Here is a 71,420-nt window from a genome sequence, read left to right on the forward strand (position 1 = left end):
CTGTGACCAAATGTGTTAGCCGTGTAGCCTGGATTCAAATCCCAGCCTGCCCAAGCTGTGGATCCTGGGAGGAGTTAGCCTTTCTGCTTCCCTATGTGCACGGGAGGGGCAGTAACAGTCCCTGGTGTAGGGATGATGGGAGGGTTAGAAGATCAGGTGATGGTGGAGCTACTGATGGTTTTATCACCGTGACCATCACTAGGAATAACAAAGTCACTTGGTCTACACTTAGCCTGTCACCCAGGTGTTCCTGGCAGGTATACCATTCCTTTTCTAGAGCATGTCCTCACCCTAAATCCAGGAAGATGCTAAACAGAAACCCATTGCCTAACACTGATCAGTGTGGGTCCGGGAAGGAAATGGCCCTGAAGCAAACGAAAGATTAACTTGTTCCAGATTAGCCGAGGGGAGCTGGGAGAGGCACCAGTTCCCGGAAGCTGCAGAGCACACACCATGTAGGCGGGTCATACTCTTCCCAGCACACGCACGCGCATACCTGCCAGATGGCCTTTGCTTTGTTTCACCCCACCACCTCCATTTTGCAGAGAAGAAAACTGAGGTATAGAGAAGGGGATTCGTTTGCCCAAAGTCACCCAACCCAGTATACAGCAGGCACCCCAGTCCCTTCTCCTCACAGGCTCCTTGAGGCATTTGAGGGTTCTTGGGAACCCAGTTTGAAGACCACTGCCCTAGCCACTCCCCGGGGCTTTTCTAGTGTGCAGGGCGGTTACAAGTAGGACTTTGGTCATCTTTTGTAGTTCAGTGGTAAGAGGCAGAGAAAATTCAGCTTGCACTGTACCCAACAGGGATCACCAGGTGCTCTGACAGCAAAATGTTTTCCTTCCTAAATCTGGAAATGGCTGGTCCTCCTCACAGGCGCATTCTTGCCCACCCACAAAGGCTGCAGCCGAAAATTCTCTGATGAACAAACCACCGAGGGCACTGTGCTGAGCGGAGCGGGTACTTTTCAGGCAGCTGGTTGGAGCCCAATGTGAACTTTCCACTGGCGCATCGGAAGGGGCAGCTTGGCTCGGTCTCCATGGTGACAGCATCAACAGGAAAAGGAGCAGGGGGCCTCTGCCGTCCTTGGCGGGACAGTTCCCCATTTCCCTTTAGGTCTGGCACTGCTTCACCAATGGAATAAAAATGGAACGCGGGATATATTTACACTTGCCGAGTTAGCAGCTGAAAAGTTCATGTGTTTGCTTAAATGTGCACAAGAGTGAAATCTCAACTCCACCACAGGCCCTGCCCCCATTCAAACAGGGTGTTTTCTGATCATTAAATGTGTATTTGATAGAAGATCTGACAGCTATCTGGTCCCAGATGCGGAGCTACAAGTTAATTCAGAGTCCCAGGTGATGCCTTCATATCTGTCTGTCGTCATTTAGTGGTGATGGCCCATCTCCCCTGGAGGAAGAGGTCCCCTCCTGATGCAGGAGGCGCAGAAGAGATATTTGCATGGAGACAGTGGGGGTGGTACTTGTGGGCTCCCCCTACTTCTAGGTGCTGCTGGAGGCTGGGCATTGGTCAAACCAAAGAGATATCGAAAATGGATCCTACACAGCCTTCCAGGACACCCCTAAGTATTCAAGCACAGACTAGAGCTGAAGATTCATGCATGGAAAGGAGCCAGATCCAACTTCCTGACTGTCCCTTAACTTACCAAAGTCTATGCTCTGAGAGGGGTACAGGTGGGCTGGATGGCGTTTATTGGAACTTTGTTATATTAGGGCCCTAGTTACTACCCTTCCTTAAGCTTAAAGATCACCCGGGAAGCTATTGGTGAGATGTAGGTCCGTCTCCCAACTGTCGGTAAAATGTGAGAATCTACCCCCGGCCCCAAGGCTCTGAGTCATTTGCACTGGAAAGGGGTTCAGGAATCTACATGTTCACAAAATCTGGCATTTCTAATGCAGCTGTGAATGAGTAATTCTTTGAAAAACAGCCTGTAGAGCTACGGTTCTTAAACTCTAGCACACTCTGGATCCCCTGCAGGTCAGGTTAGAACCAGATGCCCAGTTTGCTGGCTATCCACGACCTGGAGATCAAGAGTCACATGTTCCACCAACTGAGGCAGCTGGGTGCATTTCTGCATTTCTAGCAAGTTCTAAGGTGAGGCTTTGCTGCTGCTCCTGGAACCCCACTTTGAAAACTACTCTTTTTCTGTCTTGGAGAAAAAAAATCAGCTGGGTCATGTCAGGCCTCAAAGGAAGGGCAACCAGGCCTTACCCATGTCTGAGTCCCCCAGCAAGGATGAGTGAGCTTATCCTTGGCTAATTAAATTCATCTTGAGAACTTTTAGAAAGTTCTACTGATATTTTATCTCAGAGAAGGGGAGGTCCCACCATCAGTATTTTTAAAGAACTGTCCTCCCCACCATGCAGCCAGAACTGAGAACCACAGCCCCACCATCCTTAGCACTGAAACCAATTTCAGTTTTTGTGTTGGTGTTTGTCGAGTGCTCACTGTATCCTTTTATTTGGTAGTTATCAATAGTTATTGATAGTTATCACGTTGTCAAGTGCCTACTGTTTTCCAAGTATTGTGTAAGAGGTGGTGAGGGCAGAAGAAGGACCTGTCTGCTCCTCGAGCAGCTCACAGCCCACTGGAGATGACAGGTGTGCAACACACCCAGAAGCTGAGTTTGAAGGAAGGCAGGTGATGTCGAACCATGGAGCTGAGAGGACTGTTTTTGCGGGAGTTGGGGCAGGAGGTGAAAACCTTCCAGAAAAAGGCAGAGTCTGAACTAAATGCGGCAGCAAAGGCCAGAAGCTCATTCCAGGCTGATGGGACAGTATTCTGGTGCTTAACCCTGAAACGGTATAGAATATTCAGGAAATCTTAGTGGGGGGGTTGCTGGAGGATTGGAGGGTGAGGCAGGAGTGGCGGGAGATGAGGAAGGAGGGTTTATTTTATTTTATTTTATTTTATTTTATTTATTTTATTTTATTTAGTTCAATTTGCCAACATTTAGCATAACACCCAGTGTTCATCCCGCCAAGTGCCCCCCCTCAAGGAGGGTTTAGAACTGAATTGCCTTTGGAGATCGGATTATATAGTTCATGTCCCTGCACGGAGAGCTAGAGGTGTGGCCACCAGCCCCTTGTGGCCGCAGAGTGGGATGGGTCCTCACCACTCCTGTCTCCGGGGGTGGGGGGTGGGGGGAAGCCAGCTCTTTGAGTCTGCATTCCTTTAAAAAGCATGACTCTGATCCCTTCCTGTGAGCATTTGATGCCAGGGTCCCAGCTAGAGTCCCAGCTCCACCTCCTCCTTCAAGAAACAAATAGGAAGATGGGGAGAGATGGGACAGCTGGTCCCTGGTCCTGTTCCTGTCTCCCATATGGGTCCCCTCTCATGGCTGCATGTAAGAAGTGACCTTGGGCAGGAAGTCTGAAGGCCTCTCTAGCTCTTTCTTTAGAAAGTTGTCTTCAGGGAAAACCTGGAGGCCACAGGGTCCCATGGCTCTTCTCTGGGGCGCCAGGCTCTTGCCCAACCCAGCTTGTAAAACCCCCTCCCCAAACTCTGTCCGATGAGTCTGGGTGTCCCAGAGCAAGGCGCTGGCCATCTGCCACCTCCATAGCATCTAGCATAGACAGCCCCGCTCTGGGTCACCGATCCCTGAAGAGAAACCCATTTATTCACTAGTGTTTCGAAATTAAAACCAGGGCCTTGCTCTTGTCTTTGGCGAGTGGGATGGGAAAAGTCAGACTTGGAAGAAGGAACCTGGACATCTTGAGTGTGGAGGCTCCTGGGGGAAGGGGGCTGGCTTGAGAAGTAGGGGCCAAGCAGAGCCTTGGACCCCTGGACACCAGAATGGGGTTCTGGGGTGCTTAGTTCATCCATGGGCTGCCACACTGTCCTCTGGTTGCTCTCAGCAATATCCTGTCACTGGTGAGGCTAATTTCCTGTATTTATTCTGTTTTCAATATTCAGAGTATTTTTGGCTCTCCTGTTTGGACCCTAAATGGGTATCCTCTTGTGTCATGGTGGTAAAAGAGCACAGGGACATTCGGGGGCCGACGATATGTTCAGATTACTGGGGGAGAGTGGCGGGGGCAGAGCCCGATCAGACAGGGCCCATCAGCCTCAGGGAGGACGGTGGCCATGACCTGAGGGCAGGGGCAGCCCCTGCTCCACTTCCAGAAGGACTAGGGGTGGCGTGATCTGAATGTCCCCAGTAGGGGAGGCATGAGACTCAGAAACACACAGCAGATGCTGGAACGTGTCCTGAAATGAGGACTTGGCTTTTACAGGCCAGCACGTGCCAGGGGCCCAGAGAAATGTGATCCCAAACTTCCAGGGAGCTCGTACTCATGGACTCACAGATTTCAAAGGCCAATCTCTTTGGGGGCTCTTCTCGCCCCTCAAGTGAAACGGAACAGTGTATTAGGGCCTGGCTGTAGAGGGGAGAGGACTCCAGGAGGCAGCGAGGCGGAGGGGGCCGGGGGGCTTCGGCAAAACCGGCAACAAAGAGCCCAGTGACCCAGCGAAGCCTGAAGCAGCCCAGACATGAAAGGAATATGCTGGAAAAATTAACTCAGTGTTTGCTTTGGGAACCAGTCTGACGGCTCTTAATCCAGTGGGTGTGTGTGTATTGCAGCTCACGGGACGTCCCAGAGCCCCGGCAGGGCGACAAAGAGCCGTTTGTGAGGTTTCCATCCACACCCTGGCCGCCGGGACCGCGCCCCCGCCACCGCGCAGTGGTCCTGCCCCAGGGGGCTTCCAGGCTTCTCCAAGCGGCCTGCTCCAAGGCTGCCTCCTTGTTGACTTCCTCCTCTTCCCACCCTGATGTTCCCCCTTTGGAAAGATGGATGGCAAGGAGAAGTCACCAAGCCCGGAGGCTAAACATGCATGGCAAGTCTGTGATTCCAGAGTGCGTCCCTTAGATCCAGAAGGATGCCCTGGTCCTGGAAGGGGGCCTGGGGGCGCGAAGGGCCAGCGAGCCTGAAGGGATGGGAGCCGAGGCAGCGGGGTCACTGCCTCGTCAAGCCTGCTCAGTGGGATCCCAGTGCACACACGCGCAGACATTTCTCGTACCGGAATCTGATTAGATGTGCTTGAAAAGAAGTCATATTTCAAATTCCTTTCCCCTTGTTTTAACCAGACCAGCCCCAGGGAAACGGAAGCCATGGCCAAAATTCAGACAAACAAAAGAAGCGACTTAGATTTCTGAGCTTCCCGAGCATTCAAGTCCCGCCTTTCAAGGGCGTGTTCAACGTCCATCCAGGGCACCCTTGGCCACATGTGGCTTTTGCCTTACCACGCAATTTGGAAGGGACCCCGCTCCGTATGTTGACCCACAGACGTAGTACATACAAAGCCAACACCCATGAGGTCCAGTCTTGGGGCAATGCGGTCACTAGAGAAGCCGCATCTGGCAACCAGAGCAAATTTTAAAGCAACCCAAGTGCTAGCTTGCGTCTACCCGCCAACACGAAGGGCATAAGTGGGCCAAAGCAATCTGTTTTAGTGTCCCCTTTGCTCCCCAGTCCATCCCCTCCCACATCACAGCCGCTCCCCTGCCTCGCTCCCAAAACAGAAACAAGACCGCTTCTCTATTCTCTTGGTAACTGAAATGCTGATCTGGGAAATTGAGATCCTCCTTGGGGATGATGCTGAATCCTCTTCATCGGGTGCGTGTGGGTCAGGGTGAGCATGAGCAATAGCTACCCTAGGTGCCGTAGATTGGTCAGAGTCACCAAAAAGAGGGTTTATGAATGGCGTCTGTCTGGTTTTCCTTCCTCCTCACCCTCAGGCTGGAGCAGACGCTCCCCACTCAGCCGTCAACCCAACTCTTGAGTCTAATGTCCCATGTAAACCCTTGGACTCTTGTCTCCAGCCAGACAGGACATGCCCTCATCCCGCTCTTGCCTGTGGGTCCTCAAGCCCCCAGAGCATGCCTTTCATTCCTTCCCCACCTGTGTGCACAGCTCCAAACTCCTCCATCCTGCTCAGAAACCGGGGTATTGACAAGCATCATGGAGCCACCATGGCTGCCCAGGTGGGAAGAGAGAAGAGACTCTCAGTTCATTTCATCTAAGCCATTTTCATCTAAGACCTGTGTTACCAGCTGTAAGAATGCAGTTCAGTTCTAACTAAGGTCAGTTATGATTATTGCTTTAATGTAAATACGATGTTTGTAACAACTCACCATGGAGCAAAGGGGTGGTCTGGAAATAAGCATCGTCACTCTCCCAGGGGCCCTGTCCCCAGCCTACCATGTCCCTCTCGATCTGCATGGCTCAGAGTGAGAAGCCAGGTGCAGTGGGCACCACAGTGCACGCATCCCTGTATTGTCCCTCCCTAGCTCCGCCATCTGCTCTTTCAGTGGGACAAGCATCTGGAGTATCACCAGACCTGCAGACCCAGATTTGCTCTGGCCCAGGTTTGGAGTGGTTGCTCGTCAAGCTCTTAGAGGTCAGCCTGGTGCTGTGGGGAAATGAGCCTTGGCGGTGACCTGGGTCCTTACGTGCACTTGGCTGCTCCTGGGCCAGGTGCCCTCCACACATTCTCAGACCTCTTGGGGCACTCTTGACTTCCTTTGTGCATTGGGGGGTTGAAGCAGGTGTGCCCTGCTTGAGACACAAGTTCATCAGGGGTGATGTAATGAATTGGGGCTTTGTGTTCGGAGAGAGTTAGGTTCAAATCCAGGCAGTATTGTTCACTTGCTATTTGATCTCAGGAAAGTCACTTAGCTTCATTCATTTCTACAGCCATAAAATTGTCTCTTTGGCACTCTATCCATCTGACAAATCACCACAAACTGGGCGGCTTGTGTAACGGAGCCATACCCTCCCACAGCTCTGGAGACCACAAATCTGAAATCAAGGCATCGCCGGGGTCAGCTTCTTTTGAAGGTCGTGAGGGAGAATCTCTCTCCTGGCTTCTGGTAACCTCTGGCTTGAGGGTGCCATCCAGCCCATGTCTTCACACTCTACCTCTATGTGTCCAAATTCACCCTTTTTATAAGGACACCTGTCATACTGGATCAGAGCCCACCCTGATGACTTCATCTTAGCTCCATCACCTGCAAAGACAATGTTTCCAAATAAGGTCTCACTCACAGGTGCTGGGGGGTTAGGACTCCAACATCTCTGAATGAGATGGGGGAGGGACACAATTCGGCTCAGTAACAGGAGCTGATGGAGAAAATTCAAGTCGAGAAAGCACTTTCCTGCAACATCTGCAAACACTCGCCTCTCCACCTCTCGGCAAAATTCGATAATGCTGCTATTTTGAGGTCATCTTACTTTTCCATGAACCGTGAGACTTTGCCAGGAGTTCAGTCCTGAGATTTCAGGTGACTGTTGGTGGGGAGCCTCATCGATCTGCTCTCATCATCCTGTGATCCAAGCTGACTGCGTGGGAGCTCAAGCTGACCTCCTCATGGCCACCAGTTGGACAGACAGACCCAGTCAAGGAGTCAAAAGTTTCAAATCTCCCCAGATTCCTCCAACCTCGAGATTGGGTTTTTACCACGGAATGAGATGCATTCAAAGGCATCTTCATTTTCCATAGAACTTGCCAGCAGCAGAGAGGCAAGGCAGAAAGTGTGGCTGGAAATTCCAGCTCTGCCGTCCTTGAAATCGGACCTTGTCTTCTCTCTCATTCTCTTCCTCTCCTTCGGTCTGTGGGAGAGAAATGCAAGTACGCAGGGCTCTCACCCGCTGTCCCCAACCCGAGGTTAAGAGCTCCCTGAGAAGTGCCCCAGAGGACAGGCACGGCAGGTGAGCGGAGAGAGTCCAGTCGTGTTTCTTTTACAGCTTGCTGAGTTTCTCCCACCATCCCTAATCAATAAATCTTCTTTAAATGAAATAATCTCCAAATAGCTGAGTGGTGACCTAAAAAATTAATGCTAATAGGAAATGGGAAACACATCCGACGCTGAGTAATAGGTTCTTTTTTTCATACACGAGTTGAATCTGTGTGAAATTCCTTCCCTCAAATTATAAATAGAAACCAATGTTTCGGTTGGGCTTTTCTCTTTTTGTGAGGTTTTTCCCACAGACAAAAGGGATTTTCACTTTCGGGAGAAGTGAATGCCAAAGGCAAGAGGGTTTTCAGTGGCCGTGGAGCAGGGTCCCCGCTTCCTCGCCAGAGCCAGCGTGATGGACCGTCCTCAGCCTGACACCCTGAGCTCTTTTCTCTCTTAAAGAAAAAGGCTCCAAAGCAGGAGCCAGAAGATGCAGTCCCACCCTGGCTGGCCGTGGCGTGCTGGGTGACCCGGCACGGGACCTGCCTCGGCTCCTGTGGTATCAGTTTGCTCATCTGGTGCTGATACTCGAAATTGGCGGCTCGCCTGGCCCTTGCACTCAGAGTCTGGATACTGCACAACATGCAGAGAGAGAGAAAACACATCTACAGCTCTCAGGAGCCCGGATGGAAATGTGATAGAGACGGGGAACAGAAGGGGTGCTTCAGCGGGAGGAGACGGCCCGTAGTCTCTGCCACAGGCCACAGAAACCAGACCAATGGCAACCGGAGCCACGGGCTGACAGGGATCTGCCTGGAAGGCTGAGAATCCCCAGCAACACAGACCTCTGATAGCATTTCAGCAATTCCGATGTCCTGAAAGCTGAAAAACCTAAATTTGATCTTCCCCGAACATGCATGTGGCAATATTTCATCTCTGTTTAAGCCACTTTGTTGAATGCCTAAACCTGCTGGTGTGTGGTATAGGCACCACGTTCCTTTCTGAAATCCATAAAAGTTCTGAATTCTGCATACATCTGCCCCCCAACAGTTTCAATGTAAGGGACTAGGGACCTAAAATCATCTCATTTAGAATTGCCACCAGCAAGGAGATGTCCCCATGCAACGCTTGAGAGTCTACAGACTGGCAGCTAGCAGAAAGACCTGGAGATCTTTCCACTCAGCGGCCACCATGGAACCAACCTCAGTGTGTTTGGTTGGGAGCAAAGTCACGCCTAAACTCTTACTGTTTCTTTCCTTTGAGCCACCTGCCTGCCCCCGAAGACTTCCAGGCTGACCACCTGCCAAATGGTCATCCTCATGAAACAGTGTCCTTGTAGGAAGAGACTCGATGATGGACACGGGCTCCCCAGATTGCTAGACCTGGGCTCATTCATTCATTCATTCACTCATACATTCATTCAGCCAGTAACGGTGGAGCTTACGATATTGTCAAGGACAGCAACAGTTCCATAGTAAGTAACAGTGCGTTAGTCAGCGGTTCTCTAGAAACAGAAGCAACAGGACATTGGATCCATAGATACTAAGGGGAGATTCAATACAGGAAGTGCTCACACGGTTCTGGAGGCTGAGACGTCCTGTGGTCTGCCGCCTGTAGGCTGGAGAGCCAGGCAAGCCGGTGGTGTGGTGCGGTCCGCGTATGAAGCCCGAACGGGCACTGCTGAGGGTGTGCGTCACCATCGGAGCCCAGACGCCCGAGGACGGGAGTGTCAGCTGTCTGGGGGCAGGAGAAGATGGGTGTCCCAGCTCACCTGGAGAGCAGATATACCTTCCCGCCCATTTTCGTTCTGTTCCTCCTTCAGTGGATGGCCAGGGTGAGCCGTTTCACTCTGTCTCCGACCCCAGTACTAACAACCTCCTCCAGAAACACCCTCCCACACATGCCCAGAAATGACACCTCCCTGCTGCCTAGGCCCCCTGAGCCCCGTCAAGTGGCTGCACAGGCTTACCCACGGTAGGGAGTAAGCACCGGGCAGTGCTGTTACTCACATAGCTGAAATGTTCCTCAGCTGGTGTTTGCTGAGCCCCGCTCTGGTCCAGGCACTGGGTTATGCTTTAGCTTTGTCCTTGGTGCTCAGAGCCGCCCAGTGACATGGCACTGCCATTAGACCCATGTTACAGATGTGGAAACTGAGGCTCAGACACTTCTCTCGTCCCTTGTCCCGGGTTCTCCAGCCAAAACAAGACAGATTCCAACCTAGCTGTCTGTCCTTGGCTCCTTCATAGCTTGTGTGGAATAGCAGTGTCTCCACGTGAGACCCCCAGATGGTGTACGTGTCTTTGGTACTTATGACTCTTCTGGAGGGAGATGGACAACAGGAAAGGGTTCGCTCCACCTGGACCTTGTGAACTTAACATCCAGCAGAGTGAACCAGATGTGAAAGAAGCTATGGAAGGAATGAAGGAACTCATTTCAGATTGTGGGGAATGAGAATGATCCAGGTGAATGAGGAAGGGCACTGCACCCGTTTACCTTGGGAGGCCCCAGGAGGGCCTAGTAGCCCCTGAGAACCCAGGGTGGAGCCTGAAATGTGGGAAGGTCCTGCGGGTGAGGGGTGGCATATGCCAAGGCCTGGGGCCCAGGGCAGGTCTCCCAGGGTGCCCTCATCCTGCTGGATATGGATGTTTGATCTCACTCTACGAGGCAGGTAGGACAGGTATTACCCCTGAAACCCAAGCTATGCCCTTCCTTATGTTATGGCGGGAAATTAAAAAGAAGTGCTGAAAGAACTTTCCAAAGGAGTTCAAACGCCAAAGACACCGAGGACTCCAGTCCCGTTCAGCTGCTTACTCTGAACAAGTCCCTCATGGACATATATTTTTCAAGTGTGTTTCCTCTCCTGTAAGAGGGACCACCGACACCTCCTCACCAGGGTTCTTGTGAGAACTACTTTCATGAAGAAAGACCATCGTACGCCGTGAAGTACAAGATGGACAGGCCCATCAGTATTAGCGCTGTTGTTGTTGCTACAGATCATGACGAAAGGGCCCCGACAGTGGTATCCTGAGTGCTGAAAACAGAGATAACTGGACAATCTCAAAATGACATCCCAGAAACCACAGCAGTGATGAGCTCAGATGACAAACCTGAGCACCCACTCTGGGTCCACCTGACAACTATGGTTCTGAAGGTTCCCATGAAGAAGCAGATTTCCAATCAACACTTCGCCATCCAGATGTCATGGTGACTTTGAACAAGGTGCCAATGCTCGGCAGCAGTTCTATCGGTCTTCTGGCACGTGAGAAATGTGTGGAGGACCAGTTCCCGCCGTCCTGGCTGGCGTCGCATCTGCAGGCCGCAGCACAGGGTTGTCCCCAGCCATCCCCAGCCCTCTCCCCACAATCCCCGGGCCCCCTCCCCGTCTCTGAAACCACCTGGCTCGTAAGGCCCCGTCCTCGCCCCTGTGGACAGGAGCGCTGACCGCAGCTCGCCGCTGCTCTAGGTGGACTCCTCCTTGTGGGAGATGCCAGCTCTCATAAACGCAGTTCCTACTCTCCTGACCCTCTGCCCTTCTTCAAACGAGCTTTTAAACCTTTAAAAACCATGTGGTTTCACTTTCAAGTGTATCAGAGCTTAGAGCATGTTATTTTGGCTCAAGGACAGAGGCTGGGTGGGGGGCTCGTTTTCCCAGATGTGAGCTCGGTGATACTAATGAGCAGGCCGCTTGCAAAGGCCTCCGGGGCCGCGACCTACCCTGCGACCTACCCTCCGAGCTGCGGTGGCCCAGCCGGGCCCGCCAGGGCTCCAGCCCCCAGCGCCGCAGCCCGGCTACCTGCTAGCCGTCCTGCAGTGAATGACCTCGGGCTGGCCTAGAGGTACAAAGGTACGTTCCTGGCACCTCTGGTGGACTCGAGTTTGCTGGACTCAAATCTTACACAATCTGGAGACCTCTCTTTAAGAAAAATAATTCAAAATTGAAAAGATAAAAGCAGTTACAAAAGTGAGGATTCAGAAAAGAAACCCTAACAAATGCCAGATTTTAAAAAGCATCCCTAAACCCACAAATAGTGTTGTTCATGAGCAGCCCGACACACATCTATAATGCTTCTACTTTCCCGTCTTTCTGGGGCTGTGTATTCTTTGAGCTCCTCCTGCATGAGACCCGTTGGGTCACGTCTACAGAGAGGAGGAGGAGGAGAGCCAGTCCCAGTGGCCTCTGTGCGTGTGCTGGCAGTTCAGGGAAAAGTCTCTTCTCTCCACGACGGTGTCCTTTACTTCCACCTGGACTGCAGCCCGCACCTGCGACTGTGGTGCGAAATTTCAAAACTGTCGTCAAACTGAGGGAAACTTCTGTGGGATTTCCATCATATAGGAAGGAGCCTTTGTTACGACCTGGACATTGTCCATTCTAACTCCCTTCTCAACCTCCGGATTTGCTCTCTTGCCTTATGGGTGTCATTTGTGTTCCAGGTGTCAGTATCTTAGCTCCATTTGTCTCCTGGTTCTTTAATAAGGGAATTTAACCACAAAGAGGAGTGTCCTTTAGATCTGTCCAAATTAGGAGTTTGTAATTTCTTACTTGTTTTATTAAAATATTCCAACATGCTTTTCCAAACTCCAGTTATAATGGCATGCTCGGACTTTACCGACTCTACCATTCCCATCGAAAATGATTTAAAAGGCTGTGGTTCACGCATAAGGTGTCCACAGTACCCCTGGTGGAAATGAACTTCCATTTGACTGTGAGTCCAAGAAAACTGAATCCTCCACCCACAACCACGTGCCTCTGTTTGGAGAGATGTTCCAGACTGGCATCTGGGTCTGTGCGTCCCAAACCTGGGATGCCCTCCACCGCCACACTCATCTTCTGTGCGGCATCACGGGCATCTTTGTCTCCCCGGTCCAGCCTTTGGTTCTGCACCTCCAAGTTGCGGAGGCAGGTGACTCAGCACAGGGCAGCGTGCATATCCCAGGAGAATGCCGACGCCAGGAGGCCAGATATGTCCCAGCCGTCCCCTGTGACGCTGGCACCTCTGTCTTTCACAACACAGACACCACTCACCGACTCTTACTTAGCCACATGCCAAGACTGCCGTGCCCCCAACACCGGTGACAGGTGGCTGGTCAGAGGGGGAAGGCAGAAAAGTAAATCCTCCGTTCTGCCTCGAGCACTCTTGCTCACCCCTTTATCTGACAGACTCCAGCTCCACTTTCAGTTTGCCCAGCACCTCCTCCAGGAAGCCTTCCCTGACCTGCCCATCCCCTAGACTTGGTTGACAATCCCTTGGATCCTGGCCCTGCCAAAGGCTTCAAGCCAAAGCCTGTCCCAGCTTGTTAACAGGGGCAATCTGTGCATATTAGAGATGCCCTCCACCACTGCAGGCATGCTCCTGAGGTCGTATGTTAGTTAGAAGAGCAACACCAGGTGACTTTGTCTGACCCTGGATGTTCCAATAACGTCGTCTCATTGGTGGGATGTGTCCCAGCCTGGGCATCACTGGCTGGAATGTCTCAGGGCCTCAGCTGGGAGCTGTCGGGCTGATGGCCTCCGGGTGGGCATCCACTCTGTGTGTCATGGGCTAAATTCTCAGCCACATCGTGAAACTCTGTCTGCTAGGAGCTCCCCTCCTGCCCCGGGACTGCAGTAGAAACTCGCTTCCCACCCCTGGCATCGGAAGAGCTGGACTAGCCCCTGACTTTCTGGTTGTCCTGCTTGGGTTCTGTCCTGCGGCTGTGCTATGTTCATCCCCTCCGGGGGGGAGAGAAATAGCCCATCCCTGCACTGCTGTGGCCTCAGACAAGGCGGGATAGGCCTGGGTGTCCTGCAAATGAAGGGAAGGGCATGGCAGGGGCGGGAACAGGGGCGGGAGTGTCTGGGAGCTGGGTCAGCTCCTGCTAGCTCCCTTCTTCTCTGTTTGTCCGAAGTCTCATGTTAGGTGAAAAATATGCTCTTGCCAGCCCGATTTCTGATTCTGTAAATGAACGTCTTCTTACCATTTTGTGCATGATGGGTTTTGTTTCAGAAGGAGAACTTCTTCTTTCATAGACGATAGAGCCAATCCGCTCACCATCCCCTTGGTGTGTGGGTCCCAAGGCCACCACTTCCCCATGTCCACTGCCCTGAGACCCAGGGTGCCTTCCCCACGTCAGAACCAGGTTCCACCTTCTTGCTGAGCATGTCTGCCTCACATGTGTGACTTCGTTGGGAGTCGGGAAAGGCCGTCATCAGGGCCAGGGCACTGTGCACTGGGGCTTCTTTGGGCATCGATTGGTTGACATTGTTCAGGTCCCAGTGAAATGCAGTGCCAGCCGCCAGGTGGAGGCAAATGCCATGTGGCTTCCTGCCTGGGGACGAGGAGAAGGTGGTGGGAAGGGAGGGCCATTGCCTTCAATGTGCCTGGTATGGAGGGTTGGGTGGTAGGCAACCCAAGAGAAGAGGAAGAGGGGGCTTTCCCACGTACATCCCCAGCCTCCACCATCCCCGGATTCACTCTCCTCCCTGGGATGCCCACCCCTGTACCTAGAAGACTGGTCTCTGCTCAGCACTCAGCTCTGGCTCTGGCTCCCAGTTGGAGGGCGAGAGTAGAGAGGGGTCAGGACGTTCGTTGCTCCCACTTCTTGCCATGGCAGCTCCCAGCTGTCGCCAGTCCCAGGGGCATCATCCCTCACTGCCCTCCCCTTCCTGAGGGTTGGCCTGACAGACAAGGTGAGAAACACCACCATGCTCTCCTCCCACCTCCTCTTGGTCTCCTTCTTCTCCATCACCATCAGCAATTATTGAGCACTAACTGCATGCCTGAGCGCTTGCTGTATGCATGACCTCACGTAACCCCATGAAGCATGTGTTTATCTGATCTCATTTCACAAATGAAGAAATGGAAGTTCAGAGACTCAAGACACCTGCCCGAGGTCACACAGCCCAAAAGCATGAAGGCTCTGACCTGAATTGAGGTCTGATTCCAGTACCCAGTTTCCTGATGTCCTGGGCGAGGCTGAGTAGGTGTTCCCAACTAAGATAGAATTCCAACGTTTCTTCCGGGTTAAGGCGCTGCTAGCTAAGATGTAACTATCCTACCAGGGAGATAATCACAAATGTCTGGCAAAATTGAAACAAAATCATTCAGAGGCGATGCTGCCAATCAGCTAATCTGCAAAGAGCCTTTCCCAGCTTGGAGATGGCTGTCATGCTCATTGCCCCGCTGAGCAATATTACTCAGAGCTCTGCTGTACGTATATTGCTTTATTCCCATTTTGTAGATGGCGAAGTTGAGAGTCAATGGTGAAGCGCTTGCCCAAGAACTCGTGTGGTAGAGAGGTCGGAGTAAGAGCATAAACCTAACCTGAGAACGTGCCTCCCCACCAGGCCCCACTCTTCCCAGGAGCATGGCTCTCCCAGGTGTGGAGCTGGAGGCAGCATGCAGGGGCTCTGGGGATGTGGGAGTTGCAGCTGGAAGGCTAGGGAGATGCTGGGGAGGACACCTGCCTGCTCCTTGGATTGTTCGTTTGAGAGTCTTCGATGTCACAAGGGCAATGGAGGGAAGTGCAATGTCTAGATGTCAAATTACCTGGCTAGGAAAATCCCCAGAGGAACGTGCTCTGCATGTGTGATGACCTGACGCCGTATTCACCTGGGCTGGGCCTACAGCTGGGTGCCGGGCTGGTGGAGGTCGGGGGGTAGACCTGGTCTGGCCCAGATGTGCCGCCTTGCAGCTGGAGAGCCTGGGCGGCCGTGCTGGTTTGTTTTGGACCTCCTGGAGTCTCCGTGTGTCGTGCACAGAACACACTGCCCATACTGAGCGTCTGCCGTGCTTGCAGCTTAACCAGCAACATTCAAGCAGCACCTCACTTTGTGTCCTGCTCCCGGGATACACGTCTCCCAACCGCCCCTTGTGGAGCCTGAGCGTGTGAAGGAAGGAAGCAAGCAAGCAGCGTAGGAGGGGGGCCAGGCCAGGGCACTAGTGGAAGGTCTGGCTATGGGGGCAGTAGCATCACACTTTCTGTCCCTACCGCCCAGCGCTGGCCTCTGAGCTGAGGTACCATCTCCCGGAGGCCTCAGAGCTGAGCTGCACATCAGGCTGGTTGCGGGGCCTCCAGGCCGGATTCTGGCCCTCCCAGAGTACAGGAGAGTTCTAAAATATACTCCCTTCTGCATAGCTTCTAAGATGGGCGGTGTTGTCTGCATCAACTGTTGACTTAGATACTGTCTTATAGGGTCATTCCAAAGACTAAAGCGTGACATTCTGCACATAGTAGGTACTCAATATAAAGTTACTGAGTGATGGGACGCTTCAGCTCAGGGAATGATCCTGGGGTCCTGGGATAGAGTCCCGCATCGGGATCCCCGCAGGGACCCTGATTCTCCATCTGCCTGTGTCTCTACCTCTCTTTGTCTCTCATGAATAAATAAATAAAATCTTTAAAAAAAAAAAAAAAGTAAAACTACTAAGTGAGTGAAAGAATGGATTCGTGGCACACACACGGCCAGGAATTGTACACCTGATAACCACCTGCTAAATATGTGTTATTATGATCATGACTTGAATTATAAAACAGTAATACTGTGGCCGTGGCAACAGCCTCCGGCCTCTGTGCATCTGGGAGCCAAAGGAAAGGCCAGTGAGTCTGGGGAGGGGGTCCCAGCTTCCAGGCGCATGCAGGTCTGTAGCTCTCTGTGTCCCCAGGGAGAGGTCAGTTAGATGGGGGCAGGTGTAGCGTATCTTCCGACTGTAAGCTTTAAAGTCCGTAGTGAGCGTTACTGTGGCTCCTTCTTCCTGGGTGGTGGAGGCTGATAACAAGGGCAGTGGGTTCACAGTCAGCCCCTGGGGGATTACACCGCCTGGAAGAGACACCAGCCTTTGTCGTCTATGTCACCAAGTCTCATCATGGCAGCAGCCCTAGCCTGTCCTGCCGGCTGAGTGACCCGAAGGCAACTGGCATGTCAGGTGGAGGGATGCAAACTTTGTCCACGATCTGCTTTCCTTTTCTCTGATGTACGTGGGTTTTGAAAGGGGATCTGTCTCTGGTTTCCGCCAGCCAGCTCGATGTCTGCGTCCGCTTTGCTGGGCTGGTGACCCAGAGCAGAACGGGCACTGGGGCGGGGCATCTCCCCAGTTGCACGTGAGCCGGCTTTGTGGGGCTGCCTCTAACAGCCCTGAGAAAGCTCTCAGGACAAACCTTCCTCTGCTTTGCCCATTCCTCTTAATCACCAAAGAGCACTTTTCTGGGGCCATCTGTGATGGCTTACATGGAACTCAGTGCAACACCAAGTCGAGGCTCTGTCCCTTTAAACTTTCTATTCATGTCATTTTGGTGTGAAGGATTTACTCGTGAGAACCAGGTGGTGCAGATAAGGGAGCTGCTATCTCCACTGGGTGCTTTGGCCACTTTCCAGATGTGTCAACTTGCAAGCGGACGAGGTGTTCCGTCCTGCTCCGGGGACTGTGTGGGCAGTGGGGTGGTGGCTTTCGCCATTGCCATGGCTGGGTGGAGGGAGAGCTTGCAGGGCGCTGTCCCATGAGTTCTGGCAGGGCTGTTTGTGACTGTCACTCATCTAGAACCAGGTTCCCATGCGATGGCAGACCTCCAGGAGCACATTGGTTAGTCTGTTCATTTCGTGCCTTGGAGGCGCCATGGCCAGACTGTCCACGAGTGCTGGTGACTGCTTTGCCCGAGCGCATTTGTTGAAAGGCCACAGGGATCTGAAAAAAATGAATTTCAACCTCATTTGGGAAAATGTTTGGGGATTTTGCAGACAAACCCCATGGCCAGTGAGCAGTTGCCTTCCCTACACTGCTGCCCCTGTGCATGTGAATGGGTCTTCTGAAGCAAAGGAATGGGTCAGAAGCAGAAGTCTCATTCCGGAAGGTTCAGAGCATACACCGGCCAGTGGGAAAGCCTGTCAGCACCCATCAGTACCATCATCTGTGTACCTCTGGTTTCTCCCATTCACCTGCTCCCACCCCCAGTCTATCTTGTCTCAGAAAATACCACCTCCACTCTTCCCACTGCGTCAGCAGCCCTGTCAGCCCCACCCTCAGACTCCATCTGGAGCACCTCACTTCTCATCACCTGCAAGCCACACCTGGCCAAGCTCTGCTGTGTCCCCCTGGACTGTTGCTGTCATCTCCTCCCTGACTCTCCAGCCCCATTCTTAACCTCCTCCTCCACTGCCTTCTCACCTGGCAGCAAGAGATGCTGGGAAAACGCTAGGTACGCCCTGGTCCTCCCCAGTTTCAAATCCCATAAAGGCTCCATATCACTGAGTTGACCCCCAGGTTCCTACAGTGGACCACACCAAGGGGCCCATGTGTCTCCCCCAGGGCACGTGTCTGGGGACATGTTTGGTTGTGACAATGGGGGGAGGCTGCTACCAGCATCTCATCTCATGGGTGGAGGCCGGGATGTAGCCCAGGATCCTGCACGGGGTGGTCCCATAGGCCCCCAGGTCACGAATGCTGAGGCCGAGGAAGCTTGATGTCACTACCGTTTGCCATCTGTCTGGAATAGTGAATAGGGAGGGCACTTTCATGTAATCTTGCCAAATTTACCTGGCTTTATCTCTGCCATCGCTACTTTGTGACCTGGGGCAGGAGTGTGCCTGAGTGGGCAATAGCTTTCCGGTAAGAGTGCCAATCCGAGTTCTAGTGTGCTCGTCTGTTGGTGTGTCTTGCACACAAATATCTGCAGGTAGGTACCTCAGGGCCATTGCACCAGCCTCAGAATGCTGCCCTGGTGCAGGGGTGCTTGTGTCTTCCTGCTCCACCACCTTTGTGAGTGACGGTCATTGTCATGTACCTGCATGGCTTCTGTAATTGCAGGCATTCAAAAGGACAAAAGGTGAGGAGCAAAAGAAGAGCAACCATGTCTCTGTATTAAAATACCCTCCAAAAGTCCACCCAGTCACATCCACTAACAAGACGAGATTTTAGTTGGGCACGTGGACACCCGAAACAAAATCCCCAGTGAAAACAGTGGGCAGGAAGCAGCGGCAGCATTGGCAGCATTCAAACACTGAATGGAGTGGGTGAGGTGCGTAATCTCTGGTCTTGGTTGTTGTGGACCAGTTTGTTCTTGGGGTCCCCTAACTTCTTCAATGGCACCCGTCATTCTCCAGCTCAACTTCCTACCAAAATCGGCTCCACACATGAGCTTACAGTCAGTGCTTGGTAAGAATTTGCCATTTGCCCAAGGAATGGTCCGTCCCAGAAGCTCATGGTGATGATGGTCAGGCTCCCCCAAGCCCCCTTCGTAATGTCTCGGGAAAGTGTTTGCCTAAATGGTCAGCAGTGATGGAGGCTCATTCCTGAAGACATCTCCAACTCCAAGAAAACCTCCATTTCTTAACATTCCACTGGAATGTTCCAGACTTTGGTTCCAACTGTACCCAGGAGGAAACCCAGTGCTCAGTGTTGCCGGCCATAGGACCCCTGGGATGGCCACAGGCCTGGGAGGTGTTTCCTCTCCATTTGACAGATGAGGACCCCAAGGTGCCAACCGTGAGCTTGACGCGAAAATGTCTGGGTGGTGACTCCGTGCTCTTTCTACTAAAATCACACAGGAAGGACACCTGGGTGGCTCAGCAGTTGAGCATCTGCCTTTGGCTCCAGGGCGTGATCCTGTGGTCCCAGGATCAAGTCCCGCATCGGGCTCCCTGCATGGAGCCTGCTTCTCCCTCTGTCTATGTCAATCTCTCTCTCTCTCTTTCTGTGTCTCTCATGAATAAATAAATAAATAAATAAAAATTTAAAAAATAAATAAATAAAATAAAGTAAAATCACGGAGGATAGGTCCAGGGCCACACCCTGCCCATCTCCATCCAGACTACGGCAGAGTGGAGCCTCAGAGCAAGCTCTCGGCATGTGGGTTCTCACTGCACCCCCTGTGCTCTGGGGGCCAGGTGTGGGCTACAGGAGTGAGACCAGGCTCTGCCTGGGGGGGCCTCCAGCTGGTCCAGAGGCTACAGGGTGTGGACGATAAGAGCACCAGAGGAAGTGAGGGTCATCTGGCCTGGGGGCTTCCTGGAGGGCTTCAGAATCAAAGATGCTCAGCCTCGTCCGCCTTCCCCGCCTCCCCCTTGCATGGCCAGCTGCCCTGCCTCTCCTCCTCCGGGGCCTGCGCGCCCAAGCTCTCCCGCCGCAGCACTGGCCTCCCAGGAGGCAGGAGGTCTGCAGTGGCACCCGCGGGAGTGGGCAGCCCTAGCTCTCCCTGGTGGCGGAGGCCACAGCACTCTGGGACGTGTGTGCTAATTGGACACTTGAAGCAGGTGGATGTTATTGTTTGTGAATTCTGTCTCAATAGAGATGCTTTTCAAAGAATCTTAACCCACGAGATCTTACTCCCGGGCCCATATTAGGTGATTGCCCACCCATCCCAGCCTTCCAACCTGTCCTGTCACTCACGGCTGCACTCTCATCCCTGGCTCTGAGCTCGGCTTGTCTCTCCCCCATCAGCAGCGACTTGGCCATCACGTCTCCCACAGGAGAGAACCCCTCTCCCCACCTGGTAGCTTCATTACATACTGGGGGGGCGGTCCTGGAGGCATCAGGGCAGCAGCCATCTGGCCTTGCTGCTCAAGATGTGGTCATGAAGGGTGTCAGGAATGCAGAACCCGAGGCTCCACCTGGCACGTACTGAGTCGGAGTCTGCATCTCACCCAGGGATCCCCAGGTGCTCGGAGCCAGGGCTTGCACTGCCCCGGGGGGCAGCCAGGAGCTGCCAAGGTGCCCGGTCCGACGTGCGGCCAAGCCTGGGAAGCTCCAGACCCGTGCACAGCGAGGTTTCGCTTCACCTGGCTGTGTGTGCGGAGCCAAAGCGGCTCATGAATCCGCACTTTGTCCCCCGGTGTCAAAGCCCAGCCCGACCACCGGCAGCGGACCTCCCTTGATGCAGCGCCGGCCCTGCCCACGCGGCCCCATCTTCCCCGAGCAAGCCCCGCGGTCTCGGTGGCTATTGTTAAACTTGGCCCCGACCGCGCTGGGACTCGCTGCAATTGTCCAAACACAGAACTTCAAACAAACAAAGAGAAAATAACACTGGCTAATCCTTTGTGATAAGTCGCCTTTATCAGACCCCATTGCTCTCAGCTGGCATCGGCTGGTCAGATGGCTCTTTTACACGCAGTAAATAAACATCACCTGTTTGTGCAGGATGACACGGGGGCGGCTCCTGCTGCTGCCGTTATCGGGGAGGAAGCACTAGGTTGGGTGTGTGAGTATTTGGACGCGCACCGCCACCAGAGGACAATACCCGCGCGCTGGACGTGCCCCGCGGTAGCCGGACCGCGGCCCTGGCGGGCTTTGCCGAGCCCTGCCTGGTTATTACTTCCTGGAAGGCCACTGCTGAGAAAAGGGGACTTTCACTTTTTCCTGCCTTGGTGGCTCCCTGTCGGCGTCTAGACTTCGTGCTCACAATGGCAGGGCCTTCCGGATCCCACTCTCTCTGTTGCCAGCTTCCAAGGTCATGTATCTAAATTGGGATTTCCTGGATTCCCAGAGTCTTCGGGTTGGAAGGGCCTGGAGGGCAGCAGAACCACCCTGTGTCTGTCTTTACAGAAGGGAGGATGGAAGCGCAGGTCAGGGCGCGCTGGACCAGAGTTATTCTAGACTGAGCTGCCCCTCTGCTCCGTGGATGAGAGCAGAAGCCTCACATCTGGGGCAGATCTGGGGGCAAAAAATTGGGCCTGATATCCGGGTACATCTTATGTGGTTTGCACAGTGGCATGGCTTTTGCCTGGACCCTGTGGTTTCTTGGAAAATCTGGCTGTGAGTCCTCCAAGATAGCGTGAAATCTAGTGTGGTCAGAGTTTCTCATGCCTGGTGGTGTATCAGTGTCCCCCCGAGGGTCTTGTGATGATGTGATTCTGGTTCACTGGGCCTGGGAGTCTCATTTCTAACCAGCCTGCAGTTGATGAGGATGTTCCTAGGGCTGGCACTTTCAGGAGGGGTCTCTGAATTCATTGTGTTGAGGCCAGAGCCATGAAAGGTGGGAAGTAGCATGCCCTCCCCACTCACTGAGCTCATGGCTCTGGCACGGGGCGACCGAGGCTCATGTTTGGGCTCCAGACAGCAGGTGGTTGGGTCACCTTGATGGTGCACTGGGAGTCTCACCCAGAGCCACAACTGCAGAGACCCACAGCCCTGTCTGTCCCCTCTCCTTGAACCCGGGCCATTTCAGCTAAATAAAAGTGGAAGGAAGGCTGTGGTCATCACAGGCCTGTCCTTTAAGAGACTCTGGCAACCTATCCTTCATACTGCTAGGAACCCGGAGTTGGCACTTAAGAGGTCCCACCACTTGCTGGAGAGGCCATACAGAGGGGCCACATGGACAGAGGGAGGTACAGCCATCCCAGCACGCCGATCCAGGGCAACCTGCCAGCTGCCACAACAAATAACCACCTGAACCCAGCCTGGCCTGTAGAATTGTGTGCAAATAAGACAGTGGCTGGGCTCAGCCATTAAGTTTTGAGGTGGTTTGTTACACAGTGACAGGTAACTGGAAGAGCAGCCATATGGTTTATCATCCAGCCAGGAGGTAAAGGGGGCACTGCTAATAATTACACCAGAACCACGGTGGCACGGGGACCACCCCAGGAAAACGAGGATGCACAGTGACCCTGAGAGGAATCACCCTGTGACCAGTGAGCACTGCCTACATGTGGGTCCCTGAGAGTCTTCTAGTTGCAAGTGGTAGAAACCAAACCTGAGCCCGGTTTAAGGCAAAACGACCACGTGTGGAAGGAGAAAGCCTCGGCTGGTCCTGCCACAGCTGTGCTTCCATCCAGCGGCGGCACACTGTGTCCTGCAGGCTCCGGCTCTCTTCATCTCTGCTTAGCTTTGTTTGGTCTCACTCTTTTTCCAGCTCTCCCCAGAAGGAGCAAGGCTATCTCCGAACAATGTCAAGCTCTGCACAAGTCCTGGACCGGAGTCTGTGGCGCTGATCGGCCACGTTGGACCACGTGCCATGAACCAATCACTCTGGCCTGGATGATGATACCCTGAGGGGCCAGACCTGAGTCATAAGAGCACTTCAGATCCATCCTTCCATTCAGAGCAGAGAGGGGATCAACCAGGAAGACCTGGCCCCTGCTCTGGAGCATGGGAACAGAGGTGGCGTGGGTGCAGAGGGCAGCTTTGCAGCATGCATGGCCCCCACGTCCTGAGTCAAGTGCGTCTGCATTTCACATTACTGCAGAGCTTCTCTGAGAACACCCAGCAGTCACCATAGATGTGGCCAGAGGCCGATAAATGATGCTGGTGAGGGTCTAACGTGCCACCACATCGGGGGCCTGGCTGGGAGACAACTCACAGTGTGGCTACTGAGAAGGGAGACTGTCGTCACTGGACGTTCACCGAATCATAAATGAAATCTGCAAGGGTAAGTAGGAGAAACAACCTTGAAAAGCAATGTCCCAGCACCTTCTAGAACAAAGTTGACCCCGGCCTGTCTCTGAGCCCAAACCTGCGAGGCAAACAGCTGGGTCCACCAGCCTCTGCAGGCATGCATGGCGAACACTAGGCTCTCCTGGGGCATAGCGTAGGGTGCAGGGGACACACACCTGAGTGCAGGCTGTCCCAGGGGCTCAGTCACAGGCCTGAGCAGGGGCTCTGGCTGTTCAGCTTGGTTGCCAGCAGGTCCCTAGCTCCCCTCCTCATGGCTGCTGGGTTCTGAGCAAGAGTGCCCCAGCGGGTCCTCCTAGACATACTCCTTTTCTAAATCACCTGTGATCCAAGAAGTCTCAAGAGACACTTTTTAAAACTACAGTGACCTAAGTGAAAATGAAAAAAACCCACTTATCAAAATCAAAAATGGTGGGTCCAATAAAACCAGTGGCTGCAGGAAATGTGTAGACAGAAGCCGCCTCGAGGAAGCAGAGCCCAGGTAAGGACAGGGAAAGGCAGCATCCCATCTCCATCAGTCTATCAGCCAAAGCAGTCGCAGGGCCTGCCCACTTTCCAGGTGGAGAGAGGTAGACGCGAGCACATGATGAGCAACATGGATGTCCCTTCCCCGAGGAGCCTGTGGGATGGGTGCTGCTGCTGTGCTCTGGGAAATGCAGCCTGCCACCTCTTCCAGGAAGGCCTCCTTGTCACCCCCCTTGACAGTCCCATCTTGGTGCACAGAGGGATTCAGTTGATATCTATGAAATCCACATTTCTCAGCCTTGACTGCATAGTAATCTCATCCGGGAAGCTGTTGACAAATATCCAGTCCAGGACCCTGCCTTGGAGATTCTAATTTGAGTGGTCTGCCCTGGGGCTGGGGTATGTTATAGAGGTTTCCCAGGTGACTGTATTCACAGCAGGGCTGAAAACCTCTGTGCTGAATGAATGAATTTACATGTGACTTGTTGGAATGAAGTGTTCTGGCTAAACAGGACAAGGACAGCAATTTAGAAACTAAATATTTAGAAACTAAATATTGATAGAGCAGCACAGCAAAGAAAGTCAAACAGGAAGAGATGAGTGTAAAAGTATAAAATCCCGGAAGAAGGAGGGGTGGGGAGGTAACGAAGGAGGCACCTGCTGTAGTGGAAGGTCTCCTTGTCAGCAGGGCACATGAGCACCTTTGGCCAGGTGACCAGGTGAAAAGCAAGGAGGGAAAACCTCGTGGCCACCCTCCCTCCACCCCCTGAGGAAGGCTGTCCCAGGCTTTCCTCTTCTCCATGACACTGTCACACAGGACACTTCACAACAGACATGGGAAAATCTGTGCTCAACCACGCTTATTTTTTTTCCCTTCTACTAACTCACCAAACACATTAAAAATATTTCAAGATGCTTCAAGATTTTTTTTTCCTCAACTGACCATCTAGAACTCGGGCTACATTTCTGAATGTAAAATGTTGTGCATACAGACATATACAAGTGCACACGTGTGCACATATTCAAATAGGGTGGCAAAGTTAACATGGAGAGAAGTCTCTAGTAGCTGGCCACAGAGCTCTGCACTTAGCCCTGTCCTACTCACTATTCTTTTTTACTGCAAAAAATAAATAGATAAAATAAAACAACTACCCTAGGGGGTACCTGGGTGGCTCAGTTGGTTAAGCATCTGCCTTCAGCTCAGGTCATGATTCCAGGGTCCTGGGATCAAGTCCCATATCGGGCTCCTTATTCAGTGGAGAGTCTGCTTCTCCCTCTCCCTCTGCTCCTGCTCTCTTTCAAATAAAGAAATAAATTTTTTTTTTTAAAAAACCACACACCATAAAATCTACCATTTTATCCATTCTTAAATGCACAACACAGTGGTGGTAACCATATGCATGCTGTTGTGTAGCAGACCTACTCATTATTTTTATATATCTACTTGGCTGAAGACAAACCATTTCATTAAACTGTAGAAGTCACAAAGCTCAGAAACCGTTCTCATGAGATGCGTGAGGAAGTAATAATTCAAATGATAGTAGACAGTTATGTCCAAAGCACCTCTAAAAACCCGCAACTTAGGACCTGGCATTTAGCAGGTGTCATTATAAATGTTTATGAACTAAATTAATTGTACTAAGTTGGAATGAAGGACCCAGAGGGTTGACATTCAACAGAGATGTGTAAAATCCTCATTTAGATCTACAACCGGAAAGATCTATACTCTAAAGTCCAGCTCAGGAAACAAGGAATGTCTGGTCTTTTAAAAATCTGAAACACTTGGAGCATACAGATGAGTACAGAGAATAAAGTAACCAATCACCATATCTGTGCCCCCCAGACTTAACCAACACTAACATTTCCCTGTGTGTTTGGACATTATTTTTGTGAAAGAAAATGTTACTGATGCATTGGAGATCTTCCATGTACCTCTCCGTGGTCCCATCGCCCTGTCTTTCTTGTCTAGACTTGACCACTCCCTCGATGTTGACGTCTATCATTCCTGTGCATGTATTTCTATTTGGCCACATGTGGATTCATCCAGAACACAGTATGAAGGTTGTTCTGCATATTCTTAGGCTGCATATAAATGGTTTCCTATTGTACTTTCATTCTACAAATTGCTCTACTGGTTTCGCACGATGCTTCAAGAGCCGTCTGAGGCAATCATGGAGCTCTGTCGTCTGAGTTGGCCACTCTGCAGTGCGCTCCTGAATGAAGCTCCTCCGCTGCCCGTTGATGGACGTGTGCGTGGTTGCAGAGCAGCCGTGGCGGGCCGGGTGAAGCTCCATGTGCACGAGAGCCAGCCGGGTTCTCATGGTGAGTCACCCCCTGGAATCTCTTCCATTGACAGTTGGAGGCCAGTGGTGGTTGGTTTGACCTTTGTGGGTCAATCCCTCTGGATAAACTTTGTATTATTTTTTTAGTCAGAACATGACTTGATCAAATGACAGATTTAGTTGACTCATTTCTCCCTGATTTGAACAGTCAAGTTTGTTGCTCTGCGTGATTGATTAGCTGACTAGCCCTCACCCCTAGCTATGCACTGGCATAACATGGGGAGCCTCCAACAGGTCCCAATGCCCAGCCCCCAGTGCCAGAGATCCTACCCCAGCATCACCAGGATGGGGCCCGGGTGCAGGTCCTTTCTGAAACCTCCTCGGGTGGTTCTCAAATGAGAGAGAAGCCGGGGTAGAAAAGGTTGCCCTGGGACCAGGCAGCTGCCATGGGGGGTTAGCAGTTTTTGGGCTCTGGGCTGTGTGCTGGGGGCAGGGTTTGGCTCCAATCCTCCCAAGGCCATTTGGTCTTTGTGGGGGAGGAGAAGAGTTGGCTGCTGCAGTCGTTTAGATGGATTGGGCTTCTGGTGGTGGGTCAGATGCTCCAGCCTGTGGTGGGGCTGCTGCCACTGAGACACTGGTTGAGTGGGATGGGGGAGGATGCTCACCAAGGCCCCAAGGCACTGGATGACCAAGGGACCCTTCACAAAGGCCCGATCGGGGTAGGGCATTGGCACGCCTTCAAAATGTGCATGGCAATCTCAGTTGGGTCTTTAACCCCGAGGACAGCGGGTGGGAGGCTGGAATTGCTATCCTCATTTTGCTAATGACTGAATGGGAGCCTGGAGGAAGTGAGTCCAGCAGCGTGGCCCAGTTAGCAAGCAACAGACAGGCGAGAACTCAGTTATCTGTTAGAGATCCCACGTGCTGGAATCGAAATCCAACTTTCCAGTCTGAAAACCAAAGTCAATTCTGGACTGTTCTCCCCCTGAACAGCCACCGCCACCTTCCTGTCTCCTCCCGTCTGGCTCCAGTTTCTCTCCTGGGACGGCTCTATGGTGGGGGTGAGGGAGGTAGTAAGAGAAAAAGAAACCCAAGCCTCTCTGATGGCTTCTCTTTGCAATTTCCACCCAGAGCATACCAGGAGGGAGATGAGGTTTTAGACCAGTTTTTTGTCGTTTTCATGAACGATGTCATAAAATGTCACAGACCCCCCTGCCAGGATAGCCATTGTACTTGTAATATCTGTGAATTATGGAAGTATACCTCTGTCAAAAAAAAAGCCCTTTGTGAATTTGTAGCACTTTTAATATAGAAAAACCACCATTGCAATAACACGCGCTTCAAATAATAATAATCCAAGGCACCCGGGTAGCTCAGTGGTTGAACGTCTGCCTTCAGCTCAGGACATGATCCCAGGGCCCTGGGATCGAGTCCTGCATCAGGCTCCCCACAGGGAGCCTGCTTCTCCTTGCTCTGTCTCTGCCTCTCTCTCTCTGTCTCTCATGAATAAATAAATAAAATCTTTAAAAATAATAATAATCATCCAATTCCCATGGGTTAGACAGTATCTTCTGTAAAGATGCTTTTGTTATTATTATAAGAAAACATCTGTATTTTTTAGAGGTGCATATTTAAGTATATAGGGAAGAAGTGACATGAAGCCTGGGGCACATGGTGAAGTCGTATACTATGGGACGTGGTTGGCAGGTATACAGGGCCTCATCATACTATTTGCCTGCTTACTATAGAAATTTTCATAATAAAACAATTTAAATAAAGCAAATGAATTCACAGACCCCTTGAATTCACAGACCCCTTAAAATAATTTTGTCTCTTCCTCATTCTAACATCTGTAGCCCACAGACTGGAACCAGTGGTTTTAGGTTATTAGTGAACGCCTGTCATCTAGGGTTTTGTTTTGTTTTGTTTTTAATCTCTTACGTCAAAAAGGCCCAGAGTGGTGACTGTACTGGTATTTGCTCACAAATCCCACTTTTCCCATTCCGTTCTGTGGCAGACCGTGTTAACAGCCGATCCCTACCATGTGTAAGCCTCCAGGATGGGTTTAGTGAAACCAGGAGACACAGACCTTCCTCCAGGAAGCTTTCGTCATGTGGGAGACGAGTGCTGAACAAGTTAAAACAGATGGTTAATAAAATCGGTGCAAGAATCAAGAGTGTTGGAAGAAAAGGAGCAGATACTGCCTGAGAGTGCTTGACGGGGAGCCTCATCTGGCCCAGGCAGGGAGGCTTCCTGGAAGAAGGAACATTTCAGCTGAGACCTGAATGGTCAGTAGGAGCCTGTGAAGGCCAGAGACCACTGCAGAGTCTTTTTGGGGCATTCCGGAGAGCCCCAGGCCCCCCGCACCCCACTGTCTGTGGCCCAGGCTCTGGGGTGAGGAAGTCAGTGCTCAGCATAATCAGCTCCCGGAGAAAGCAGTGGGAATCCCGGCCTGCCCCTTCCACCCTCCTCTGTCAGCAGCCGGCCCTTAACAAGTGACTAATCTTTGGCATGTTTGATATGAAGTGGGACAGCAAAAATAATCACCTGTCAAGGATTCTATCTTCATAAAGACACGGTAATGATCAGGTTTCAGAGTGCACAGGCGGTGTGAACCCCGGGAGCTCACCCTTCAAACAAGGCATTGATCTTTCCTGACTGCCTGGGATGGTCCTCATCGAGCCACAGCTCATATTTCCTGGACCTTTCACCGGGAGATAAATGCAAGGAGGCCGCCAATGATAAAAAGATAGCGCTGCGCAGGCTGCGTGGTGCGGAGCCCCGCCCACCACAAGGTATTCCAGAACCTGCCAAATGGTTCATATTTCTGAGTATTTCCTAGGTGCCAGGCACCACGCTCTGCACTCTATCTGCGCTGTCGGATTTACTCCTTCAGATTCTTGGATTTGGAGATTCCTCCGTTGAAGCCTGAACTCTGGATTCCCAGCCCCAATGTCTGCTCTCCTTGCATTCTTGCCAAGTCCCGCGGGCCAGTACGGCGCTGGCCACCTCCAGGGCTGCTCTGGCCCTCCCAGCCCAGCCCGGTCGGGGACCAGGCATCGGCTCCCGCCTGGGTGCCTACCACCCTGGACCAAACCTGCACCCTCTCTCACCTGCACTGTGTGGCCTTTGTCTCCCCGCTGCCTTCCCTGCCACCGCTCTCGCCTGCTGCCATGGGCTCCCAGCCCTGCAGCCAGTGACACTGCCCACAGCGAGGGTCTCACAGCCGTCCCAGGGCCCCGCCTGTCCTTCAACTCTGCACCCTTTCCTTCTAGATTTTTCTCCATGGTCACGCTGTGAGGTTATTTCATCTGCAGCTCAGTATTTGTTTTCTTCCTTGGCTCCTATATTTCTCCTGTGTCACTCTTTGCTGGGCGCCCAGTGCTAGGCCCTGGACTGCAATCTGGAACACATGGTTGGAATCCGGCTCCAGGCCAGACCACCCGGGCTTGAATTCCAGCTCTGCCACTTTCTGGCTGTCCTCAGTGAAAGGTTCATGATACTCTACATGGAAGACTGGCTGGCTCACCAGCATCTAATATCCGTGACCCCTGTTGTCCTAGCGCACCCCAGCATCACTCCTATAGCTTTGAAGGTGCCATGCGAGGGGGGTTCTGGCCGACGAGGGTGCGGGCAGAAAGGATGGAGCAGGAGGTCCCTGGGCTCACGGTGGGCCAGCACGGGCTGGAGCCAGGAACCCCGGGGGATCTGCAGCAGCCACACTCAGAGATGGCAAGGCTCAGGGCAAGTGGAGCCCTCCCACCCAGAGCACTAATTCCCAGGACTTGCTGGGGGTGATCTGGACCCAGAGACTTAAATCCCTCACTCCTAGATCCAGTAATTCTACTTCTAGCAGCTGAACCCAGAAACAATCTGAGACACACACAGAAGTTCGTGCAAGGACTGTGGGCGATGTATCACCACAGTTGTAAGAAGAAGGTAAGGTTAGGAGTAATGTCAGCATCCAAAATGAAGGGATTTGATCATAAGTTAGGAATAATGAGCCGTTGATTTGAATTTCCCTGACCTTGTGCAGAACCTGAAGACACAACCTCCCTCCCTGTGGCTGTGAGCAGTGTGTGGTCTGCCATTCTGGGAATGTGTGCTCCTGTGTGTGTGCAGAAGATGAGGCTCCCGTGTAATTTAAAAATATATCAGTGAGGGCAGCCCGGGTGGCTCAGCGGTTTAGCGCTGCCTTCAGCCCAAGGTGTGATCCTGGAGACCTGGGATCGGGTCCCACGTCGGGCTCCCTGCATGGAGCCTGCTTCTCCCTCTGCCTGTGTCTCTGCCTCTGTGTGTGTGTGTGTATGTGTGTGTCTCATGCATAAATAAATAAAATCTAAAAAAATATATTAAAAAAATATATATATCAGTGATCACTCCTTAGCAGTGACCTTACTGGTGATTCTTATTTTCTCCATATTTGTTCTGTATTTTCCAAATTTTCTATCATAAAAAGTACATTCCTATAATTGATATAAGATAGTAAACATTACAAACTTCTCACTTCACTGAAACATGGGTCACCCTGGTTAAAATGCAGTGAATTAAACCAGTCCTCTCACCTGGTATCTCCAAAGAGCCTTGAAAAATATGATTGTGTCACCTTTTAAAATAATCCTGTAGATGCATGAGACCCATGACATGTTGGAATGACAGTACATTAGCAAATGACTAATGTCCAAGGTCCTGAGAGGAAAGTAATATTAAACACATGAGTAAATGAATGAGTTATAGTCAAGAGCTCTTGGATGCAGAGGCTCTCCTTCATGATCAGCTGTGATCCCATTCTGGGCCAGTGGGTCAGGAAGGATGCACCATGCTGTCCTCAACGTGGAAGTGATAAAAGGGTCCCTCTGAGAGGCCACTCACCCAGAGTCACCCAGCTTGTGAGTGGCATCTCCACAGGCTGCCTTTCTTGGCATCACACTCTAGAATGGAAAGTGGGATCCATAAGTATTAAGTAAAGAAAGGTGTTTCTAGCTGGAGCAGCAGGGTAGGGGAGGCCTGGGTACTGGGAAAGCTGGCATTTGCAAAAGCAAGGCTGTGAGCTTACCTACAATGGGGATGCTATGTCCTGGTCACACCTACTTAGGGTACATGCCCACAACAGCAGGCAAATGGCATGCCCTGAAGATCCAGGGGGGCTGACCAGACTCAGAGATGTCGTTCATGCTCAGCCTGATGGCCCCACTCTGAGCCCTCGTCATGCCCCCTGCCAGCACAGTGAGCCCTCCTCTCTACACGTCCACCCCTCGGCTCTGCAGCTCCCATTTGCATGGCCGTCATGTGTAGGACATTCTGCCCCCAGGATGAATCTCAGCAGGTGGCACCAGGTCACATTTATCCTGCTGTCTGTGCCAGGTGAAGTCAGCTGATTCCCCCTGGCTGACACCGTTGTGTTTACCCAGTGTCCACCTCCACCCTCCAAATTTCTTATCACTCAAAGTGCCAGTTCCCCTCCCCAGTTCTGCCAGTACTGAAATGTTACCCACCCCTTTCCCATAGATTCCTATGTTGAAGCTTCGACCTATCATGTGGTGGTCATTTTGAGAGGAGTCTTAAAGTAGGTGATCAAGGTAAATGAGGTCATAAAGGTGGGGCCCATTCTGATGAAGTTAGTGTCCACAACTTCAACCTCTCGCCAGGAGGTACCCAGCCAACACCTAGATATTGCATTTGAGGCCTTCAGAACTGTGAGAAAATAACTGTCTGTGATATTCTGTGGCATTTTGTTATGGCAGCATGAGCAGACTCATACATCTCCCAGGCCAGTGAGGGGATGTGTCATTCACTCTCGTGGGGCCAACCTGACGGGCTCTGCTCTCCCTGGATTTCAAATCAGTGTTGATTGATGCCCAGGCTAGAAACAGTTGGCGTTCACTCACTCTGACAGCAGCATCTGAGGACAGGCCACCCGCTGGGCCCTCAGGCTCTCCCGGTTCCCCACCACTCTGGGACCTCATTCTAAAACTCCCCTCAAACCCATGGGCTATCACAGAACAATCCATGAATTCCTTCTTTTCTTAAGTTAGAAATGTTTTCACTGTAGGGAAAAATCCCCAAGTAACAGAACTTTATTTTTATCCTTCCTGGTAGTAGAATATTAGTTTGAATGGCCCTTAAGATAGCAAAAACGCTTTCACTCTTAATGTATCAGGACGAGGAGAAATAGCATGGGTTCCCCAAGTGTGACTTTTCGCCTCCTTTTATCTGCCTGCCTGCCTTTGTTTATGAAGACGGGAAGAGAAATTAGAAAAAGATTCATTCTCCAACTTAGCCTGGTTCCAGCCTTGATGGCAAATGCATGGATTTTATCCAAAACTAGATGAACATGAGGGCCTCACATTTGGGAGGCAGCCTGGAATGCCATTGGAATGGGGTTGTTCTGCACTGTCCCTAGGTCGTGGGGAAATGACCATTGTTTTTATTTTGCCAAGGGCTGGTCACTTATCCTAAGGCCTAGAGGGCCAAGGGAAGTTCATTCCTCATTGCTGTTTTGCTTTGCAGTGCTAAATTAGTAATGGAACAGCTTGGTCCAAGGGTTTTCTTCCCAGAATTTAATAAAAGGCACAGGTGTGGCTGAGGGGCACTCAGCCATATGCAGCTCGGGGCAGCAAGGAGAGCTAGTTCCAAGAGTTCCTATCTACGCAGAATCAGTCTTGTTCTGATTTAAGATGAGCTCGCTGCCAAGTAGCAAAACACAAGGAACCCCTTTCTTTTACAGTTTGGATGCTTTCTTGGGCTGCTCATGTTTGTTGCTTTGAAATAAAGGTCTAGTTGAATGCTTATTCCAAAACCTTTAGCCAAATCTAAGGGAAAGAGTTGAACTTGAGAAAAGAAAAAGTGGGCACAGTTATGGCATCCATACACCCCAATTAGGATCATTGAAAGGTTGTTTCCAATGAGAAAAATAAATGAAGGAAGGGATCTGGTGTGCCAGGGAGTTTCAGGAACTACCATCATCACCACTGACATCACCACCATCATCACCACCACCATCATCATCACTAATTTTATTTGACCATTATTATGTGCCAGGCACTGTGCTAAATCCTCAACATCATTAGCACCTACCTCTTATTTTTTTTCCTTACACTCTATTCAATTTTTCTTCATGACACTTACCTCTCCTGGGCATTGCATCATAGACTTTTTTTTTTTAACTTTTATTTACTGATTCATGAAAGACAGAGAGAGGCAGAGACATAGGCAGAGGGAGAAGCAGGCTCCCTGCAGGGACCCCAATGCAGGACTTGATCCCAGGACTCCAGTATCATGACCTGAGCCAAAGGCAGACGCTCTACCACCCAGCCACCCAGGCCCCCCACATAATAGATTTGTTTGTTGATGTGTGTTTCCTTGGCCCTTTCCGGCCCAGAGTGTAAACTCCACAAGGGCTTTTGTTTTATTGGCAGTGAGATTCCCAGAACCTAGCCCAGCGCCTATAACATGGTAGGTAACCAGCAAATTGTAGTTGAATGAAAGAATAACAAGAAGGACAATACCATGAGTTGATGCTGTCACCCTGTTATCACAGAGAAGCTCATGGAAGCTGAAGAGCTTGCCCAAGTATATCAGTACAGAATAGAACTCAGAGTCAGGTGGTTAATATAAACCTCAGGCTCTTGGACCTCTAGAATAAGTTATGTTTTAATCTTTGCTTCAAGACTTTTAAACCTCTACATATCTGGTTATTTTACTAAAACAACTGAAATCCATCTCCACTCTCCAAAAGAAGAAAAAAATGTTGCCTAAGAGTGGACAACTACCCACATCTGCTTCTCTGCTTGACATAAAAACCTGAGCTGTGTTCTCCAAAGACTTAATTAATGAGTTGACAAAGTAAGAACCATTTGCCCCAAACCAAGGCAGGGATAAAAGTTGATTGACAAGGCTCTAATTAAACCCCAATTTATAATCTAACAGCCTGAGATCTTTCAGGTCATAAAAGACTTTGATCCTAGAAATTGTGCTAATCATACTTCCCCACCCCCACCTCCTCCATCTCTGTCTGGCTTCCCTAACTTCTGGATGGGTGCTGCTGCAGAGGCAGGGCTGCAGGCCTTGTTGAAAAGAAATTAGTTCCCTGCAGTGGCCGAATGAGCTGTCTTTAAAAATAACAACAGCCCAACATGGGGTCTTGAGATAGCAATCTGGCCATGGGCTCCCTCAGTGAGGACATCGTTTGCATAGTGATGCATGCCAGATGGTTCTAAGACACATTCCAGTATCTGTGATGATGGAGGAGCTGCCACTGCTTGGAGTGGGGGTGGGCTGGAGCTGGGCTGATGGGGGAAGGGGTGCTCTGCTCTTGTGGGACTCAGGGAATGACCCTCTCTAATGGTCTGTGGGGAGGGGATCCAAGTTAAACACTAGCAACAGACAATAGGTAGGAAATGATGCAGTGTGACTAGAGGAATGGGTGGTTCCCAGAAGGGTGTGGGTGTAAGGCAGCCAATGGGCAACACGCTGGGGTATCTTCTCCTTGCTCAGGTAGAGAGGTCCAGATAAATGGCTCCATATTTGGTGATTTCAGTGGCCAGGAAATTTTTTTGTAATGAGGTGGACTGACTGACGTAGGCTTACCATCTTTCATTGTGTCTATTAAGTTCTTGAAAAGCAACAAGGAAACAAACAGATGAACAGAAACAACAAATTCCTACCATTCACGCCATAATCAATTAATTTATTTTGAAAAGAACATTTTAACACACACAAAAAAGTGGGAAGAACGTCATCACAGATGAAAGATAGGCCTTCCCAAGAAAGGGTAGTAGATAATCATGAACAAATTCATACATACTTTCTTGGCCCTCATTTCTATCACTTATCCTTTGGTGAAATTTGTTATAGATCTGCTGAGCCCATGGCCTGAGGTTTGAAGGATGATTGTAAGTCCCTTTGGGCTGGGACAGTTAGGTTGAGGTGATTGCTAGCTAACATCTACTAATTGGCTTTAGTGTCTCCTTTCATTCTTAAACGGGATCCAGTTTGGACAACCAATTATGTGGTCACCCTGAGAATTTGGGGGCCTCTAATGCAGACACGGATCAAGACTTTGATTTTACTCCATGACCCTGGGGACATATTTTTAATGTTCTTTCAAAATACTTTTATTCTGTATATCAGTGAAGGAAGGGAAAATCTGGCATGCTGAGATTTGTTCTCTCTTCACCACCCCTCTCTCTAACAGCTTTGTTGAAATATCACTGACGTAGAGAAACTGTATATATTTGGGGCGCCTGTGTGGCTCAATCTGTTGAGGGTCCTCTTGATTTCAGCTCAGGTCATGATCTCAGGGTTGTGAGATCAAGCCCCCCATCGGGCTCTGTGCTCAGATCAGAGTCTGCTTCAGATTCTTTCTCCTTCTCCCTTCCACTCTGCCCCTCTCCTGGCTCATGCACACATGCATTCTCTCTCTCCCTCTCTCAAACATAAATAAATAAATAAATAAATAAATAAATAAATAAATAAATAAATAAAATCTTTTTAAAGTGTATATATTTAAGGTGTATAACTTAATGTTTTGATATATGTATACATTGTGAAATTTCTTCCTTCTTCCTTTTCTTATTCTACATGATAGTCTGAAAGGTCTTTGTATAGATGAACAAGCAGCGGAAGAGAGATTAAGAAAAACATTGTGCACATAATTCTGTCCAAATTTGTCATCTGGCTTAGGAAAGAGGAAAACTCAAACTCTCCCTACTTGCCCATTAGCGTGCCGGAAATTTACTGGATACTCAGCAAATGGGGACACACCACAGACAACAGGACGTGGTCAAAATGGGATCTACCAGTCTCTTCCCAGACTGTGCTTCAGTACTTACATGTTGCATCCTCCCTCAGAATCACCCCATGCAGCGACAGAAGAGACACCTCGCTCCAGCACCACTTTCCACGCTGTTCACGCACTGTGCACACCATGTGCTAATGTAGAAGGAAAGATGGGGAGTTTGAAAAAGGGATGTTATCAAGATGAAGACCAAAAGAGTCAATATCAAACACGGTCTTTATGTTCATGGAGTGAAAGCCAGTGTGTCACCTCTAAAAGGATCACTAACCATCCTGAGTGTTAGCTACATCAAAACATCCACAAACGCTAGGTGAGTGAGGACAAGGATGGCTGATGATAGTGATGGTGATGACAGCGTTGGTCATCTTGAGGGCCCTCGGGGCATCCCTGCCTGGGCAGTGCTATCTCCTTGCACATATGCTCCATAGACTGGGGGAGTAAAGGCAGCAGACATGTGTTGGTGCCCATTCCCTCCCCCACCTCCAAAGTGACCTACTTGATTCTAAAAGCATTGAGTTTGATGTTGGCTTTCAAGATTTCCTGGCCCAGTTCACTCCACTGACACATGAGAAAATACCTCAAGGCCAGAGAGGGGAAGCTCCAAGTGTTCGTATTCTTGCCCAAGTCTGTAGGTATTCAGCAATTTTTCTTTAACCTATAGAGAAGGTGGTCATTGGATTTGGCCAACCAAATGAGTTCCACAATGATGTATTCTTCATCCTCCTCTGCCCTGCACGGGGTTGGGACTCAGTAGGCCTGTGTCGAGCTTAGCTAAGCCTGTCCTCTGCCAGAACATTACACGGACCAGACCTTTTGCCTCAGGACCCCCGTGGCAGCCACCGGTGCTGGGTGGTTGATGGAGTCAGGCCCTCCTCAAGGGGAACATCTGGGCATACAGGCCTGAGTTCTCATTTCTGAGTGACCAGATTGTTGAACAAAAACAAATACCTGCTTTGTGCGTATTTCTTTCCTTTTGGGGGGTTCAAGAAGAGTTGACGTTGGAGCCACGGTCAAAGACGTTGCCAAAACAATCAGAAGCTCTCTGAAGGAAAGGAGAGCCAATTGCCAGCATTCAAAGCAGCAGCCAAGATTTAAGAAGCTTAGACACCTAACCTGCCTTGATTTAGAACCCTTTCAGGCTGACATTTAATATCGCCTTGCCTGGTGGGCAGGTTTCTTGCAGTGTTTGGGGAAGGCTAAATGGGATTGGAACAGCGATGACCTCACCCGGAGCTCGGCGCCCCTCGGGTCTGCTGCCTTTATTGAGCTCAGAGCAGCTCAGTTTGTGGCACTCCCAGGCTGGCCCCACATTCCCGGTGGGACTTGGAAAGCCCAGTGTTTATCCCTTAGGGCGGAAGGGGGTGTTTTTGCTGGGGAGGGGTGCAGGCCCACCAAGGGAGATCTGTGCAGACTACATCACAATCACAGGTCTGCCCGTGGAGAAGACACATGCAGAGCTAGGCCAGCTAGAGGCAGACCCAGGACCATGGGGTGGATGTTCCGGGAAATTACGTTCCACATATTGTTTGATTGATGACAGCTGGTTAAAGAAAGGTCTCTCCACCACAGGAACTGTTCAGAGGGCTTAGAGGACTGCTTGGCTAGGGGCATTGTAGGAGGGTTTCAGAGGCTGCGAAAGGCAAGGGTGGGCTAGATCACATCTGAGATCTAACAGTTGGTCTACCCATGGGAAAGAAGACATGGCCACTGGCTTCTATTTAAGGGCCTCTGGGATATGGTAACACCTCGCTTAACTGCAGTTTCAAATATTAAGCACTCTTAACTAGCTGAAAAATAACCAAGATTAGCAAGAAAATACAAAATGACTCAAGATTTTGAAGTACTGCTATAGAGTTCACGATTTCTGAGTAAGAGGGAGTGCAGGCCCTCATCCGTGACCCAGTGACTCTTATTTTACTCATGATTCTGACAGACTCAATGGACTGCCCAGCAGTAGCTGAGAGAGAAAAGTACTGAGTTCTGAGAAAAGTACTGAGGAAATTGGGGGAGAAGGGAGAAGATAATTTTTAATACCAAGATAACAAAGTAGAGAAAAGTAATCGGAAGTATAGCGAAGTGGGGCCATTTAATGAGAGGACCAACAATTGTACAAACTTTGGGAACATGTAAAGAAGAACCAGGTTATGAGTAAGGAGCTAAATTATGTTCAGTGGCGTCTGTTAAAAAAGAATAATGCACACTGCATTTCACGGAGCTCAGTAATGGAAGATTGAGGGGTAACTCAATAACTGGGAACTTGCAATACATACAGCAGACATATGATTAAGATACACATGATGAAAGTACATCTGCATATCAATATGAAAAAATATAAACAGGGGCCCTTGGGTGGCTCAGCGATTGAGCATCTGCCTTCAGCGCAGGGTGTGGTCCCAGGGTCCCGGGATCGAGTCCTGCATCGGGCTCCCTGCATGGAGCCTGCTTCTCCCTCTGCCTGTGTCTCTGATTGTCTCTCTATGCCTCTCATGAATAAATAAATAAAATCTTTAAAAAAAAGAAAAAATATAAACAGCTAAAAGAGAAAAATGAGCAAAGAGCGGGACATAAATAAGCATTTCATAAACATGCTGTACAAATGGCCAATCTACGTGTAAAATATGTCCGTCATTATTAGTAATCAAATACAGGCACACATTGGAAAAGGAGACTTGATTTTTGTCTGCCAGATTGTCCAAAATCAAAAAGAACCCAAATATTCCAAGTTATTTGGGATGTTGGGATGTAGGTCCTTTTAAGCATGATTGGAATGCATTCGGAAAAGTCAGTTTGGTATTTTTTTTTTTAAATCATCATCTTAATCCCTCATCAATTTTATCTAGAAATTCCACTCCCAGCAATTATCTGCCCCCCCATAAAAAATGAATATGAAGACTTGTGTTCAAGGATCCTCATCAGAATCTAGAATTATAAGACGTTAGAAACAGCCCGAAGTCCACTGGGCTATTCATGTGGTGGAATGTTCGTGGGTGAAATATCATGAAAACATCTAAAAATGGCATATCTTTGTAAAATGATGCAGACAAGATATTGTGAATCAGGTAGTATAGGTGAGATATATCATTGAGGAATAAAGGAAGTTGTAGAATTGTATACGAAATATGATCCTTTTGGTATAAAAAATTATTGTTACAATTAAGCCATATTTATACTGAACTCTGAGGCTACTCTCAATCCTTGGAGCCAATGTTCTCTCCTGAAATGAGACCAGAAAAAGGGGTCTTTTAACTTGCTGTTGTTTTCAGCTTAGAAAAATCAGTTGTTTTCTTTGGGCCAGGCATTCTCCTGGGTTCTTACGAAGATTATTTAATTTCATCTTTACCAACACCCTCTAAAGTTGAACCTTTACTTTACCTTACCATACCTGAGGCTCAGAGTCATTGCAAAATCTGTCACCAGTTAGTAAATGGCTCAATCAGGATTCAAATCCAGATCCATGTGTCCTCAGAATTGGGGCTCTCAGCAGTTCATCCATGCATCCATCCATCTACCATCTATTCATCTATCCGTCCACATCCATCCATCTGTCCATCTGTCCAGCCACCCGACCACCCATCTATTCATTTATTCATCTGTCTATCTATCCATCCATTTATTCATCCATTCATCCATCCATCCAACCATCCATCCAGCTAGCCAATACTTATGAGGGTCTTTTTGAGACAAATGATGCTACACCTTTTTGGATGAAGATGTGATTAAGGGCAGAAAGTTTGTATAATAGGATCACATGCAGAATGCACAGGAGTTGGTCCCTATTTGGATATTCACAGGGATAAGGATGAAAACCCTATTTTTCAAACCTCAGACATAGAATCCTCAAGCTGGAGCTATTGTGCCTTATGACATCCACTCATAATGTAGGGAAAGTTCTAGGATATATAACCATCAGGAAATGGAAGTCCAAACCAGGGGGCACTCTGATCAGCGAGAAGCCCAGGTGGGGTGGGGAAAGGTCAACATGAAGGTCTGAAAGAAGTTCAGGGAAGCAGGGGGACACCAGGGGGCTTCGAGTGGGGTTTGGGGGGGAGAGGAGAAACTAGTTTGGGAGATGGGAAAGGACAAGACTGGGAGTGGGCCAGAGGGGCAGGGTATTGGGAGACCCAGGGTTCCACTGGTAGACCCGGAGAGCAGGACGACTGTGCTCTCCTCAGGGCAGAGGCCTGGAACTTGGTCTTCGGCTCAGAGCAAATCCATGCTGGAGCTCGTTAAGCCAGTCATCAGCTCTGCACCTCAGGCCACGAGTTCCTTCCTCTGTGGCCACCAGGCTCACAGCAACCTCTTAAGAAGGACTAGTACACAAGCACCACCTCTAAGTGGCTCTGACTGGATCCATCTGGAGAGAGGCCATCCATCTCCTTCCTTCTTCTTCTTCTTCTTTTTTTTTTTTTTTTAATAAATATCTCCAGGTAATTCTAAGGTGCAGCCAGGTGGAGAAATAGTATCCTAAATCCTCTGAAATACAACCCTTTTTAAATACAGTTACCTGTTCACCCATTTTGTAGTCCTAGGGGTGCAGATTTCTTAGGCGAGGTGCCATTGGGGAAATCCAGGAGGGGTAGCTAGGCCTCAGGATGAGAGATGCTTATCCAGATACAGCCACACACTTGGGCACGACCTTGGCTGAGTCACTGCCCTCCCTGGGCCCGAGGGGCCTTCTGCAGAGGATTTGTGCCTGACCCCACGAGGGCTGGCTGCCCCAGTAGCAGTGGGAGCTTGAAGAATGAATGAATGCATGAATGAATGTGAGGCCTACTTCAAATAACCGAACTTAATCCTGAAAAGGCAACATCCCTACCTGCTTTATCCTTTATGGATGTAAGAATTTTATTTTGTTTTTTAATTTATTTTTTTTTAAGAATTTTAAATCCAGACTCCTGAGAATGTCTATAAGTCAGCTCTTCCTACTTCACCATAGGGTTAGAGGGTGAGAATGTGCTGCTGCCATATTTTCAAAACTTTATTTCATTTCTGAAAACCTCAGAATTTACAACCCTAAAACCACCCTCTTTTCACCACTAGTTTGGAACATCACCAATCTGCCTGTTGAAACTCCCGTTTCACTTGCCGATTAGACCAGCACAGAAACAGTAGGCATCTCAAAAAGGTCAGCCTTCCCAGACCAACCCACACTTGTAACGTTTTGCAATTTTGCAAGAAGGGACCTGGAGCCTGACCAAGTCACAAACTGTCTGATTTGAGCTTTTTTCCCACTAATTAAATTCAAACCATTAATCAGATGAGACACTGTTTCCTTTTTGCCTTTGACCTCCATTTGCTTTGCTCTTTGCATCTGTCACCCTGGAAATCTTAGCCTTCTGGGAGAGGGCTCACTTGAGCTTTTGAAGTTGGCAGAGAAAAGATAAGGCAAAGGAGGCAAACAAGATTTGCTTTATGCAAAGTGACCACAAGGCAAGCCTGCAGAGCCCACCGATGGATCTGTTACCCTCCAGCCAAAGAGATGGGATATTATTGTTCTAGTTTCATTTGTTTGCTTAACCATACAGTTTTCGTGTAATGTGCCCGGGGATGGGTGCAATTTGTCTTTTAAAAGTCTATTACTCTGCAGAGTGCACAGCCCTGACTTGCTTACCCTGATTGGGTGAAAAAAAAAAAAAAATACTGGACAGAGTTCAGTAGCTGTTCCTTACCCTTATCCTTATCTCAGCACTTTAAGATCAAGTTCTGCAAAGTGAGCTGGAAAAATAGGCCCCAGCCACTTGCAGTGTGTCCTCTATTGTGCTGAGAGGTGGCCCTGGCCTAAGTGGAGGTGACCCTGTGTGCCACCAAAAAGACAAAAAAAAAAAAAAAAAAAAAAAATCTAGAACCACAGTCAGCCTCTGGGATTTGAACCCAGGCACTGGGGAGGGTTCGGGGTACAGCCTCCTGCCTGACTTTGCTGTGTAATGATCTACGGTGTCTGGTTTCCAGAACGTCATGGTTATTAACCGCTGGGGCTTACTCAGATTAACGTCTGAACGCCAAGGCCAGTCCTATTACGTGGGTTGGCTTGGTCTGCTCATGTAAACTCTCACATGTGCTGACACATCCAGAAGGGACTGGAGCCTCCATACCAGCAGCGAATGTCCCCATCTCGGAGCTAAGGCAACAACTCTGGTGAGTGCTGTCTCTTACTCCATGGTGCACAGACTCTTCTATAGTCCTGAACCTTCTAAAGCCCTGTGGGCTTCAGGTCTGAGCCTCCAGAGGTTCCATTAGCTTATTAACCAGGCAACCAATGGTCCTCTCCTAGTGAGAGCTTCCCGCTGATGACCCTGGTCATTCCAAATGTGGAACCTCCATCACCAACGTTCCCTGAACCATATGCTGTTGGTGGTGCTGAAATGTGGTCCCTGACCTTAAGGGGTCATCCTCAATTGACTTTGTTTTGGTCCCAAGTATCAAATGAGCAGACACAAAATGACACATTTTGTGGGAGACTTGCTGGTGGGCTGAGAGGATTTCATGGACATGCCTGAGTTCAATGAGCCAGTGTTCTCAGCAGGAGCTTCGTAAATGCACAGGTGCTAGGACCTCACCCCAGAGGCTTTGACCCATGGTCTGAGCATGTTACCTGTAACAGCTGTGCCAGGTGAACCTGAGGCAGAGCCTGTGTTGAGAATGGTGCTTTTGGTGGAAGCCATTGACCTCATATAGTTAACAAGACCACGTTGTCTTGATTATGAAGGGCAATGAATAAATACTCAAGGGTGGATGAGGAAAGCCTCTATAGGAAAGACTGGCATTGGGAATGTCAAGGTCTACAGTGGGCCAGCCAGCTGGTAGTCAGGCCTGAACCCCATGCACATGATCAGGAACATATCCCTCACAAATCATGAAGACAGTCTCCCTTGTGACCTCATACTTCACTTGCATTTATCCAAGGCCAAGAAGGGGCTCCTGGCATGAGACAGGTAGTAGTGCAGGGGTTGGATGCTGGTCCAGCCCAACTGGAAGGCACAGGGCAGACCACATGTCTGTATTTTGCCCAGCACCAAAGGCTGGCATGGGCATCCCTTCATGGGAGAAGAGAGGGTGTGGTCAATGCTTAGAGAGAAATCACTGTTTTTTTCCTATGATTTTAGTGCAGGCACCTTCAACAGCAGCAGGCTTATTTTGTTGGCCCACAATGTCTTTTTGTTTGTTTGTTTGTTTGTTTGTTTTTTGACCCACAATGTCTTAAAAATGGGACATTTCACATATAAATGCAGAGATGCTGTTGCTCTTGGAAAACTCAGCAGACCTGGCCACACTGGGCCAGTGTCCCCGTCTGGAGCCCAGCCATGACTGTCATTGTGGCCAAGGTCTGGGCCGTCAGTTTGCCACAGTCCCCACCATCCCTTATTGTCTGCCCCCAACCCCCTTTGCCAGTCCACAGCGTCTGCCCAGTTACTGGAGGCAGTGGGTTTGAAGTGCTCCAGACAGTTGGGGGAAATGTGACATCGTCACAAATAATGTTGAGTAAAGTCATCCACAGTTGAAATTCCTTGCAGAGAGACTGGATCAGGTCACTGATGGGGGAAGCCGATAGCCAGTCACAGGTTAACGAGCCTTTTGCTCTGGGGAGGATATATAAATATACCCCAGAGGGGATCTGAACTTTCCCCCACCTATCTGATCCGTCTCTAATTGTTACCAATTGGTATTCCCTTACGTCCATGCTTTCTTTGTAATAGAGACGTTGTTCTCATTCTCCGGCTCAGAGTGACCCTATATTCCAGCTGCCCATCCACAGGGGTCACTGATTTCCTGGGACAAGAATTTTTAGGGTTTTGGTGTTTAAAACATGCTGTTTTCTTTCTTCCCTAAACCGGTTCCATTCATCTTAAATCAAGTGCACTGACATCCTTGAAAGCTACTCTTCCTGGATTTGTATCACTAAGCAAAGTTATAAGAATTTCACCAGACATGAGACACGCTTTTGTATTTTGTTAGTGCGTTTCTAAAAGATGACACATTAGCAGATGCCTGTGGCAACTGCATTCTGTCCTTGTTGGCCTTTCAGCCTGCAGAGAAGATAATTGTCTGTAGAATTGTGAGCTGGTGATGCCGTGCCCTCCGACCTCTGACACCGCGAGCTTGTTGAGGGTAGGGATGAGTTCACTGGCCCTTCCCGGGACTGTCCTGATGTCTGATCTGGAGCAAGCAGGACTGTTCCCAGAGACTGTAGCCCCAGCAGGAGCAGGTGCCTCATGGCGAACTCCGTGGTGCTCGACTGGCCCTGATCTACTTGGATGAAGCTTGGCCTCTTCAACAATGAGCAACAGTGGACAATGGTAGAGTGAGTCACCTTCCTCCTAGAGCTTCCTCCTCCCTGGTCCCACTTGGCCTGCGGGAACACGGTACGCGGATGAGCGGGTGCCATGCACTGGGGAAGGGAGTGCCACTGAGTGACTGCTGGAGGGCGCACATGAGGTGCAAAAATGAGACAAGGCCAAGGTGGTGGCTGCACACCTGGTGAGTGTGCTTGATGCCTCTGAGTCGCACAGCTTTAGGTGGTCACAAAGGTAAATTTTATGACGTGTATTTTACCACAATAACAAAAAAGGCAATGGGAAGGAAAAAGGAGACTATTCAATGAGAGATTTTTAAAATGAAAAATGAGAGGATCATATGGTTCTCGTCTTTTCTTTTATTAATGTGGTATATCACGTGGATTGATTTGTGGATGTTGAACCACTCTTGTAGCCCAGGAATAAATCCCACTTGGTCATGGTGAATAATCCTCTTAATGGATTGTTGGATCCCATTGGCTAGTATCTTGGTGAGAGTTTTGGCATCCGTGTTCATCAGGGATATTGGTTCGTAATTCTCCTCTTTGGTGGGTCCTTGTCTGAACAAGGTAACACTGGCCTTAGATAAAGAGTTTGGAGTTCCTTCCATTTCTATTTTTTGAAACAGCTTCAGAAGGATAAATATTAAATCTTCTTTAAATATTTGGTAGAATTCTTCGGGGAAGGCACCTGGCCCTGGACTCTAATTTGATGACTGATTCAATTTCCTTGCTGCTTATGGGTCTGTTCAGGTTTTCTATATCTTCCTGTTTCAGTTCTGGTGGTTTGTATGTTTCTAGGAATACATCCCTTTCTTCCAGATTGCTAATTTGTTGGCATATGAATCACGAAACTCTACCTCTGAAACTCATAATACACTATATGTTAATTGATTTTTTTAAAAGTTAAAAAACAACAAAATGAAATGAAAAATGATCATGATTGCCCCCCAGAGAGACGAGAGAAAGACTTGTGCTCATGGAACAAGATCGTAGTCTTTCACCTTCCTCATGGGAAACAACTATATGTGCTCATGTGTCTCTGTCACACACATACTTACACACCTATGCACACCTACATGCTGTCACACACACCTGTCTCTCACATACCCACTCACACACCTACACAGTCACATGCAGATAGACACACACCCCTATACCCTGTCACACACAGATAGATACACACACCTACACACTATCACATAGTCGTGCATACACACACTCACTCGAGCACACACATGTCTGTCTCTCACACATGCAGGCATGCTCACACACTCACATCCTGGAGCCCGTCAAGCACACATCTTGTAACCACTGCTGCCAGCTTGTCACTGGGCTGCAGACATCCTGGTGTGACCTGGGCCCATCGGTTTCCCCACCTGCAGATGGAGATCAAGGTCCCTCCAAGGATTCAGAGAAAAGTGACCCAGGATATTGATTTGTGAGCACCACAAACTGTGTGTCTTGAAACCACAGACACTTACAGTCTCACTGCTCCGGAAGTCTGGAATCAAGGTGTTGACAGGGCCATCCTTCCCCGCTCTTTGTGTCTCGGTCCTCCCTGGTGTTCCTCCTCTAAGGACCCCAGTCCTATTTGATCAGGGATCTGCCCCACGCCACTGTGACCTCATCCTAACTAATGACATCTGTTATGACTCTGTTTCCAAGTAAGGATGGTTTCTTAGGGACCCAGTCTGCCCCTGGCACCCCAAGTCCCTCTCTGCCCCAGAGCCTCTGAGAACCTCTTGACTTCTTCTGGAAACCCACAACTGTTTCTCCTGAGCATCTGTGATTCTGAAGGGACCTCTCCCGAGCCCTGGCTTTCACGGTTTAAAGGAAGTGAACGTTGCAGCCATGGTTTTAATTAAGGGTTGATGGGCCATGTCATGACATCATCAATAAAATGAGCATAATAAAAAGAAATAATTTGATAGGAGGCGTGGGAGGGCAGCCCAGGCTTTGCCATAAACCTACATTATGTAGCAATAAGAGGCCGTTTTAGAGAGCACGGGTGAACTTCGGGCTGCCCTGCCTGTCCTTTGTTTGCTAAGAAGCTCCGCCCAAGCTCACCAACACTCCGCAGCCCCAACCAGCCCAGAGACTGCCCGAGAGCATGGCATTTGCTGTGCTGCTTAGAGGGGTGACCTGACCAGGTTAATTCCAAACCACTGAGTCTGAGTCAAGTTATCTTCTGGAAATCATGCACCAGGAGATGCAGTGTTCTTGCAGTGGGGGCCATGATGTGACAATGTCTTCTTGGAGCTGTGTGTTACTGTGTGGCCTGAGACTGCAGGAAGCCGGAGTGGGGTTCCAGTGTTTAGAACTGAGCTCAGCCTTAAATATGGGCTCAGGGAGTCCTTGGCTGGATTTGTCCATGGCTGTCATTTCCTTAAAATACATGAATGAACCAAAGTCTCCTATTACTCTTAAATTCCATGTTCCTATATTCGTGGTTTAGAAAATTTGCTTTCTTGGGCACTGGGAAGATTTGGCATGCTATGTTACCTTCTGGGTGTTGCCATTTGAGGAACACTGATTGTTGGAATGGGCACAAAGATCACGGGACAGTTGTTCAGCACTATAGCCAAGTGTGTACTTACTGGGGCATCAGGCCAAGAGGGCTGAAGGCAGCCTGCAGCTGGCTAGTCAGGCTATGAACTACTGCTTCTAGTAGAGGGGGTGGCTTTCTGCAATTTGCCCAGAGGGGGTGTCTTACCTCATTCACAGGAAGATACCTCATTAGCTAACATAGCTCTAGTTGAAAGAATTGGAACATCAAAGACAAGAAGAGAGTGGACACACTACTTTCAAATCAGACTCCTCCATTGGTTCATGCAACAGATTTTTGTTAAGCACCTTTTATGCTCTGGGTGCTCTGCTCTCTGTGGGGAAGGGGAGTTGGGATGGAAAGGATCTTGGGAGTCTGAGGACACAAACTGAACCAATGAATAGAAGTCACCTGGATGCTGATTGTAACACAGTAGATGGAAGCATACTGACCAGGACATCTCTTGGAGAAGGCGTTAAGAACTGTTTGGACGTGGGAGCTGGGTACACCCTGTGAATGAGTCAGTCCATTCCTAGGTGTACACCTTGGAGAAACCCATGTCCAGGTGCCGTGGTAGATCTGCAGAAGATGGAACCCAGCTGCACTCTGTTTAAGTGCTCCCAGCCGGAAATAACACAAATTTCTATCAACAGTAACACAGGGCGATGACAGTGGTGACATCTTAGAAGAAAGCTAATGAACACACAAATTAGTGACGAATGAAAGAAGCAAGTCACAAACTACAGATACACTTAGATTGTGCTTTTGTAAAGTTCAAAAGCATGCAAGACCTCCTTACACATTCGTGGCCATACACAGGTGCCCAGTGCAGAGAAGAGCGGGCCACGGTCAGCTCCTGGGCCAGGAGGACACTGTATGGTAGGGGAGCTAGGGCTCCATTGTGTTTCATGGTCCCAAAGCTCACCTCTGGGATTAGTCTGAACCAATCCTAAGAGCATCTGCACCTTTGCTTCTTGAGGGAACTGGCTGTGAAGTCCAGCTCTGCAGCTTTCCAGTAGAGCGGGCCTCTTGGCTTTCTTGAGTCTGTTCTCTCATCTGTGAATGGGAATAATAGGCCCACCACCAGATAAAAGTAGTTGAAAACCTCACATGCAGCCTGGTGCTTTGACCCTGGCATGGACAGATGTCTGGAAAGTACTCTGGAGTATTGCAACAGTGCTTCGGAAGACATAGACTTCTGATTGCCGGGCATGTGGTGGATGTTAGATGCCTTCAGAAAAGGGCTTAAGTTGAGACAGAGAGAAACAGACACAGACACAGAGACAGAGGGAGAGAGGGAGAGAATGTTCCGCCCACCCAGGGGTGACGCCACTGTGGCTTATGCCAACGGGGTTCCAGCTCCTGACCTACTTCCTGTCTGCCCATTGCATGAGCCTCAGATTTGCTGAGTCAGTCCTCACAATCCTGTGAGCCAATTCCCAACTCCTTGCAGCAAATCCCCTTAAAAATCCATATTTGTACACTGCTTCCCTCACTTATTAATTAGATCATCTTGGACCAATCGTTCTGCCTCTTGGACAGGAAATAATCACTTCACAGAGAATTAAAGAAGAAGAAATAGTATAAAGTTCTTAGCCCTTGGCCATTTCTATTAAGAAGTTCTCCAGAAATGTTAGACATTATCTTCATTATCATTGCTCAGCACAGTACTTTTGAAGAATGTTATGATTCTCATGGGAAGAGGTAGTGGAGCTCCAGAGAGAGGGTTGTTCCCCAACCCTCCACACACACACATACCAGGGAGGGATGAGAGTGCTCCCAGGTGACCACAGCCAAGGCCAGAGAACAGGTCACAGGAGGGCTGGTGCTTCCTCTTGGGTCCCTCCGGAGACTCACCATGGAAGGTGAACCTAAATACCATGTGGTGAAAGTTCCCAGCCACACTCAGTGCACAGTCCTGGGTGGTGTCCAGGGGACACCATGCGTGTGTGACATCTTAGATGCCCATTCAACATCTGAGGACATTTGAAAGCACCTGGAGAAGAGCTCCTAGCAAGAACCACCCAACTGAGCCCTTCCTGAATTCCTGACCCACAAAATCCTGTCCCCACTGGGCATGCTGTCCCCATGAGATGAGCTGATGCTGGCCAGAGTGCAGGGAGGGCGGCCTGGGCAATGTTTCAGACTGCAGGGTTGACATCCTGGCCCCACTGCTCCCTGCTGGAGGACCCCAGGCACGTTATTTTGTCTCATCTGTTTACAGTTTCCTTATCTGTAGGTGGCTGCGTCTCCTGGGGCTGCCCTGAGGAGGGGACGCAGAAGTGCAGACCGAGCCCTCACCAGCTGAGAGCCTCTGGCAGTCTGTGGATCAAGGACAGACACAGGGGCCGGTGATGTGGCAGGAAAGTCTGAAACTGCCTTCTTGGCTCTTCGCACAAGGGAGGGCCCTGGGCCAGCCTGGTCAGGGACAGGCAGAGCCATGACTCAGAGCATCCTTTTCCTCAGCCTGGCTTGGAAAGGGAAAGTGTGATGCCATCGTCATCCTGGGGAATCTGCGGCTTCATCATCTCTGTCCGGGGGCGGGGAAGGGGACCACCATGGAATTCAAATGGGGGAAGAGGGGTCAGCGAGGAGGCAGGGCTATGGCTGACATGCCTGCTTCTCCGGATCTTCAAGGACAGAGAAGTCAGACAGAAAACATACTATCCCAATTTCACTTGCGAACCTACTCCCTGGACCAGCTCTCGAAGTTTCGCTGCTGTGTAAGTCCCCTCCCCCACTGAAAGTCTTTGCTCATCTGGCAAGTGAGAACATAGATTAGCCCCCTCAGGCCAAGCCGGCCACTAATAAGACATTTGTGGAGAAGGAGAACACAGCAGACACCCAGACCAGGCCCCCAATGCACGCTACATAGATAACACCCAGGGTCCTGGGGCCCCAGTGTGTCACCTCACGAGCACCCACAGTTACTGGCTGGCATCATGGTATTATAAACCTCAAAATACCTTTTCTCACTGACCCTCCGTCATGCCTGAGATCCACTCTTATTTTGGGCATTGGAGTCTTGAAGCCTCTAACTAGAAATCAATATCCCCATGGTGGAGTCGCAGCCACCATCTCTCTGACATGATCCAAAGTGATGGCTAATATTTATAGTGTCCACGGCATGCCAGACTCCCTCTTGTGTGCCTTATGTACACAAGCTCATTTGATCCTTAAAAACATCTGTGGGATGAATTCTGCTGGATCCCCATTCAACAGATGGGGAAACAGGGATACAGGGCAGTCTGGGAGTCTGGTCATAGACACAGCTGGGCATGGAACCCAGGTCTCTCTCAGTGAGGAATCTGGGCTGTGAACAATTATGTCATCATCCTGGTGTGGTTCCCCAGGTCCATGTGGGTGGCCATGGTAGCCATCAGACATGTATGGCCATTGAAACCCAAATACATTAAAATCAAACCAATTAAAATTCATTTCCTCATTTGCACTAGCTAGCGTAGGCACAGCAGCCAGGGGTGGCTTCCCTGAAGTGGTGACATGGGAGCGATGACTGCATGGTGAGAACAACCGCTTCTGTGAATCACCCTGGAAGAGCGGGTGGGTGACCCGGCCAGCATTTCTGGAAACCCCCAGCTGGAAAGGAGCTGAGGGTGGATGAAGAGCACAAAGGACATAGGACCTGGCAGGGGTGGGGGGTTAAGGTCAGGCCGTGCAGGTGGACAGGACCAGGCCCCGGACAGAGAGCACTGGGGCCACAGGGAGGAAATGCACACTTATTCCTAGTGCAGAGGCATGATGTGTTCATAGCACTAGCAGTGGGTACATGGGAGACCATGCCCCCTCCTCTTTCTTTCTCCACTTCAGGTGGGGCTGCAGGTAGGTGCTCCAGACAAACAATCAAAAATGCTGCAGCTTTGCCCATCAGCTTCTCCTCTGGGATGTGGGGAGGTACTGTGTGGTCTGAGTCCTTCTTCAGTCTTGGTCCTGGGAGCTGGACTCTTGAGTTCCAGAGCAGAGTGTGAAAGGGATGTAGGCCAAGGTGTCTATTTGAAACAAGCAGGAGCGGCTTGGGAACGTGGTTAAGACCCTGTCTGGACTCCACGTACTCCTTGGGTGCTTGGTGTGCACCCAAGCGCCTTGGCTCACTTTGCAAGGACTGACAGAGTGCTGCGTTTGTCTCCTCGAAGGGGAGCTAGGGGGCGGGGAGGTGGGTGGGGTGATTTGTCACTGAAAACCCTCTTGTGCCTTATACATTTTGTGCTGGGTGCACGTGTTACCCATTCAAAACGCAGATAAATAGCAACCTAGTAGTTTTCGGTAGAGGCTGGCAAGCGGCTGGCATGAGGTTCCCTGCTGTGAGAATATGGCATTTCAGGAGGATGCGCCAGTTCCTAGTGGAGACTGCATAACCTTAAAAAGTCCTGGATCTAAAAAAGAATGTTAGAGATCTGGCCTGAGCACAGGCCTGAACTCCCTGAGCACAGACGAACACATGGAAAGCTGAGAAGTTAGAAGTTAGGAGACACCTGTGGCTGCACAGCTGGATTGGAGCACATGTAGGATTAACATCCAGCCTCTTGCTCCCAGGAGGTGCTTTGTTGGGACAGATTCTCTCCCTGGAGCTCCCCATTCCTATGTTTTTATAATCCTGAGGTGCAAAAGAAAAAAAATTGCCCATATGATGGCTTCTGTGTTTTCCAAAAGAAAATTGGAGCTCTATAATCCAACTGGGGTCCATGGGCGGGTTTGGTGCTCAGAAAACCTGAGGATTCCATGTTCTGACAGGTGAGGTGGTGTTGTCTGGGGTCTAGAGATGGTTTATGGCAAGACTAGGGGCTAGGAGACTTTCTGGCAAATCCCGAACATGGCCAAATACAGAGAATTTCATGCAAAACAATGAACCAGGGGATGCCTGGTGGCTCAGTGGTTGAGCATCTGCCTTTGGCTCAGGGCATGATCTGAGAGTCCGGGGATCGAGTCCCACATCAGGCTCCCTGCATGGAGCCTGCTTCTCCCTCTGTCTGTGTCTCTGCATTTCTATCTCTGTGTGTCTCTCATAAATAAATGAATAAAATCTTAAAAAAAAAAACCAGTGGACTAGGATCTGAGGTGTGTATAATCCAAGGTATATGTGTATAATGAATGCAATGAGTACAAAATACTTTCCTAATTTGTTCTTACTGAACCTTGCTTATATAGCAGTTACCTTGCATCAAGACCCATCCTAAGCACCTCACAAACATCAATCTGTAACAGAAGTGCTATACCATGATCAATTCAAGTGCAGATCCTGGAGTCATGGATGTAAGTCCCAGCTCCGCTGTTCTTATGAGTTGTGTGTCTGAGACACAGACACAACTTAGAGTTGACACTCTAAGTGTCAACCTGTCCATCTGCATGAGGGGTATGTCACCGACTCTCATAGGCCTATGAGAAAGAAAGCTGTGTCTTGGTTTGAACCATATGCAACTCCTGACTTTTGACCTGTTTACAAAACAGGCAGTTTCATATGGTTCAAATATATAAAGAGCTTAGCCCAATGCCAGCCCTTGGAAAGTATTCAATAAATAATAGCTTTTTTTTTCTTCCTTCTTTAGCCAGGGAGGAGCTTAAACTTCCCACCCAGAAGGTTCTGTGTTTCTCCATTCATCATCCGAAGTCCTTTGACTGGCTCCTTTGCCCTAAACTACTCTTCAGCAGAACTCCCTTAAGTAACTAAATGGCTTTCACTGGGCTCCAGCCTTTTAAAAGAAAGAAAATGTCGATGATGATTCTTTGTCTCCATAAACTCTTATGTCTGATGACTTCAGCATCCGTGCAACACGGTTGCCCAACACAGGTATCTTGAGGTCTGTTGAAGGAATGAGTCCGGGAGCAGAGAGCTCCCAAGGCAGGCTCCTGGGGATGCAAATTCCTGAGCCATATGTCACCCTTGCAAGGTGGGGGGCCCCATCACAGCCCCTGACAAATGCATGGCTCCTGAGCCAGTGAACCACAGGAGGTGAGGTTCACATGGGCTGATTGCATCAGAAGATACCTTCACGCGGAGAGATGCCCTTTCTAGTCCCTTTCCTGCCAAAACACCATAGCAACCAACATGGAAATGCCATTCAGTCTCTGAGGTCCGGCCCCTCGGATGTCAGCGCCTTTCTCCAGGAGGGAGAACAGATGTGTGTGCAAATTGCTAACTCCTCCCTGCATGGAGAGGGGGCCCGCATGCCCGAATCCCACCGTTCACTTCGTGGAGAAGCTGTCAAAGAGCACTGAGGTGTGGGCTGTGGAGGGAACTGAAAGGGTGGCCCCAGAGGCCCGTTACTGCCGGCCAGAAGGGGAGTCAGAAAGCCTTCTGCCCCGCCGAGAAGACGCAGTCGGCCTTACCGGGAATATACGGCTCCGTTATCAACACCAGCTATGTTTTCACATGTTTTAGAGCGACAGCGTGAATCCAAATCATCATCGCTGAATTATTTACATATCCACACAATGTGCTGACTATGTTGAGGATGGCGTGAAGAAGGTTTAGTGGCTGGAGTCCCTAGGGGCTCGTATTTAACAGTCCGACAGGGAAGCCTCCCTGGGCGACTGCGTTGCTCTCACTGAGGGAGTGACCCGGTCAACGGGCATCAATCACACAGGCGGGAATATCTGCTCGCTCAGCCACCACGGCCCCCAGCCTGCCACCCCCTCGCTGGCCCCAGCATTACAGGTCCTCCACCACAGGGCGCCTCTGCCTCGCAGCAATCCATAGATACTTTACAAATAAGCGTTATTGGGTAAGAAAGTTACCCAGAAAACAGCTACCTGATTACATGGCCAGGATACAGCCTCAAACATACACTCAACAGGTTGTGGAAACAAAATATGTTACATTTACCTTTGGAAATCAGAATATCTCATGCAGCATCCCCCACTTGGACGTAATCACTGTAACGGTAGAGAAGGGAGGAAAGAAACCTGGCTCAAGGCTCCTTAGGATGCTGATTCAAAGGCTGGGCAGAGAAAAATACAAGGTGAGCCTGGAATATCTTGTGGTGCCAGAAAGCAAGAAAAGCAAGAAAGCTTTCTTTTTTAAAAAGAAAAAAGAAAGAAGAAAGAAAGAAAAGAAAGAAAGAAAGAAAGAAAGAAAGAAAGAAAGAAAGAAAGAAAGAAAGAAAGAAAGAAGAAAGAAAGAAAGAAAGAAAGAAAGAAAGAAAGAAAGAAAGAAAGAAAGAAAGAAAGAGAGAAAGGAAGGAAGGAAGGATGGGCCATGTCAAAAGGACGCAAGAATTAATCCAGAAGAGATCTTCCAATGGCCAAACTGGGATAATTTGAACAACAAAATAAATAATGGGAGTGTTAGGTTATTACCCAAATAATAAAATAAATATCTATGAGCCCATACTAATATAAATAGATGTCTGAATAAATGTGGGAAAGAGATAAATCTTCCTTGTGGAAGATTTCCAAATACTAAATGTACAAGGAGTGAGGACAACGAAAAGTCACTGTTAGTAAGAGTCCCTGTGGCAAGACCCAGCGACCAATGTGAAGATTACCTCCGGGAGCGCTGAAGCAGCAGAATGGTGGAAATCCATTAAGATTTCTCCCCTAAAAGATCTCCTGGTGAAGGGGACAGGTGTCCACATGTCCTTCAATCCCGTTCTCCCCCTGCAGGGGGCAGTGCAGTGGGCTGGACTTAGTGACACCCTCTGACCAGAGAGGGTAGGGCAGGGGGGAAGGTGGCCGACCCCACCCTAAGTGGCCACCACCCCCTGTGACAGCACACGGCCCCTGGGAGGATGGGATGAGAAGGATGCAACACTTCTGTGGTGTTCTTCCCCAAATCCATAACCTCCTCTGACCATGAGCAAACATTAGACAAGCCCAACTTGAGGGACGTTTTGCAAAACGCCCACTCTTCACAGAGTATCGCAGTCGTGAAGGAGAAGGAAAGTCTGGGAAACTGTCACGGACGGGGGAGCCTAAGATGTGGCACTAAATGTGATACAAAGAGAACCTGGAATATCTTGTGGTTCCAGAAAGCAAGAAAGCATTAAAAAATAAATAAAATTTTTTTAAAAAGATGGGCCTGTATGGGGTCCTGGAGCTGAAGGAGGACCTGGTGGGAAACCGGGAAAAGCACACGGAGTCTGTCTTCTTGGACACGAGTGGTGCAGCTGCTGGTTTCTCACGCCTGATGGATGTCCGTGGGTCGGGGTGGTGTCAGCACTCATGGGGAGGTGTATTCGGAAACTCTCTGTACTAACCTTGCAACTCTTTGAAAATTAAAATTATTTCAGAATAGAAGGTTTTAAAATGCACCTGGTTCCTTGGTTTTCTTCCCTTCCCAGTAACTCGCTCTGTTGAGAAAGGGTCCGTGCTCCCTGCATGGAACCTGCTTCTCTCTCTGCCCATGTCTCTGCCTCTGTCTCTCTCTCTGTGTGTCTCTTATGAATAAATAAATAAAATTAATTTTTTAAAAAGATGCCTTGTTTGCTGCTGGTGGGGGTATCCCTTGGAACAACCATGCTTGAAAACCCATCTACTAAACCTAACTACACAGCTTCCCCGTGATGCACTAATTCCACTTCTGCCTAAGTACCCAACAAAACTGCTCGTGCACCTGTGCATGTGTGTGTGCATGGGTACATCTGTGTGTGCGCCTACCCAAAGTCATACAAAAATGTCCACAGCAAATTCATTCATCATAGCCCAAAACTGGAACGAGCCCAGATGTCCGTCGCCATGGCAATGGAGGAAGGGTGGTGTGCTCCCACACTGGGGACAGCATCTAGCCGCGCTCAGAGTGACGTCCGGGGTCCCCGAGCCTCATTCAGGGGATCTGAGAGATCAAAGCAATTTTTATAATATCACCAAGATGGTATTTGCTTTTCCACTCTCATCACATGAGCATCTGGAGAATTCCAGAAGTTACATGACATAACATTGCCGCAGACAGAAGGAAGGAGCAAATGTGAGCCTCTAGCTCTCCTCTGCTAAGTGAGACACAAAGAGATTGGTAAAAAGGTAAAACAATGCCACTGCGCTTGTTTCTGAACACATAGTTATTTTTTTATCTAAAGCAAGTTTCTCATAATAACACAAGTGAGTGTGTTATTCCAAATGCACCGATAACTATGTTTCTAGATTTCTCAGTTTCATATTTCAGTACATACTCATAGAATGAAACAAAATATATAAATAAGAGTTGCTTGGAGTCCTTTAAAAAAAGATTGAATTTATTTATGAGAGAGAGAGAGAGAGAGAGAGAGAGAGGGAGAAGCAGGCTCCATGCAGGGAACCTGACATGGGACTCGATCCCAGGTCCCCAGGATCACGCCCTGGGCTGAAGGCGGCACTAACTGCTGAGCCACCTGGGCTTCCCTTGACAGTATTTGGGGAAGCAGGAGTGTTGAGAATCGGTGCGGTTCCGAGACCCTGCATCTGAGCCCCTAGACAGGCCGCTGGGTCTCCCAGATCGAAGCTGCAAGGAGGGGGTTGGGGGGGAATGGCGGACATTGTCAGGGGTGCATACCGGTGGCCCGGCAACAAGCAGAACTGCATCCCTCCTCCATGCTGGTAGCATCTGGGAGGCGGCACAGGGCAGCTTCTGCAGTCTGGCCATAGCCTCGTTCTCGAGATGGGTGGTGGTGATACAGGCGTGTCCACTTTGCAAAATTCAGAGAACTTAGGGTTTCTGCACTTCATCCTGTGTCTGCTATCCTGCCATCAAAAGTGCCCCCAAAGTGGGGGACAGGATGCTATTGTCTTAGTATAAGGCAATCGCACTGTTGGACAGAGCCCCACGGTCAGGGTTTTGAATCAGCCAGCCCGAGTTCAAATTCTGACATTTTCACTTACTAACTTTAGGTCTCTTGCTAGTGAAGTAGAAACGCGCCCACCTGCCAGTATGTGGGGAGGATTAAATGCAGTCGTGTCCAAACCCTGCTCAGCACAGGCCTGGTACAGAGTTTATGTGCCCTTAATGCTGCGATTATTATTGATAGCTTCTGTAGACTTTAAAACTCAGTTTTCACCCCCGGTCCCTGCAACGTAGGTGATTTTGCGGGCACACCCCTGGTAATAATAACACATCCTCATGCTTCCCGTGCGAGCCCTGGCTTGTCGTAGGCATGTGCACGAATGCGTGTGCTCGACGCTTCCAGCAATTCCAGGAGCCAGGCGCTTATCGTCGCCATCAGGTTCCACCGCGGACGAAGCTGAGACAGATCCGCTAAGTCAACCACCCAAGGCCCTCCGTTGGCAAGTGGACCCATGGGTGCTGACCATAAGAATGAAATCCTGGCCTCCCCCCCCCCACCCGCCCCACCCTTGGCTCCTTCCTCTCCATCCTGAGTAAGCATCTCGCCTGTGAATGTCTCTGGAGGATGGGGTCCCCTGACCCACCACAGGGTATAGATTTCCTGCCCACGCCACCTCACCCAATCACGCCAGCCCCCTTGCATCACTGTGTCAGGACTACCTCAGAGCAAACAGCGCCCGACTCCAAGACCTGCATGTGCCAAATTGGCCTGGTCCCCCGGACGAAACTTGCCCCTCCCTGTGCTCACTGAGCTCAGGAAATGTGCTCCTGGATCGTTCCCCTCACTTACCAAAAGATGCCCCAAGCCCTTTACTGGCGTCCCTGCCTCCCTCTCAGGACACAGCCCTGAGGCACCTCCCCATGCCTGGAGGGTTCAATCAACTCATTAGCACACAACAGTCACCCCCCTGTCTGCTGGGGGTTGGGGCGTGGGGGTGCTCCTCTCAAGCCAGGGGCCATGTTTCAAATAGCAATTAATTGACGACAAATAGTAATTAATGGGCCACATTCCTACTTCGGTGAAGTGCATAATTCCATGCTCCTCAAGCCAGGGATGGGCCACTGTCTTGTTTTCTTTTAATCTGGTTTGAAAGACAGCGCTCTCCCAGGCGGCAGGGCCGGCGCCCAGTCAGGCCCCGTGAGTTCATCAGTGTGGCATGTGAGGCCTGACTGCTCAGAGGTATGAAACGCCAACTGTCCCGGCCCCTCGGGGCCTCGGGGGCGTGGCTGAGGAGCCTAATTAGTTGTGGTCCCCATGTATTAAAAATCATAAATATTCTTCTTGGAGGCAGGGTAGGAGCTAGAGCAGGAAGGAGGCAGCTTCTGACTGATGTGTGTGCATGCATGTGCCTGTGAGTGTGTATGTGCGTGTGCATGTATACACGTGTGCCTGAGTGTGCATGTGTGCATGCACATGTGTGTATATGTGGGATTAATTTCCAACAAGTCTGATCAAGTGGGCAAACCCCACTTTCAGACAGAAGTATGCTTGTGGTCCATGTTTAAGAGCATGGCCCGCTCCTCGTAAAAAGGAGGCCTCTCGCTTTGCCTTCCCAGGGAAAGCTGTGTCATAAAAACCACCGTGCAGGGGCACCTGGGGGACTCAGTTGGTTGAGCATCCGACTCTTGATTTCGGCTCAGGTCGTGGTCTCAGGGTCCTGGGATCAAGCTCTGTGTCAGGCTCTTTGCTCAGCGGGGAGTCTGCTAAGGACTCTCCCTCTCCCGCTGCACCTCCCTGCCTCTCTAAAATAAATAATTAAATAAATCTTAAACAAAAAACAAAACAAAAAAAAAACAAAACAAAAAATCTGTGCATCATCATTATCCACTAGAGCCAATAGGAGGTAGGTTCCTACTAGACTCTCAACATTGTGCTCATGCTGGAAGTGAGAACGGAGCAACCATAGTCCTTCTCACCAAGAAGCTTGCAATCTATGTGGGGAGACCATCAGGGAAATGGGCCATAATAATAGAAACAACCACAGAATGCAAGGGCCAACAAGATGTAAACAGCAGGGATATGGTAATGATCTATTTCTTTACTAACGCATTTAATAACCAGATGTCAGAGCCACTCTAATTTCAAATCAGAACTTACAAAATTTTGAGATAATCCATAACACCTGGAATGTGGTATGAAAACACCTGATTTCTACAGGCCAGAAGTCTCACAGGCACTGCTAACGCTACTGCTGCCCCTTGTCACCTACATCTGCAATGGACACAAAACCTATATTCCAGTTAGAAATCAGTGAAAATACTAGTTGTCTTTCCCGTCCTGGTGCGTGACTTTCCTGAGCTCCAAGTGGCTCATGCCGCAGCGTGTAAGAACCACGGGATGAGAGAGGCCTGGCTCCCTGAATCACACCATGGAGGGGAGAGCTGCCTGCCAACCTTCCAGCTGGACGCCTCACCTTTGCTCTCAAGCGGCACATGGAAAGGTGGAAAAGCAAGTCTTAAAATTTAAACTGAACACAACCAGTTCCCAATTTTAAACTCAATCTTGTAGCTAGTGTTCAAGTGCCTCACTGCATTCCAAATGGGTTAGTGTCGCTTATTCTGTCTCAAGGGAGAAATAAAGGCATTGTATTAATATTTCCCAAGGCATGCAATTACTTGAAAAAGCCCCAAACAGTCCAGACTAATGAGTGTTTATCCGTGAGCAGTCTGGAAATCTAATTTTTGATGGTGTCGTTGAAATTGCTTTGAATACAATAAAGAAGAAAGGAAGGAAGGCAAAACTATTAATTTTTATGGAGCTCCTGTATGTGTTAAGTGCTGCATAAATACTGTTCATACACTATCTCATTTAGCTGGAAGGCTAAGGATGCCGAGCTCTGGCATGGTGTGACCTTAGAACAGCATTTCAATGAATTAGTTAGGGTGCAGGTAGCAGATATCCAAACTGGTTTAAACAATTAAGGGAATTTATTGGCTCATAGAACTGAAAAATCTAGAGATCAGAAAGATCTGTGTGGGCTTCAGGCTCAGTTTGTTCCCGCAGCCATGTGTTCTCTTTCTCTGCTGGGTGTCACAGAAAATCATGACCTATTGCAGAGCTCCTGACCCCCATCATGATGCTGAACTGCTGCCCTGGGAGCCTGGTCCTCTCCCTCAGTTGACCCATCTTTTAAATGAGTTGGAGTGACATTCTTACCGTGAAGGGCCTTCACTGCTCTGAGGTTCTAGGCTGCTTGGATTTCACCCTTCCTGGGAGTCAGGAATCCTCACCTCTGTTGGAGCTCTTTACTCAGCTTCTGTGTAATCTTTAGCATTCATGCTTCTCTGGGTCCTGGCTCCTGGCCGCTGACATCAGGAGGTCAGGAGGTCAGGAGGTCGAGGCAAGGGCCCTGTTTGTGGCTGAGGCTCATGAGCACACATACATGGCATATTTTGGGCATGCCCTGTTGGAGGGTACAGAATATCTGCACCCCTTCCCAGGAGTGGGGGTGGGGATGGAATCTCCATCTCAGGAGAGAAGGCTCCTAGTCTGACACAGGAAAGAAGGCCAGGCTGGAGGCTGCCCTTATCTGTGGCCTCCCCAGGCATGGGTCATTTTCATCACCCTTTTCCAGGCAGAATCGAATGACCCGGTCACCCAGTGGGTGGGTGGGAGACCTGGCAGTGACCAAATCCAGGTAGCTCTCTCTCCAAGAACATCTGTGCCCCGCAGTAGTTTGGCCAACCCAAGGGTACCCATGACAACACAGAGAAGCGCACTCAAAGCCAGAGGACTCTGCTTTCCCAGTTGTCACAGGCTCTGAGGGCCCAGAGGGACCCAGGGCTCAGGGGACTTCTTTACAGTTCAGTCTCTGGAAGAGCTGAAATACGGGCACCGACTGCATTGTCATCAGAGCTTTCCAGGGTAGGCCTTGTTACCCAGGTTCACTCACCAACAGCCTGGCAGTGAGTGCAGACGCATATGCAGTGGCTGCTGACCGTGACAGCGGGGGTCTGGGGTGTGCTGTCCATGTTAACAACCAGCCCTCGGGGTATGCCCGAGGTGCAGGCTGGGAACCCTCCTGCTGTGGCTAGGCTCACTCCCGAGCTCAGCCAGCTGGAGGGACATGTGGACATTTTCATGCAAATGGAGACACCTTGAAGGGTGGAGGGGAGTGCAATCCGTGAGCACCCCAGGCAACTGACACGCGCGGGGCCCTTCCCAGGCAAACTGTGGCACTGGTCGCCCTTGTCAGAGACCAAAGGCCTCACATGCCATCTGCCCGGCCCCCTCCTTTCTCCGATGGTAAAGCTGAGACTCTGGAAGGGACATAACCTTTCCAAGATGTTGAATCTCGTTACCTAAATCACCATTGTAATGTCTTTATCAAGCGCACCTCAGATGATAAAATCAATCTTAATACCAGCTGCTTGCATTAGGGGAAGAAAGCCCAGTGTCTGCCAGAGCCAAGGAGATCCAGGTCACCCGTTCTGTAGCTCCATCTGGAAATGGCTTTGTTGTCTCAAAAATAAAATGTGCACAGGCCATGCCAGGTCCTTACTGAAGCTGTTCTTTCCTTGCCTGGTTGTTCATTATCTGCTCTTTCATAGGTGGGGACGGTGTCTGAGGCCACACATCGGGCTGCACACAGCCTCCAGTGTGACCCTGTGTGGGGGACATTGGCCTGGGGGTGAGGACACATGGGCTCTAGTTTCCTTGGCCTGAACTTTACTGCCTTCCCTCCTGCCTTTCAGCTTCTTCACTTAACAAGAATGTTAGTTTAGAAGATTTTTTGGGGGGTGCCTGGGTGGCTCAGAAGTTGAGCATCTGCCTTCAGCTCAGGCCATGATCCCAGGGTGTGACTCAAATCCCACACTGGGCTCCTTGCAGGGAGCCTATCTCTCTCTCTCTCCGTGTGTGTCTCTCATGAATAAAATCTTTTAAAAAAGATGTGTTTTTATTGTGATCTTGTTTTCTTTCCTTTTTTAAAGAAATGCACTTAGGACATATGCTCACTGATTTAAAACCTTCCCCACTCCCCACCACTCCCTATTGTCTAATGGCTTGTTTCACTCAATTTAAATTCCACGACTGGCACACTTTCTAAAGCTGAGTTGCCACATTTAGCAAATTGAGTATTAACCGTGTCCCATGTAATATTTGGGATACACTTTTACTAAAAAAGCATCCATTTTTTAACCTTAAATTCAAATATAATGGGGCATCTTGTATCTTACCTAGAAATTTACAAAGGCAGGTGAGCAGCAGAGCCCAAAACCAGAAGGTCTCAGGAACATTCTAGTACCAACTGCTCATAAATATTCACATCCATTCATTCATTCAATAGCATTGACTGATTGCTGACTGCATACACGCTGTGCCCTCTGGAAAATACAGTTGGAGCCCTTATAAGCCCAGAATCTCTGTGGTTCAGTCTCAAAAACACTGTTGCGATCAGAGACACACAGTATGGTAATCAAAACTAATTTCACACCAGCTCCCAATCCTCTACATACACTTTTCGACAGCCACGCAGGGCTCCAGGCTGCAAGCTCAGCAGCGCTCCTCACACGCATGGGACCCCCGGCTTATCCATCCCTCCTTTGCACACCCGGGTGCCGCTGTGGAGCTTCTCACATCGTGGTGGCGCCTCCCAGCCCCGTGGGCTCTGAGCCCCTCGTTTCCACCATTATGCCATAGACGTGGCTGCTCGTCAGCTGAGGACTTCCCTTTGGGAGGAAGAAGGAGTGAATCGTGGAATATTCTGCAGTGGCCCTAAGGGGCGGGATAAACACACGAGCATGTCTCTCTACAATTTGTGTCCTGTCTCCTGAGACAGGAGATGGAAAATCACGTTCTTGCCTGTAAAAGAACTTAGCATATCCATGGAGCACGAGATGCACCCAGGACAAGAAGTGAAAATATAATCACAGGGCAGCAGCGTGCTTCCATTTGAACCCTGGACCGGTAAAGACTAAAGGAATAAAAGCAGAGGAAGACACCAAAGCTAGAACAAGCCAGAATGTTTTTCTTGAATGGCGATGGCATTCAACTGCCTGTGGCAGATGCCATCAGGCCCTGCCCATGCCCTGCTCTCTTCCAGCTTCTGACACCACGTCTCCTTGTTGGAGGCTGTCCAAAGCCCCAGAGTCTGTCCTGCCTGCACACGTGGCTGGCCACTGGCACAGGGAGTTACTGCCCCTGGGAGCAGCCCCAGCTGATGGCCATGAGCCTTGGCGTATGAATGCTCCAGCTCACTCTCCTTGGGTGGGATATTTCTCAGGTCTTTGCTCCATGGCATTTCACAGCCTAACTTGCTTGATAAGGACCCCTAATCTCCTCCCCAGGTGGCTCCTTCCTTTCTCTGGGTCACTTTCCACTTGCCAACCACCCTATTGCGTTCCTGAGACCACCTCCCAAATCAACAGGTCATGCTAGGAACCTCACCTCAGGGGACCCCAAACAAGACAGACTAATATCCCGGAGGAATGGCAAGGCTGGCCTCTGAGGTCAGAGGGGACACTAGCCCAGGCAGGGAGCGGCCCCAGCGGCTTGCCTGACGAGCACGCTTCCTGCGGCAGGGCCCCGGGGTGGATCCGGCCCTCTTGGGGCTCAGTGGCCCCAAGATTAGATTAGATGCACCAAGTTTCACAGAAAGACTTTGGATATTTCCCCATGAATGTCCCTCCCTGGTTTTGCCTCTTCCCACTTTGGGCTCTTTCTGGTCCACAGGGAAAAGCTGGGGCAGCAACAGAGCCTTCCAGCATTGCTTATTAGGGGCACCCTCCCAACAGTGATAATGACACCCGGTAACAGAAACCTGTCCCCGGAGACTGCTTTCTCCGGCTGGCACGGGTGGGGCGCCTCACGCACACCCATCCCGTTCCAGCTTCACAACCATGGGACGTGGTGCTTCCAGAAACTCTGCTTGACATGGAGAAACGGGGCTATGGAAAGGTCAGCGGACTCTCCGAGAGACACAGGGCAGGGAGGTGGAAGCAGCCTGGCTCCAGAGCCCAGCCCCTGAGGACGCCAGCCTGCGACTGCGTGGACACTGTAGGTGGCCCAGCATCAAACAGCAGCCACCGGAGGGAGCGCACTCCAGGCTTCCCCGGACGCGGCCTCGGACAGACGCAGCAGCCGAAGGCTCCTCACCACACGCTCTAGACCTCTTGGGGCTGGACACACACCCCGAGGGCGTTCTTGCTGCTCCCCATGTTTCCTCGCTCCTCTGGCCCCGAAAGGCCGTGAGTGAGGCGGGGACAGGCTCCCGCTGCCAGTGCCCCCTGAGCCGGCGGCGGGAACTAACGCCTCCTCGGGTCCTTGAGGGAACCGATTCAAGCTGCTTCTCATTTTGTCCCCATCTTTCCACCCAGTGCTGGTAAAGAACGAGGCACGGGACATTTTTAAACCTGAGGACCCTGTAATCGCCTGATGATACATCTGTGCGCCGCCCCGCCGCGCCCCGCCGCGCCCCGCCAGCCGTCGGTTTCCCAGCCCCGGGCTCCGGCCTCCGGGGACAGTCCTGGGGCACTTGCAAGGCGAGAGGCGGATTCAGGAACTGGTGAGCATTTTGCTCACACAGCTTGGCCTCCTGGTGACCCCGCACTGGCCTGCGTCACTGGGACACGCCGAAGGCTGATTACAGCCCTGAGCGAGGGCTTGCAGCCACAACCGCCCGCACGCCGCGTCCTGGCCGGGTTGCCAGGGCGAGCGCAGAAAAGCCCTGAATGCCGACAAGACCGTGTGGCCAGACTGGCTTCCCATTCGGTGGAGGAGCAGCGCGTGGGATCAGAAGACCCGAGGCAGGGTTGGCCTCCAGTGTGCCCTCAGAGGATGGCCACAGGTCATTGAGACGGACAGAAGCCCCTGGTCGGAGCCCACACGGAGTTCCACTTTGAATAGGACTCACACACTAAGGGAGCCCGCAGATCTCTGACGGGGGGACCCTGAGACTCTTTTCCTGCTGAGAGCAGGGGAGAGGCCACCCGGGTAGGGTGTGTGGGCCCGCGGGGAGCAGCAGTGGGCGGGATGCGCAGTTAGGGGCCTGCACCGTAGGGAGGCGATAGTAGGGAGCCAGGAGAAGAGGGTTCCCCTGGACCTCAGCTTGCTTGTCTCTGGTAATAATGACAGTGACAGATCACAGAGCTTTAACATCCCTGATTGCACGTGACCCATCATTTGCCCGAGTCGCCTTATCTGACTGTGCCAGCAGTAACTCTGTGAGGCAGGCATTGGTGCTGATGGGTCTTTGTGAATGACAGGTGACAGCGGAGCCGGTGTGACGGAGACTGTGCTCATGATTATGAAGCTGGGACGCGAAGCAGGTGATTAAAACCCAGACTTACATTCTTGTCCACCGTGCTGTGCGGGGGGTACCTGTGTGGGCTGTCCGTGGTGCCTGGAGCCTCCTGAAGCCCACCCCACTGTGGCCATACACAGGCATCTGCCCCCCGCAGACTGCATCAGGTCCTCAGAGAGGTTCCTAACCCCAGATCCGGGCACGAACCGAGAAGTGCAGGCTGGTGATCCACGAGCACCCCCTTCCAGCGTGGAACACCCTGGCTGATATGTGGCTGAATGTCCCAGCCCGTGGTTGCTGTCCCACTCGGGCTGTGTGTCCCCGGCATCCAGCATAATGCCCCCACCCTGGCTGAGCGGTCACAGCCCCAGGCAGGTCTGTCACTACTTCCACGGCTGAGACGGGGATTCAGAAGTCCGGGTTCCCGTGAGAACAGGGACATCTCAGGCAGGTGCGTGGCTCAGATGCTACTGCACTCGGTGCCTGGCTGGCAGGCTGCTCGTCTGGGGCAGCAGAACGGTCGTGGGGGTGCAGGCCCCCTCCCGTCATGGCTCTGGCCAGTGAGGTGGGTGATGAGGACGCCGGCCAGCAGGGGGCTGGGAGGTGCAGAGGACAGGAACCCTGGCACCCGGCCACTGCTGGCAGACGGTGGCCATGGAGGTCACTGTTCCTATGCTCACCCCCCTCCGTCGCTTGCTCTTCTGGCTCTGTCCACACCCACCCTGCCCAGGGCCCTCCCACCCTCGCTTGCAGCCCTTCCTCTCAGGCTTCTCCCGGTTCTCCTGCGCCTTCCTGACGTAGCTTTCACGCTGCTCTCCAGAAAGAAGCATGGGGGGGTCACCACAGGCTTCACGAAGCCGCCACCAAGTGCGTCACCCTGGGTGTAGTTCTGACTGTCCCTGCGTCCCTGCTGTGGACCCCAGGTGGACACCTGGGCTCCGGCAGGTGAGGACCGTGGCAGGTGTTCAGAAAACCAGACTCCCCCCGGCAGGTGCGGTGGCATTCCGGGTCCTGGCGCCCAGAACGCCTCCGACCTGGCCCTCCCACGGCCCGGGCCCCGCGCAGCATCCCCTCCTTGCCGGGGCGATGACGCTCCAGACCCTGGCTCCGGCAATGTGGTCACCATATGCACGGCCCCCAACCCGGGGATGCCAGGCAAATGTTATTACAACGATAACGATGATTCTGCTTAGGATAACAATGATGAAAATCTGCATTAACCGGCTTTAAGCTGTGGATAGCCTCCCCTTCCCCACTCGAAGAGAAGAAAGGGATGCAAGTTTGTCACTTGAACCGGCAGCTGGGGTTCATCTGGACTTCATCTTTTCTGCTAGCGTCTTTATTAGCGGGATTTTTTCTTTAATGAGTAAGTTTCAAACTACCAGGTGTTTTGAATTTTTGTCTTGTTCACTTGCTTACATGAGGAAATTCAAATAGAGACCAATGCATTCATAAAAACCCAGTGGGAGGAAAGAGCCTCCTCTCCCCCATGGGGGACCCTCTGCCCTCCCCCGGGGTGTCCCCCAGTGCTGGCTGCAGTGTGCAGCTCCGCCACTAGGAGTCCATCTCCGGAGGCTCCCCCAACCAGGTCCTCTGTGTGCTCCGGTGGCCTTGGCGGCACTTCTCACCTCACCCTTTTAATTCCCAATGGGGTGGACCCCTGTCCCACCATGGCCAGCTCAAGGGAACAGGGACCCCTTGACACTTATCACCAATACACAGGACATGTGTCAAAGACACAGAGACGGTGGGTGATGGGATGGTATCTCTGTGCAGCCCAGAAGGAAAAGTGAAGAAATTGGCTTTTTGCAGGGAAAACCCCATGCTTTCTCCATGGCCCTGGAGCCTGCAGGTGACCTTTCAGGGCTCACACTTATCTCTGCAAAAATCTGGGCAAGGGCAGTTAAGTGAAGTGAGGTCCAGCTTGTTTTGCCTTTTGTTGGAGGAAACAGTTTGTGCAGGAGTTGAATTAACAAAAATGAGGCAGGGGGTTACTGGGGGTTCCACTCCCCACTCCCCCAGGCAATCCTGGGAAATGCAAAGAGACCTGGGTGCACGGACCTGTGCCACACCTCGTCTCCAGGGCAGAATTAGTCTTAAGCAGCCACTGCTGATAAGGACTAATCCATGGCTAGAGGTACCAGAGGTAATTAACATTCCTTGACTCAGTTTCCCTTTGGCCATACTACACTTCAATGAGCAAAAATCCCCACTTGCTGTAATGAGCCCATCAGCCTAAGTCTTTCCATTCAGCATTGTCTTCACAGGGCTCATCTGGCTTGTGGGGCTGGTTTAAGCCTCGGTGTTGGTGGGGTGTGTAGCGGGGTCCATGCGAAGCGCCCCACCTCCCCATCTTCCTGCCCTGAAACAGTTAATCCCGAGCCACAAAGAAATGCTGCAAATCAGCAGAATGCACTGTTAGAGGATTTTCTATGACAGTCTCCAAAACAAGACGAATTAAGAAGCCATTTACATGGATTAAGATTCTGTGGATTTTAAAGGGGAGACAATTCTCCTGTGCTTTTTTCTTTTTCACTGACATTCAGCTCCTCACTTCTCCCAAAACAGACCCCAAACTTCTTATCAAGAAAATTCTTAAGGGTGAAGGAAATGGCTCAACTCGAAGCATCCATGATGCCCCAGATAGCAATGAATATTACAGGGTTGGGGGAGGAGGGGGAGCTTGGCTCGGTCTTAGCACCCTTCCCGGGTTCAGGGGTTCAGTTTAGCATCCTCCTGAGGCTCCTATTCCTTAGTCTGGGGAGCTGGGGAGGGAGGATCAGGGATGGAGGGGAGCGTGCTGGGAAGTGAGTTTTTAGCTGTGGGGAAAGTAAAGAAGGTGGCGTGCTTTTTGTTACTATAGGTCATATTGATCATTTATTTCTTGTAGATCATGTTTGAGCCCCTCCTTTGAACAAGTGAACTCCTTACATTGCCAGCCCCAGATTCTTCTGGGAAGGCGTTCTGACGGTGCAGGGCACAGGGGCCCAGCTCGGCCTCCAAGACCCGCCACCTACAGCAGCAGCACCTCTCCCAGAGCCTCTCGCCTGCCCCCATTGCCCCCCTTCACACTGCTGTGTCCACCCCGCATCGTGGCACTCCCTGATACACCCCCACCCCCAGAGACAACACACTGCCCGTGTCTGCCCCACCAGCTTCATGTAACTCACCACGCAGACCTGTCTTGATTTCCTCAGTGTGAGCGTGTTGCTGCTCAGGTTGGACTCCCCCTTTGCAGGATCCATTCCCCCCACCCTCATCACCCATCTGCACTGCCAAGGGAGGCCCCACTTTCCCCGGAAGGAGGAGGTGCTTCTGTGTCTGTCCACGCAGAGCGCTTACCACATCGTGATTCCAGACGAGAGGTGTCTGTAGGCAGAGGGCATTTCAGCAGAGCCGTGGCTGTGACTCCGTCTGGGAGACGAGTGCCAGAGACTGGCATTTGTTGATGCCACAGCGTGATCAGTGACCTGGTGCCCCCTGCTCCGTGCCTGCTTTGTGCCCACTGGCTCTCCCTCCGCCCTGTCCGCAACCTGGTGAGGAGTGAGCAGGACCATGAGGCCACTCTCCAGGGCCAGCAAGCCACTGAACCTGCGTGTGTGTGTGTGTGCATGTATGTGTGTGTGCGTGTATGTATGTGTGTATGTGTGTATGCGCTGCGTGAGAAAGCCAGCAGAGCACCACAGGCTCACAGTGGCAGTATCCAAGCATGCCTTCAGGGACAGCAGGCTCCTTCCACATGCTTGCAGCAAGCCTGCAGCCAGGACTCGCCTTCACGGGTCCTTTGAAACCCTGAAATCTTTGTAACAGAGTCAAGCCTGTTTCCTTCCCGCTTCTCTTTTTCCTTCCACACTCCTGCCACAAAAAGCCCTTTCAGAGAACAGCGGCAGACACAAAACCACCAGGCGCACCAAGAGATTTGAGATAAGGTCGGAAAACCTCATTCATGGGGGCAAGGGGGTTTGCTGTCTGCCATGTACCTGGGAGAGGCTCTGCAAACCTGTCCCTAAGTCAGAGCGCAGGCACCTGGTGCTGTTGCATGGGGAGGGGGAGAGAGCTGCAGAGTCCCAGCACAGAAGCAGAGGAAGGAGGGCAGGCTCCGTGGAAATGGCCCAACAGTTGCATCTAAAATAGTCATGAATAATGTTCATGTGCGTGAGGGGCTCGCTGTGCACCACACACTGAGCACCCTCCACACAGTTTCAGCTCTCATTCCCTCGAGGACGTACCAGCCAGGCCATGCTGTGAGGATGCCAGGTAACCAACATCCCTGAGCTCCCAGATGCCTCCAGTAACACGGTGTGTTTCTCACGAGTCTCCAGGTCAGGGTGGCTCTGCCGAGCCAGGTTTACACCTGCTCCATGTATTCCCCATCCTAAGACCAGCAGCCATACGGCCTGCTTTTTCCAGAATGGGTGGCTCAGGCTCGAGGGTAAGCAGGAATCTCCAGTGCCTCTCCAGATCCTGGGTTAGAACTCACACTGTGTTATTTCTGTCCATATCCACTGGCCAAAGCAAGCCACGAAGCCAAGACCATCACCAATGAGGCAGAGAAATATACCTCACCCGCCGTGAGCCCTGGCACGGTCCGGAGGAAAGGATGTCATCGGCGGACGACAGAACCTACTCCAGGTACTCCCTGCTGAGCGGGGGCAGGGCCAGCCAGACGGTGCGGCCCCATGCCGAGGCGGACGCTCTGATTCTTGGCCCCGGCTATCTTGGAGCCGCCGGGTCCCACCCAGGCATTTTGGACTTAATTATTCTGTTTTGGGCTCAGGCGCTGGGACTTGGAAAGCCCGAGTGGTTCAAAGGTGCAGCTGGAGCTGAAAAGCAGACAGCAGAGCCATTGCTAGACCCCGTTGGAAATGCAGGGTCCCGGGCCCCACACCAACCCTTCAAATGAGCACCCGCATTTTAACAGGATCAGCAGACGAATGGTCCACACGTAAAACAAAGCGAGACAAAACAACCCCGATGGAACGTCTTCCATGAAGGGATCTCTGTTTTCCATTTTCCATGACCACGGTTGCTATGCTTATGCTCCTTTCTGCAGCCAACAGAGCGGTTGTTTTGAGAGAGTACCAGGTTAGACCCTTCAAAGTAAATAAATAGAGACGATTTTGTACTTACAGATTGTATAAATTACCCACAACTAGTAAACTTCTCTCTTCACATTCTTTTAACTTAAACACAACCAAAATGTATTTATTTTTAAGCTGAGAGGAAGGACTAACCGTTGTTCTCAGGATCCTCGCTCAAGGAGAGTGAATTCCTACCCCTTAAATCCTCGAGAAAAATGCTTTCAGCTAGTGACGTGTACCTTTGTCTTAGAGACGTGTTGTCCTAACAGTAACATTTTCCTAAGACCTTTTCATCCCTCAGAGGAGGTGGCAGTGTTTCCATGAAAAGAGCTGTCCTGCTGGAAAAAACACTGAGTTCACATTCCAGCTCGTCCCCTTCAGGGCTGTGTGACCCCGGGCAGGTCACATCACCTCTCGGAGCCTATTTCCTCCACTATAAAATAGTAACCAGCCCCACATGTATCACAAGGGTGTGGTGGAAGCAAGATAATGAATATAAAAGTGTCGGGAATAGAACCTAAGATGCATTTTTATTTTAACCACAAAACAGGATTGCAAAGGTAATGCATGCTTCATATACAGAATTTGGAGGGGAAAAGAAAGAAAGAAAAAAATAGAGGAGAGCAAAAGTTGCCAGAAATCCCATTCCAGTGTTAAAATGATTGGTCGAATCTGAGAAGTGGTAGACGTGCTGGCCACATTCCTCTGGAAGGCGGTCCAGGCTTTGTGCGGCTCCATGTTCTCTGACACACCTGCCCTGTGGGCTCACGCATGAGCTCAGGGAACATGGCATTGTGCAAACCAACCATGAGCTGTGCTCTTCTGCATGCCCGAATTCATTATTATAAATGAAATCTTGAAAAGGACTTTTATAGTCTATTAATTTTACAATAAAAATGGAAATGGTAAATAAGAGAGACAGAGGTAATAGGCATCTTCAATTCTTTCGTAGACATCTCTGAGCACATTGATTACAGTGTCCCCATCTACAGTAACTGTCTCGTGGGAATTAAAACCTCAAATCGGGGCCTCCGGTGTCTGCAAAAGCTCATCGGCTCCTGAGAGCCTCCCCCGTGCACAGGGTTCTTTCTGGAGTCTACATGTGGGCTTCTTGAGCAGCACGGGGCAGGGATGCAATGTGTGGGTGCCCCTCCCTGTGGAGATGGGGGCAGCGGCCAGGGATGAGTGGGTCCTCAGAAGTCGCCAGGCAACGAACAAGGTGGAAAGGGAGGTGGGCGGGGGGTTGGAGTGACTGGGCGACGGGCACTGAAGGGGGCACTTGATGGGATGAGCACTAGGTGTTATGCTATATGTTGGCAAATTGAACTCCAATAAAAAGAAAAGAAAAAAAAAAAAGAAGTCGCCAGGCACCCGGCTGAGCACATGGCAAGCACTGCCTCCATCGCTCCTCTGCGGGTCTGTGAGGAATGGATGAGGATGCCGGTTTTGCAAATGATCCTTCAGCTTGTCCAGCTAAATACCCAGCCCGAGTTTCTAGCTAAGTGACAAGGTACACATCCTGTGTTGTGAAGACCCCCAAAGGGCTGAACTGCCGTGTGACACAGCCTCTCACCTCGAATCTGGACTTTGGCTTTCTAACTGGGGACCTGAGGACTAACAGATTGTACCTTGGGTCCCCCTCACTCCCTCCCCTGGACCAGGACACACTGGAGGGAAGGGACATTTCTCTCCATCCCTGGCCCCCTCCCAGCCACAGGCACACGCAGGTGCCGGGCGAGCCCCTTGGCCCTCCCGGAGGAAGCACAGCTCTCCAGTAAGATTCCCATCGGTTGGTATTACACACGATGTTTCTTTCCACTCTCCGCAGACATTGCATTAGTTTCCTGGTCTCTGCTGGTCTGGAAGAAAGAGGTAGGAATAAAACAGAGCCTTG

General features: G+C 50.5%; 2 long non-coding RNA genes across 6 annotated transcripts; one reads left to right on the top strand and one right to left on the bottom strand.

Moving 5' to 3' along the window:
* Positions 1–16,172: 16,172 nt before the first annotated feature.
* Positions 16,173–45,709, bottom strand: LOC112646787 (uncharacterized). 5 transcript variants are annotated; one of them, XR_007410922.1, is made up of 7 exons: positions 45,373–45,709; positions 36,547–36,640; positions 36,095–36,253; positions 35,633–35,732; positions 30,672–30,730; positions 24,682–24,812; positions 16,173–17,355 (listed from the first exon to the last, which is right to left on the bottom strand). It is a non-coding gene; the product is annotated as an uncharacterized LOC112646787 (long non-coding RNA). The 5 variants fall into 5 exon arrangements; XR_007410921.1 differs by lacking the exon at positions 16,173–17,355 and adding an exon at positions 22,898–23,021; XR_004816030.2 differs by lacking the exon at positions 24,682–24,812 and having other exon boundaries at positions 45,373–45,694.
* LOC112646788 (uncharacterized) lies at positions 22,892–35,230 on the top strand. Its single transcript, XR_003127891.3, has 3 exons — positions 22,892–23,029; positions 25,487–25,839; positions 27,817–35,230. It is a non-coding gene; the product is annotated as an uncharacterized LOC112646788 (long non-coding RNA).
* Positions 45,710–71,420: the final 25,711 nt, after the last annotated feature.

The sequence above is a fragment of the Canis lupus genome, chromosome 5 (genome assembly GCF_003254725.2).
Source record: "Canis lupus dingo isolate Sandy chromosome 5, ASM325472v2, whole genome shotgun sequence".
NCBI lineage: Eukaryota > Metazoa > Chordata > Mammalia > Carnivora > Canidae > Canis > Canis lupus.